Here is a 69,695-nt window from a genome sequence, read left to right on the forward strand (position 1 = left end):
TCTTCTCTCTAAAATTCTCTTCTCTCTAAAACTCTCTTCTCTCTAAAATTCTCTTCTCTCTAAAACTCTCTTCTCTCTAAAATTCTCTTCTCTCTAAAACTCTCTTCTCTCTAAAATTCTCTTTATCTCTCTAAAACTCTCTTCTCTCTAAAATTCTCTTCTCTCTAAAACTCTCTTCTCTCTAAAATTCTCTTCTCTCTAAAACTCTCTTCTCTCTAAAATTCTCTTCTCTCTAAAACTCTCTTCTCTCTAAAATTCTCTTCTCTCTAAAACTCTCTTCTCTCTAAAATTCTCTTCTCTCTAAAACTCTCTTCTCTCTAAAATTCTCTCCTTAAAACTCTCTCTCTAAAACTCTCTTCTCTCTAAAATTCTCTTCTCTCTCTCTCTAAAACTCTCTTCTCTCTAAAATTCTCTCCTCTAATAACTCTCTTTCTCTTCTCTCTAAAACTCTCTTCTCTCTAAAATTCTCTCCTTAATAACTCTCTCTCTAAAACTCTCTTCTCTCTAAAACTCTCTTCTCTCTAAAATTCTCTCCTTAATAACTCTCTCTCTAAAACTCTCTTCTCTCTAAAATTCTCTTCTCTCTAAAATTTACTTCTCTCTAAAATTCTCTTCTCTCTAAAATTTACTTCTCTCTAAAACTCTCTTCTCTCTAAAATTCTCTTCTCTCTAAAACTCTCTTCTCTCTAAAATTCTCTCCTTAATAACTCTCTCTCTAAAACTCTCTTCTCTCTAAAATTCTCTTCTCTCTAAAACTCTCTTCTCTCTAAAATTCTCTCCTTAATAACTCTCTCTCTAAAACTCTCTTCTCTCTAAAATTCTCTTCTCTCTAAAACTCTCTTCTCTCTAAAATTCTCTTCTCTCTAAAACTCTCTTCTCTCTAAAATTCTCTTCTCTCTAAAACTCTCTTCTCTCTAAAATTCTCTCCTTAATAACTCTCTCTCTAAAACTCTCTTCTCTCTAAAATTCTCTTCTCTCTAAAATTCTCTCCTTAATAACTCTCTCTCTAAAACTCTCTTCTCTCTAAAATTCTCTTCTCTCTAAAATTTACTTCTCTCTAAAATTCTCTTCTCTCTAAAATTCTCTTCTCTCTAAAACTCTCTTCTCTCTAAAATTCTCTCCTTAATAACTCTCTCTCTAAAATTCTCTTCTCTCTAAAACTCTCTTCTCTCTAAAATTCTCTCCTTAATAACTCTCTCTCTAAAACTCTCTTCTCTCTAAAATTCTCTTCTCTCTAAAATTCTCTTCTCTCTAAAATTCTCTCCTTAATAACTCTCTCTCTAAAATTTACTTCTCTCTAAAATTCTCTTCTCTCTAAAATTCTCTTCTCTCTAAAATCTACTAGAAGTATCTATTAATCGCTATCGTACGTAACTAGCACTAATAGTTCTAGCAGGAATCCTCCCTTACTCGTACGTCTATTTAACAACAATATAGCTTTTAGGGGAACCCTCCCTTACTTATATATCTATTTAACAATAATACTATAGCTTTAGGGAGTCCTACTTTTGCTTATATATCTATTTAATAATAATATAGCTTTAGGGGGCGAACCGTCCTTACTTATATACCCCTTACTATTATCTTAGCTTCCTAGCCCTTACTATATATACCTACTAGCTAATAGCCTAGTTACTAATCTACCTAAGCCTTATATATATACGCACGGATTACTAAATCTATTACTATACTATAATATATATCTAATTAGGATAGGACTCCTTCCCTATACCCTATACTAGTCTAGCCTATAACTATAGAATCGATCTACTTAGCTATTTATATAATAAGAGATTAATAAGATTATCTAAATAAGCCCTACTATCCTTATTAGCTCCATATAAGATATAAACTAATACTACTATACCTAGATAACTAATCTAGAAAAATCCTGATCTAATAGTAGTATTATTAACCTTTAGAGGGCTTACTATATAGGAATCTATCTTGTTAGATACTATATAGATACCTCGTACGATAGTTGTTCAAAGACGGTATAGTATCTATTTAGCAAAACTAGTAAATACTCTATAATACCCTAGGTAATTAGCCTAGTCTATATTATCCTAGCTACGTATAAACTATTTATAACCCCCTCTACTATACTCCTCTCTCTCCTTCTATACCTTCTATACAAATAATCTGCTATTCCCTCTCTTATAGATATATCCTATCCCCTATCTATACTATACGAATAATCTCCTATAGATACTACTATTAGCTTATCCCCTTATTAAGTTATTATATACGAATCTAGTAGAGGTACTAGAGGTAGCCCTAGCCTTACTAGGTAATCTAGTAAATATATAAATATTTAGGCTTTAATAATATAATTACCTTACCTATCTACCCTATATAATAGCCCTCTCTCCCTAAACTAAACTTAACTTCTTTACTATCCTACTCTTCTTCTTCTTTTTCCTACGCTATCTATTAACTTTTTTTACCTTACGTCTTATCCGCGTTAACTAGCTACTATAGAATTAGTACCTATCCTATATAACCCTACTATAGTACTACTAGGCACTAACCGCCTCCTTAACTAGCGCGAGTAGGCTACTAATAACTAGGGCTATACCTTTATCTATATCTACCTCTCTACCCTTACTAATAAGGCCCTATATCTTAATTACTATATCGCTATCTAGCAAGAGATATAGGCCTTCCTCTTGTACGAGTTCTAGATCCGTATTATTAATAGTAAGGCTGTTATCTCGGCTAGCTAGGTAGGTACGCTGTCCCTATTACTCGTACGTTGCTAACTATTACTAGATCTAAACTGGCTATCTGTTATATATTAATACCCTCCTTATTACGTCCTACAGCCTCCCTATCGCTAGTAAGCGATATAACTACTCTACTACTAGCCGTCCCTTTAGTAGGTACGTATAACTCCTAGGCTACTTTAGCAGCGCCTATACTAACTATAAATAGAGTAACTATACCTCGCGCTATACCTTGCCTATACTAGACGAACCTAACTTTATCCCTACTAAGGAGCCTATAGTACCTACAGCCCTAGCTATTGAATTGCTAGAGGATTAAGGGGGGGGAGTAAGCGTACGATAGGTTTATAGTAGATAGAGTTTACTTAGGGTAGTAGGTAGTGTATTTTTAGGTTTAATACAATATTAGTAGAAATATAATAGGTTTTCTTCTTTTTTAATTGCTTTATAGATAAATTTAGATTTAATATATTATTCGTATAATATATATTTATAGTAAGGATAGGTTTATAGAGGGACTTTAAGTAGACACCACTAAAATATATACTAACTATAATAGGTCGGAACTACTAGATTATTATATATATATTACTAGGGATAGACTATTCAACTTTTTTAACTAGTAATATTTAGTCCTTGCTAATTTTTTTCAATAAATTAAGATCCAAATTGTTATTCGTACGATTGCTAACTACAACTTATACTACTAGAAATACTGCTGTAGATAGAGAAAGGCCTAGCAGAACCGGCTCTGCTTGAGTATAGTCTCTGCTATTTACGATAGGTATCGTACGAGCTCTTCCTTACTAGTGATCTCCTAGCCTAGTTAACAATACTAGGCCTGCCGGACTGCCAGGATCTGCTCTATACCCTCCCTTATACGAGCTATACTATACAATATCATAGCTACTATAGGGAGTAGGATATAGGGGTAAGGGCAGGGCTGCTACTTAGTCTAGGCTATACAGATAGTCTAGGGGAGTATATACTAGAAGTAGTAGGAATAGGGCGTATAGTAGATACGAACCCACTAATTTCGATACTACTCCTATACTAGATAGCTAAGTAGGCTCGTACAATCTACTAGTTCATGATTATCAAGGCTACAGTTAATAGCACATACCTAGTACCTCCCCTCCTATCGTTGAATCTCGCGCTCTAGATCCTCGAGGTTAGTAGCATCGGTCTACCGATACTTATAGACCTGCTAGGTATACCGTGTACAAGAGATATCTTGCTGCCGTATAGTATACCGGGCGGCAATAGGGATCGTACGAGGGGAGGCCTCTATAAGGGATTCAGCCTTCACTAGAGGGGATTTAGTAGTAGCAGGAGAGGATGCTATAGCAGCTAGGCCAGGAGAAGGCTTAGGGGGGTAGGGGGGTATGCTAGAGCAGATATAGATAGGCGATTAGGTCTCATCCACCTCTATAGAGGCAATAGCCTTGTACGAAGGAGATAGGATGGTAGGTAAGGGCTAGGTAGTAATCGGCGAGGAGCCACCACAGGAAGAGGATGCCTCGTACAAGGGAGCTACAGTATTGGGTGTAGGGGATAAGGGCGGAGAGTAATAGTCCCCCTCGCGATATATAAAGTCCCCGTACGAAGAGAGGCTAGAGGCCCCTGCTACCCTAGATAGTGTAGGGGAGGGGGAACCCTATTCGTACGAGGCATCAGGAGCACACACTTCGCAGGGGATCTCAGCCCTATTGTCCTCCTAGCACGCGGTCCGCCGACAGGCGTCGAGATAGAGGTCCGGCAGGACGCGGCGTTAGGGGGGCTGCTCCATGGTCAACCATTGTCGTACGAGATCCTGCTCCTCTGGGGGAGCCTTGGCCGGATACGTCTAGGGCGGCGGACCAGTCATCGTCCGAGGCTGGATTAGGAGCGCCTTGCTTAGGTGGCTATCCCGGCCAGCTCGGCCCGTCTCCTGGGCGTAATCCAGTAGCCCGTACGGCTAGCCGATGTGGATCACCGTCTGAATGTCTGGGATATCTATCCCTATGCCTAGGGCGCTAGTGGCCACCAGGATAGCATTCTTCGTACGACGGAAGCGAGTGAGGATGCCCTCTTTGTCGACCTAGGTAGCGTAGAACGCCTTACACCCTAGCAGGCCCGCCAGGAGCGTTATATATCGTACGAGGGACGTATAGATAATAACTCGGCCTAGGGACGCCCACCGCCGGCGGGCCTAGATAAGGCGGACCATATACGGATCCTATAGCTACTACTCCTAGCCCTAGAAGGCCCGGTTAATGACCGGCCGGAACGATCGATACACGGTATTAGGGCAGGTCGTACGAGCATGCTAGAAGAAGGCCTAGTCGCGAGGGTAGCAGAGGCGCTCCTAGAAGCGATCGTACAGGCTAGGGGGCAGGGTAGCTATAAGGAAGATAGTCTGGATATTTACCTGCTGCAGTCGGCCTAGCTAGGCTAGCTCCGTACGAAAGGTCTTGCTCGAATATAGCAGTAAATAGCACTCATCGATTATAATACGATCTAGCCGGCAGAGGCTCTACTAGCAGTTTAGGAACGTACGAAAGTCTGCACTCACTGCGGATTCTAATATAACCAGCACAATAGAGGCCTCGTCCGGCAGGTAGTAGCTCTCCTACTAGATACTAGTAATACCTAGGCTTGTATACTGCTCCTAGAACTCTGTACGAAGGGTAAATCAAGTATAGTAGAGTAGGATAGGGTCTACTTAGTAGACTAGAATAATTTTGAGTAGGCCTAAATTAAAAACAAAACTTAGGGGGTAATAGATTAGATAATCGGCCTTAGACCAAAGGTACTATAGAGTAGATTAACTTGTCGGCTAATAGGCTAGTGAAAATAGAATATAAAGGAAGTAGCTTTCACTCTGTTCTGAGATTAAGATAGTGATTAACTCTTAGTTCTCTCTGGCCAGGAATGATTAATCTAGGACGCTACTAGTCGTACGATGCTAGTAGGTGGTAGACTATGGGGGACTTAGTAGAGTTTCCCACTATGCTTGTACGAAGGAGTGAGGGACGGACTTTTGAAGGATTGAGAGATTTAGCATAGAATCTTCCGGTTTAGGTAACTTCTAGCATCCTGGAAATCTCCATGTTTGCCTACTAAAGGAAGCTGCCTAGAGGCATTGCTCTATAAAACCGCTGTACGATTCAATCTCTCCTTCTTCTCTCCTCTACCTACCACACTTCCATCGCCTAGCAAGCAGATCTTATCAATAAATCAGATCTTTGACCAGGTTCCTATCAATATTAACAACCTTACGCCTATCAACACCCTCATTACCACGCTCAGACGATCCTCCCCTTATACTCTCACTCTCCCTTTTACAGAAAAAGATCGCTACCATGAGCTCGTACGTGGAATCCCTAGATACTGACTATGAGATGACTTGGCTAATTAGAATGCTCGTACGATAGCCTCGGCCCCTGGAATCCTCAGAACCAAGGTTCTGCTCTCGCCCGCCAAGGCACCCCCCACCCTGGCCCTCTCCCTCGCAACTGTGATGCAATTACCTGGGTTCGATACCTAGACCAGTTAATTGCCTGGTGCGAGAGAGACCAGAATGGACGCTGGCACCCACTACCAATTGCTGGTAGAGAACTCGATCAGTTTGCGTACGGACCACTGGCTCGTCGGCTGCTGGCTATGCCTGGGTATGAGGTCATACATACTCCAGGGACTCTGCATGGCCAGCAGTTGGCAGGTCAGCGGTCATCGTACATTAATGCACTCTTGATTCAGTCCCGCGGATACTTACTCGTCCAGGATTGTGACCGGTGCATAGAGATGAACGTACGAAGACCTTTCCCCTTCTGCGTCCGGATGCCTGGTCACTTTGATGGTACGTGTGGGAATTGCAAATGGCCAGACATGGCAGGTCGGTGCTCCGTACGAGATGGCCAGCCAGGCAATGCCGTACGACCACGTCATGTCCGGCCTGCTCTTCCCCCCGCGCTGTCAAATCCTGGTAGTAGTAGTACGAGCGGTCCTATAGCTTCTGGTGCTGGGTCTAGTAGCCAGAATCCGATTCAGGTCTCTGATGAAGGTGAGGAGGGCGATCCTATCATTATTTCTAGTTCGGACGACGGTGGAGATGAGGACTATGATCCTCAGGATGAGTGGTGAGCCGGTTGTACGACGGCCTTGCTGTTTTTGTTGCGTTTTATGAAAAAATAAAAATCCCAAAAAAATGTCCTGGCGTTCTGGTCTTTAGCCTTTGATTTTTTATTTTGATATAGCTTGTACGATGACCTTGCTATTTATGCTGCGTTCCATAAACAAAAAATGCCCAAAAAAATGCCCAAAAAAATGCCCTAGCGTTCTAGTCAAGAGCCTTTGATTTCTTATTCTAACATAGCTCGTACGATGCCCTTCCTGATTTTGTGGCGGTTTTTTTGAAAAGAAAAACACACCAAAAAAGGTCCTAGCATCCTAGCCTTTCAGTTTTGATTTTTTTCATATTAATATAGCCTGTACGATACTTTCTACTTTGTGCTATGTTCAAAAGGAAATTATAAAGTCCCTTCAAAATCATACTAGCCTTAAATCCTTATGTTCCTAGTAATTCTTATGTTTATAGCTCGTACGATAGACTTACTTATGATTCTTAAGGCTAGAGGAGTTAAAAAGAAAAGACAAAAAAATCAGAATTCACTCCCTATCACTCCCTAAGCCTTCTACTTCTTAGAAGGCTTCTGCTTCTTAGAAGCTGGTCCGGCCGGAGGTTTAGGACCTGCACGCTTAGGACCATCATCATCACCGTTATCATTATCGTCGTCTGAATCGTCGTCTGAATCGTCGTCCGAATCGTCCGGAACATAGTCGGGGTCCGAATCAGTAAGCTCCTCAAGAGCAGTCGGGGGAGGTAGGGTAGTGGTAATATTTGTTGGTACCCAACGAGCCTCTCCTGCCCGTCGTACGGTACATTGCTTAGCCTGCTCTTTCTATTTACAGTTCGCGCAGCATCCTTCCCAGGTACCAGGGAGCCGGAGATCTCCGCCTCCAAAAGGATGTTGGGTCTTGGACTTCGTACAAGTCTGGGGGAATATCTGGCCCCGGGTGACGATCAGAAGGCCATTAACGTACGACTGTCGCGCTGATTTAACCTAGTGTAGAGTAAAAATTAATACCTTGTATAAGAAGGAGAGGGAGGATAAGGACAAACCTGCTCGGCACGGATAACGGGCTTAAGGGGAGTACCAGTAGCCTTAACATAGAATTCGTACGTAGGCCACGACCAAACCTCACGCTGGATTTTTGTATGACAGAGCTCCCGTAAGGCCTGATTCCCTGCGCGGGTTAGGCGACACTTAAGGTATTTAACCTTCGTACCAGGGATGGTAACTGGACCGGTAATCTCGATGAACCGTGAGGAGTCTGGGAGGACATTTTCAGGGTTAGATACAACTCGTACGAGAGCTCCAGCCGGCCCAGGCCCAGCGGGTCCACCACCGCCAGGGAGTTTAGGAGGTCCACCACCAGGAGGAGGCGGAGGAGGGGGAGGGACAGCAGCGGACATAGTGATAATCAAGAAAAGAGAGTAGGATGAATAGCTTCGTACGGTATAATGTAGGGATAGTTAGACAGAACGTAGGGATAAATATAGGCTATATATAATAAAGCAGATCTAAGAATAATTCTAAAGGGAGAGAGGGAGAATTGTACAGATGATACTTCATAGAATTAATTCAGTGAATAAAAGATAGTATATTCCCTAATCCTTCATGACTAGTCCTTTGACTCGGGGATTCGGACGAGGGGACCTTCATAGAATTATTTCTGTCAATGAAAGATGGCGTATCCCAAAATCCATCATGGAGGGTAGGGAGGTCCTTTGACTGGAAGACTCGTACGAGTGGATATTCATGGAATTCTTTCTGTCAATGAAAGACGGCGTATCCCAAAATCCATCCTGGAAGAATCGTACGAATGAATGCCCATGGAATTATTTCTATGAATGAAAGATGGCGTTTCACAAAATTAGCCATAGAGGGTAGACCGGAAGAATGGTACGAATGAATGCCCATGGAATTATTTCTATGAATGAAAGATGGCGTTTCACAAAATTAGCCATGGAGGGTAGACCGGAAGAATCGTACGAATGAATGCCCATAGAATTAATTCTGTGAATGAAAGATGGCGCATCCCGAAATCCTTCATGACTAGTCCTTTGACTCGGGGATTCGGACGAGGGGACCTTCATAGAATTATTTCTGTGAATGAAAGATGGCGTATCCCAAAATCCATCATGGAGGGTAGGGAGGTCCTTTGACTGGAAAACTCGTACGAGTGGATATTCATGGAATTCTTTCTGTCAATGAAAGACGGCGTATCCCAAAGTCCATCCTGGAAGAATCGTACGAATGAATGCCTATGGAATTATTTCTATGAATGAAAGATGGCGTATCCCAGAATCCTCCATGACTAGTCCTTTGACTCGAGGATTCGGACGAGGGGACCCCTATAGAATTAATTTAATGAATGAAAGATGGCGTATCCCAAAATCCACTATAGAGGAAGACTAGTCCTTTGACTTAGGGATTCGGACGATGAAACTTGGTAGGATTGATTCTGTGAATGAAAGGTGGCGCATCCCAAAATCCATTATGGAGGGTAGGGAGGTCCTTTGACTGGAAGACTTGTACGAGTGGGCATTCATGGAATTCTTCCTGTGAATGAAAGATGGCGTATCCCAAAATCCATCATGGAGGGTAGGGAGGTCCTTTGACTGGAAGACTCGTACGAATTCTTCCTGTGAATGAAAGATGGCGCATCCCAAAATCCATCATGCAGGGTAGGGAGGTCCTTTGACTGGAAGACTTGTACGAATGATCCTCCATTGGAATTCTTCCGGTGAATGAAAGATGGCGCTTCCCAAAATCCATCATAGAGGGTAGGGAGGTCCTTTGACTGGAAGACTCGTACGAATGATCCTCCATAGAAATAATTCTGTGAATAAAAGATGGTATATCCTGAAATCTATTATAGAGGGTAGAGTAGAAGGCTAATACGAATAAGGCTTTAAATAATTATTCTAAATTAAAGAACTTTGTACGAAGGAGGAGATTAATGATATAGTAGGTAGGTTCTACGGTCGGAAGATAGGTAAGGATATATATGTTCTACGGTCGGGGTTTATTCAAAATGTTATCTCTGGTCTTACCCTATCAAAAAAATTCAGTGAATTTCAAAAATCCGCCACACTCTAATTATAAGTCGTACGAACTTGAAACTTGGTATCCAGAGAAATCTTATACTAGCCTAGAATATATGAAAAATTAAATACCGTACAATCACAGAGTTAAATTAGAGCTGGTACTGCCGGAACTGCCGCCGTAGGTAGAGAAACCCCTCACAAAACCGGCTCTGCTTAAGCGCGGTATCTGCTATCTGAGAGAGATACTGTACGAGCTCGTGATCATCTTGAGGCTGTGGATCGAGTTGATGATGCCACGCCTGCTGGATCTTTCGAATCTGTTGACGAACCTCCGTCGTACAAGCCCGCCCAAAAAGCATCATCGCCATCATTGGAAGAAGGACGTACGGATATAAACATGCCTGTTTACTAACCCGCGAGTCACAGAGTATTTCAGGGAGCGCACACTTATAGCAGCAGGAGAAGGGTGTAAACCGGATACACCCTCGCCAGGATTGATACCAGGCCTGCGCCTTAGCACTATAGGGGCTTGTACAATCAATAAGCTCGTGCTCGTCTGGGCACTGATTAATTGCACATATCCAGCATCGCTGGTTCCACCGTAAAATCTCTTGCCGGAGGTCCTCCTCATCGGCTGTATGCGATTGCCGGTCCTGGTAGACACGGTGGATAAGGCTCGTACGAGTAATATCCTGCTGCCGCATAGTATACCGCGCTATCACCGGGACCGTACAAGAGGGAGAAGAGACAATAGTAGCAGAGGGCGACTCCGATACAGCTAAAGACGATAGAGGTAAATGATGATCTATAGTAGCCTGGCCCTGTGATGGTAGGTAGGCGTACGGTGGTGTGCTCGAGCGAACGTAGACCGGTGAGTGGCTCTCCTCAATCTCATTATAAGGACCTTCATCGTACGAAGAAGATAGATCTATACAGGCGGGCTGTGTGTCAACCGGTAAGGCACTAGGCGATCTAGACGATTCCGGTCGACTATGCATCGGAGGCGGTAGAGGGGCTGATGCCACGGAGGAAGAATCTTCACTAGGATGGTTGTGCATGTCGTACGAGGGTAGGCAGGCAGCCTCCACTAGCCATGGGAGCGTAGGTTGAGATTGGACTATAGCTAGTGCTGATGAAAGAGAGGAGGGCGGTGTAGGAGAAGCGTGCTCGTACGATTCACTAGGAGAGCAAACCTCACAGGGGATCTCCAAAGTCGGCTCTGGCACTGTGTAGTCCTGGCACGAGGTCCGCTCCCGGCCATCGAGATAGCGATCTAGTAGGACCCGGCGACAGGGGGCTGCTCCGTGGTTAGCCACTGGCAGACAATCTCGGCCTCGTGCGCAGACGCCTTCTCTGGATAGACCCAGGACGGTGGTTGGCTCATCGTACGAGGCTGGATCAGGATAGCCTCACTCGGTTGGCCGTCCCGACCTGCACGGCCAGTCTCCTGGGCGTAGTCAAGAAGACTGTACGGCCAGCCGATGTGGATCACTGTACGGATGTCGGGAATATCCATCCCCATACCAAGGGCACTGGTCGCTACAAGAATCGCGTTCTTTGTACGACGGAAGCGGGCAAGGATCCCTGCCTGATCAACCTGCTGACGAGGAACCCCGCCCTCCTCCACAACCTTTGAATAAAAGGCCTCGCAGCCTAGCAGGGAGGCAAGCAGCGTTACATGCCGTACGATCGAGGCGTAGACGATAATGCGGCCTGGTCTCGCACGGTGCCGGCGGCTCTGGATGAAACGGATGATCTGGGGATCCTGGAGCCACTGCTCGTGGCCTTGATACGTACGGTCAACCACCGGTCGGAAGGACCGATAGGCAATATTCGGGCGGGTCGTACGATCATGGCAGAAGAAGGCATCTGCGCGCGTGCAGTGGAGGCGCTGCCAGAATATATCATGGAGGCTTGGGGGTAGGGTGGCCGTTAGGAAGACGGTCTGGACATTAATATGCTGGAGGCGGCCAAGCTGAGCAAGCTGCGTACGAAACGTATCGCTGGTGTTGAGGATAAGGTGGCATTCGTCGATCACAATCCGATCTAGCCGGCAGAGAGTAACCTGACGGTTTAGGAACGTCCGAAACTCGCTCGTGATAGCAGATTCCGGGGTAACTAGAACGATCGAGGCTTCGTCCGGTGGGTGGTGGCTCTCCCATTGAGTACCACTGATACCAAGGCTCGTACAACGCTCCTGGAACTCTTGGCGGAGGGCTACTAGGGGTACCACCACGACGGTGAGGCCCTTAGAGATCCACGCAGGAAGCTGGAAAAGAAGGCTCTTACCACCCCCTGTAGGCATGACTGCCACGATTGGGCTGAATCCGTGCTGAATAGCCTGGAGGACTTCGAACTGCTTCCCCTGGAATCGTACGGAGGGATCACCTAGAAAGTGTTGTAAGGCTTCTTGCAGATCGCAGTTAGCTAGCTCGTAGCGGCGAGTGAGCTGATTCTCCTGCTGCTCATCCTCCCAGGGAGCATATTTCCGCTTCTTGTTTCCTCGTATAGGAGGAGCGTTCTTGCTAGGGAAGCCAAGGAAGTGGTGCCAATCCTGGCTAATATTGCGGAACATCGTACGACGAAAGGCCAGAGTACCAGGAGCCTCGTGGAGCTGACGGGCGTAGGCGATGCCGGCCACATGGGCGGAGTGGCCAGCCTGGAGATCCTGGTGGCTTGCCTCTAGATCGGCCTCCTCGTCGAATGTATCGTCCGATTCCCCTTCATCAAGAGCATTCCGGGGAAACGTACTACTCGTACGGAGGAAGCGGCGGCTAATTGCGATGGCAATGTGACGCCAGGCAGCAATGTTGACGATCTGACCATTCAGGCCAAGGCGAGACTCGCGTTGCAGCGCCTCCCGGAGGCGATCAGGGGTCCACGCCCGCTGGCTAAGCGGATCAGGTCCCCAGAGCAGGGCCGTACGAGCAGCAGTAGGCCGATCGTCTACCGGGCTTGTTAAAGCATCGAAGCGCTCGACTAACGGTAGTACTAGCCAGAGATACCGTACGAGCAAAGTGCCAACGGCCCGAGGGAGATAGCGATGGATAATCTTAGGGTCGTTATTCACGTGGAAGCCTTTATGGTAGCGGGTCGCAATCACAACCTGGCCATCCTCGATAAAGATATTCCGATAGCTGTTGACTGTATTGCGGTGTCGTACAGAGAGAATTTCGGGGCCACGGGCGGGCTGGCCGCCGCAGAGGTGGATAAGAACCGCTAGCTTCTCACGGAAGAGGCTGACCTGGGTGAGATATCGCTTAATGGCAGTCGTACGGAAGCAGGCGTGATCTGTATCGAGGAACCGCTGCTGCAGGAGAGGGTTAGAGCGGACGCGGCTCACTAGCCACTGATCACCGTGAACTGGCCACTGCGTACGAGAGTCTTGCAGGAAGCTCCACCCAGCCTTAGCCTCGGATGGATCGTCCACGAGGGAGGCCCAGGGCACGAGAGGGGCGTCGGCGGCGGAGGTAAGCAGGAGAAGATCGGACGAGAGTATATCCTGGGTAGTCTGGACGAGGCCATGAATCCAGCCCCGGAGATCACTAGTCGTGAAGCTAAGCTGCTTATAGAGAATCCGATCCTGGCCAAGCCAGCCAATATGGCCTGGCTGCGTAGTGCTAAAGCTGACCTTCATACTATACGTACGAAGGTCTAAGATCCACTGGAACGGGGAACTAGTACCACGCAGCATAAAGCTCTTCATGATTAGATGGACCCATTCCTGGAAGCTCTTGCTCGTACGGCTACGGAGATGCTGGCTGAACGGAAGAGGAGCGGGGGACGAAGAGTTAGGGGAGGAGGGTGCAATCGGCGAGGAAGGACTCTGGTATCCTTCATCCTCGTACGAAAGGTGATACTCAGGATCGTCGAGCGGGCTAACTAGATCCAAATCGTCGTTGGTAGTGCAATCTCCACGAAAGTGCTGTACAATCTGCTCTGCGTGGGGATCAAGCCAGAGGGCCCGGCCGAGGACCATAAAGCGAGCGAGCTTGATGATCTGCGAGAGGATTGGAGAGAAGGAGTCCGGGGTATGCCAGCCCGTACGAGATCGGCCTAGCACTGCAAGCGCGCAGACGAGGGCACATTCATACTCATCCGCCCCAATCCGCTGGTTCAGTAGCTCCAGACAAAAGTTAAGGCAGGCTTTCTCGATCGGCTGGAAGTGAAAGGGGGAGGATAGAGTAGAACAAGCAGGGCTCGTACGAGCATCATCACTCTCGTACGGATCCGGGGATTGGGACCTAGTCGCTAGAGACCAGAGGGCCTGCCATGCCTTTCGTTGGCGGTGGTTGAACCGGTAGTGAGGGTATGCAGGGTGGGAGGGCTCCACTGGGTGCTGCGTACGAGCAAAGAAGCCGACAATCTGCTGCCACGGTGCGATATGGCGAGTAATGGTCTCTGGGTCCATGTACGCTTGGAGCGGGGTGTGGGGGGCCTGGTCCATCTCGGTTCGTACGACCTCTACCCGGATAAGGTGGCCACACTGTTTTGCGATCTGCTGCGCCGTACGAGCCATATTCGCCATAGCCTGGTGGATCGCCCATAATGGATCTAGGGGATCCTCCTCTGGCGGCTCCACTAAGGAGTGGAGGGTCTCTGGGAGCTGGCCCGCAAGATATTGGGACCACCGCGTACGACGGAGCCATGGTGTAGCCTCGTTAAGCTCCACTGTCTCTACCGTACGATCAGAAGGTTGAAATATCTGTTGGTGCTGCTCTTCTAGCTGGTCAAAAAGATCATTGACGGTAGAAGATGTTTGGTCGGGCTCTGCTGATTCTGATTGTACGGGGGGTATAACAGCAAAGTAGTGAGAGTGAGGCCCTTGGCGATAGAAACGTTGGCAGGTAACAGGACGAGTATACTTCTTTAGGAGCTCTTGGGTAGAGAGAGTAGAAGAAGGAGAATTAGATGTTTGAGAAGAAGATTGAGCAAGCCATTGATGTTGAACTCGCCAGTGCTCCTTCATTCCTTTCGTCGTACGACAGATATATCCGCATAAGGGGATACGCTGGCATTGAATGCCATCTTGATAGAGAGGAAGAAGATCAAAAGGCGGGGGCTGATAAGGGATCAGGTTATGATTAAAGGTAGATAATAACTGGGGCCAGAGAGTAGGAAGGTATTCATGAATCTGCGTAGCCGTACGAGGGGGAAGAGAATGAGGAGAATAGCGAAGATGGGTTATAACTTGACTGATTCGTACGGCTGATTGGCAGTGGTAACAAACTAGAACAGGAATAGAGGGAAGAGGGGTAAAGAGCTCTTGAGTAAGGGAGGGAATATTAGTCTCCATATTCAAATGTCAAAATTAGTGGTGACTAGAAAGTGCTAGGAGATAAACAGAGTGTAGGTTTATATTCAGGGGTCGTACGAGAATAATTGCCTTCTAAAAAAATTTAGTGTGGGTCTAATTAGGAAAAGTGGGCCCTCCCGGTCGCACCCCATCAAAAAAGATTTAGAGTTTAGGCAATTTAGGGTTAAATCGTACGACTGCTATAAGTGACTGTAGAAGCTAAAAGTCAGACTGGATATAGATTATATATAAACTTAGAATACCTGAAATTTTCAGGTCAATCGTACGAAGAAAAGTGCTTGCAGTCAGGTCAGGAAAAGAGGGTGCAGTGAGGGTGGTGGGTCCAAATTCTGCCCATACATAAGGCCTCTACACCGCCATGCAGTGACCCTCACTGCACCAGGTCCCTTGGGATAGGCCAGGCTTTAGTTGACCATGGCTATAAATGTCCACTATCCAGCCTACAGTCCACTACAATGAACATCTCAGTATTCCAAGAAGGTCTATCCTGAGGCTCAAAGCATATAAGAATAGGGGTTTAAGTTCGGTACTTTGTCGTAGGGTTCAGTGACTTGTCCTCCATGTGCAATTGTATTTGTTTACAGTCTTGATGCTCGGCGTCTTCACGACCTTACTAGGTTTTTGTATGGTATACTGGGTCAACTCGGCGGTATTGTGACGTGACATGCATACGGTGGCCGTTCGTTGGTATTTGGAACATAGTACTGCCGCGTACTGGCAGAAAGATACGTGGACCATATAGCATGTTCGAAATACTAATTAACGCCAACAGTATTGATGGTGTCATAGACACCAAGCACACAGGAAGCAGGGGAGAACGAAGTCAGATTGGTCTATCTAGGAGAGCAAGAGGACGAAGAAGGAAAAGAAGAAGGGAAAGGCCTATATAGGCCTACAAGAAGAAAGAAACAAAGGCCTGGGCCTGCAATCAGCAAACCTGCAGGGCAAAGGAAGACGAGCGCATGCACTGCCAAACGGGCAAGGTCGAGGTCGAGTCATCACATCCCCCACAGGGCCAAGGCCGAAGAAATCCAATGTGATCAAGGTTGAAAAATCCAAAACAATCTTGTAATAAGCCAATCGTAAATGCAATCTTGGTAACAATAATATGATGTGAAAGAGCTTCAGAAACTACGTTTCCTGGCATGTAGCAATAGTAGGAAATAAAGCAGGAAGGTCATGAAAAAGATCAATCTTGTGAGAAAGAGTTTGTTGTAAATCGTAATTTGGCGATAAATGCATTTTGAAAATCAATTTGATAAAATCAGCTTGGAGGTCTTCGCATATGCAATAAATTGTCTCGGTTGTCTTCGAAAACACTAAATGGCTTAGATTTCGTTAGGATATCGGCTGGGTTATCCTTGCTGGAGATGTTGATCAAGGCAATAAGATTTCGTTTAATTAAGTCGCGTACTAAATAGTATCTCGTGCTGATCTATACGACTTTGGTGCTCAATTTGCTATTAGTAACAATTTTGATAGCGTTGTCTGAATCGTAATACAAAGGTAATAGATTGTTGAAATCATCCTCGCTCAATAGGGGAGCTAGAGTTAGCTTATTAGCTAACTTAGCAAGTACAAGGCTATCTTTGACTGTACTACTCATAGTATAGTATTTAGCTATTGTTAAAGAAGTTGCTATAATATCTTGTCTGCGAGATGACTATACAATTAGCGTACCCGCAAAGAACTAAATATAGCCCTTAGTAGATTTTCTATGTTCCGCATCAGCGTATAAGGAATCTACAAAACCTTTAAGACCTTTCGTAGGGTCTCTTCTAAATAGGATACCAAGGTTAATTGTGCTACAGAGGTAACGAAGAAGATCTTTATATATATTAATATCTTCTTTTCGTAGAGAACTAGTTCGTCGTTGCAATTTAGAAACTGTTGTTATAATATCAGGTCGTATTTTGATTGACAACTAACCAATTTTTCCTATTTTCTTTGCGTAATCCAATTTGTCGGTGCCGTCGTTAACCTTATTATCTGTTGTTTTCCAAGAAGGATCTATTAGAATTAAAGAAGGAGAAGTATTAGTAAAACCCTTATCAGAAATCAAAGTAGAAAGATAAACTTGCTAGTTCATGAATATAACACTTTCGCTCCTATTATAAAAAACATCACACCTAAGAAATCTTTTGAACGGCAACATCTTGAGCTTCCTTTTCGATGCTATACTATTACGAACACGGGCTATTTCGTTGTTAAGGCTAGTAGAAAGGACATCGTCTACGTAGATCAAAATAAAAATAGTTTTGTCATAATTAGTATAAATGCAAGATTCTAAAATCAAGGGAATAAGACCAAGATCTTTCAAATCTTCTATAAAGAGATTGTGCTAAAGGTAGCCTGCTTAGCGAAGACTATACAAAGCCTTTTGCAATAGTACGACTATATTAACACCGTCAGGACTATAGTATTCGTGGCTAGTAGGTTATTTCATGAAAATAATACGATTATTAAGAGCCGTATTAAGATAGGCGCCTACAATATCCTATTATTCAATATTCTATCGTCGAATAGCAGCTAAAGTAAGAAATAGTTTAGCTATAGCGTTAGAGATAACAGGTATAAATCTCTCGTCTAGTTAGAAATTAACTCCTAGGGATTAGCGATTGCTATAAACTACCTATCTTGCTCGAAATTCTAAAACGTAGCTATCGCTATTAGATTTTATATTATACACCTATTTGCCTAGTAGGATTAACGTGCCCTTCGGTAGATAGGGAACAAGAACTATAGTATTAGAAGCAGCAATCTTATCTAATTAGACCTTTTCTACCTATAACTAGTAATCTGCAAAATCAGATTTCTTTACTTCTATATAGGTATTAGGGATTTTGACTATTCCCGAACGAATCCTCTTAGTTACACTATAAACTATACTAGGGCCTAGTGCATTTTCTTTAATAGCAATTGTTGATAGATCTAAAACTATTAGGCCTTTCTTAGGATATCTCACTATACTAGGACCTAAATCTACTAGCTTTCTTTCTCTAGTAGATCTTCTTAGTGGTTGTTGTTAAACTAGTTACTCAATTAGCTTAGGAGGATAGGTAATTTAAATTTGAATTAGGTCGGGAGAAGTAGTCTGCTTAATTAGATTTATTGATAAAGGTAAAGAAGATTAAATAATTTATAGAGGAGACTATACAATTGCAATTAGATCTAGAGAAGAACCTCGAGTAAAAGAATAATAAATTAGTATAGAAGAACTTCTTGGAAAAGCACCTAGTGGTATTAGTGTTTAAATAGATAACAGTCGGGAAAAATCTTCTATACTTAGAATTAGCAAATCAGGATCGTATATACTTGCCACATTACTAAACAATCTTTTTGCTAGTGTATTCGGTGGTAAATCTCGAATTATATATAGTTGAATAGGTGCAATTTGTAGTCGCGCAGTCAATAGAATAGTTCGCTAGGCCTGTTGAATTAGTAAAAAGGAAATATCTGTCACGTTTTGATTTTTAGAAAAAGAAGATTAACGAGAGACTAAAGAAGTTGGAATAGATTATACAATTAGCACTAGTAACAAATTTTGAATTGAAGAATCAGTCTGTATCTTCGCCTTTAGTAATATAATTGGTTTTGTTGTCTTTTGAAGTAGTAAAGCAATTAATTTCTGTTGTCTTAGTACAGTTAGTTCTAATAATACAAGTAGGTTTGGTGTAGTAATCGATAGAGTTTGTTAAAATACAGTTAACTCCCGATCAGCAATTAGTGTAACAGGGTTAACTACTTTATAAATAACAATTTCTAGTAGATTCGAATGCAATTAGCTTTGCTCTTGCTATTGAATAGGTTGTGTCTGTTAAGGGATATCTTCTTTGGTTCTCTAGATTGTTAATAGGTAGCGGTCGCGAGGTTCTTGCAATTTTTCTAGAATTTGATCTTCAATCAATTTTGGCAAATATCGTATTAGCAATAGCTCTTCCTAAAATATAATATCACGGCGCAAAACTACCTGTCTCTTGGAAGGGTCGTAAATCCTGTAGATATAGCTATTATTGCCCTCGTAGCTAACTAAATAGCCAACCTATGCTTAGGGGGCTATCTTGTTTCCTTAAACCCTTGGCTCTTTTAGAATATAAACGTAGGCTTTTGAAAACCACACACGCAAAAAACCTAGATTAATTAGACCTATATCTCGAAGACCTAAGGCTTTGTTCTATATCTCAATTAGTGACTCTAACTAACCTAGACGGCGAATTCTATTCAAAACGTATATTGTTGCTATTACTACTTCTAGCTAGAGATAGGCGGGTGCTTCTAGTACTAAAATCATCAAAGTTCTTGCTCCTTAAATAATAATATGACCTAATGATTCGGCCACACTATTAGGTTTATATATTAAAGGTAGCAAAAGTATAATAACAGTGCCCTTTTCTTTAATCTATCTAGTAAATCGCAAGAAACCCAAATCGCTATCAGTTCGAATTTCAAATAGCTAATATCCAGTAACATTATAGATTTAAGTAGCCTAGTCAATCAAAACATTAGAAGCCTGTCCCTTAGTCTTAATTAGAATTAACTAACGCCTCCGTGTTGTATCGTCATATATAACAATAATATAGTCGATACCACTAATTCTAGTTAGCTTGCAAGGTTGAATATCAAAATAAATAAATTCGAATAGTTTTGACGTACGTTTCTAGGGGATATAGGAAACAATTTTCTTTAATTTAGCTAATCGACAGGGTTCGTAATTAAATTCGTGGTCGCCTTCTATATCTTCACTAATACGATGATAGTTGATCTTTGCGGTAGGTTAACTAATATGTCCTAATCGAAAATGCGTAAGCTTAGGGGTAATCGTAGCAAAAGAAAAGGCTTCGACAATATATTTTAGTGCAATCAATTTAGTTAACAGAGAAGGTCGAATAGATATTATATGCAAAAATAGTATACCACGTTGTCGGAATATATATACTTTAATAATTAATTCGTTCTAAGGGTTAACTATCACATTCAACTAATCCTTCTAACCTATTGCATAGTCGTAGTAGGTTCTTGTGGTTGATAACAAATTGAAAGGTCCTTCTAGAACGTATTCGTAGCGAATATCTAGTTCTTTAATATAATCGGGAAATACTAAATTGATTCTTGCAATTGCTTTCCCTTTTATAGTCAAGGTTCGACCTTCCGAGGTTTAATATTAGTAACCTTTATTAATTTTGTAAGGTTCAAAATAGATAATTGTATCTCTATCTACATAAATTGTTCGAGATATACCGGAATCGACTATCTATTCACTAGTAGAACGTACAATATTAGCAAGGGAAACAGGAACAGGAAATCTTTAGTTAACACTATAGGTATACAAGATAGAAGGCTCTAATCTTCTACTATCAAAATCGTGATCATCCCCTAAAGAGTATAGGTCGTTAAACTAATCGTTAGTTTTAATTATTACGGTTATAAAGTAGTCTTTTGCCGAATCAAAATCCGAATTGACAGGTTTAATCGTCAAAGATACATAACCTTACGGATAGTAATAAGATATATCTTGCAACGTAGTAGAAGTAAGTTCTTGTTATTAAGATTGTGGCTATTGTTGAGTTCTTAGTACATAACTAATAACTAGTTATAGTCCTCGACTAGCAATCGTTGTATAGGAGTCAACATTCTTTAAAGAAGTAATTAGAACTTGGTTTAATATAGAAGAAGAAAAAGAGGAAGTTAATAAATTGTGATTAGGGATAGGAGGGATATCTAATAGAGACGATAAGCCATCCTTACGAATACGGTTGTCAAAGTTCTAATCCGCTAGTTTTAATCCTTTAAGGTTATCTCTGTTCCTCCAAGGGTATAAACACTAAAGACCCTTAATAGGTTTCTAACCAGGAGAACGCTTCTCGTAGTTTAAATAAAGATAATCTTTAGCAATATAACCAGGTTTACCACAAAATGCACAACAACCCTAGAGTATATATTAGTTTAGGCCCTTAATCTAATCGGTGATCCATTTATTAGTTGAACTAGGGGGTCCACGGGGTAGCCTATTCTTCAATAGCCAAGAATCCGAATTGTTGTTATTATTTTTAGTATCCTTTGAAATCGTTGCGACCGTATAAAGTGTTTAGACTATTTCCAATTCTGTTATAAGATCGTTGCATAGCTTATAGAACTCACTAATATCAAATTCGGTGCTGTTAGCATACTTCTCATCGAAAGAGGAGTGTTTAGAAGCAACTATTGTCGGGTTATCTTCTCGAATCTTATACAAAAGAACCTAACACAAGAGAAGTAGGTTAATATTAATACGTTTTGACACCTTAGTAATAGTGTCTCTAAATAAATTAACGAAATCTACACTAGAAGTGTATTATGATCGACGAAGGGTCTACTAAGTAATACAATCCTTGTTCATTATATTATAACTAGTAATATTGAGGACATATTTAAGATTTTCAATATACTCATCAGCGAATTTAGTGTAGAAGTTGCGAGAATTTACTATACGGTTGATCTCTTTGGAAACAGATTAGTATATCTAGATTTGAATGTCACGAGAGATCTTCACCTAACGGTCTGCGTCTGCTAAATCCCTTAGTGGCCGAGGAATATCTTGATCAATAAAACGCTATAATCCTTTCTAGCGTAAAACACGATAGACATTATCCAGCCAAGTATCAAAATCGGCAACATCATCAAATGGGTCAAGAGGATTGAGTTGATACTCTTCGGGGGCATCGGTAGTTTAGTAAATTGTACCCTGAGTAGAAGTGGTAGAAACGTAGTTGCTGTAGTCAACCTGCGCAGCAACAGATTTGGCGAACACAGGATCTTGGCGTCTAGCCATCTTCCTAATAGTTCAAGAAGGAGAAAAAGGATGAAGGGTAATAACGATGTAGGCAAAATAGCACTACTACCCTACGAAGGTCAATTGCAAAAATGCAAGAAGGATATGAAGTAAAAGGTGCAACGGGCTCGATAACCTGATGGTGTCATAGACACTAAGCACACAGGAAGCAGGGGAGAACGAAGTCAGATTGGTCTATCTAGGAGAGCAAGAGGACGAAGAAGGAAAAGAAGAAGGGAAAGGCCTATATAGGCCTACAAGAAGAAAGAAACAAAGGCCTGGGCCTGCAATCAGCAAACCTGCAGGGCAAAGGAAGACGAGCGCATGCACTGCCAAACGGGCAAGGTCGAGGTCGAGTCATCAAGTATATAGGACCTGAGGATCTATTCAACCGATCTTCAGCTTCAATCAATAAACAAGCTCAACCTCACTATCCGTATGATCCAATTGCGCCGATGAGTACTTGCCCGTACGGAAATCCTCCAAGATGACAAAGTTTATGAAACACTAAAATTAAAAGACATTTTGATGGATAGCGAGATGGAAGATTCGTGTCACGGTACAAGCTGTTACGAAGCTACTTGCATAGGGTAGAACGTCCGTCAATCAGGTAGGTAAGGTACGAGGGCCTAGTAGAGGAGATGGAACTAAGTAGTAGATGGATTGGCATATGAACTGACCTCGAGGGATCCAAGTAGGTACCGTCTGTGACGGAGCGGTTCATGAGCATAAGCTTTGACTCATCTCTTAAATACACTGATCGTGCGTTCGAGTCCAGAATCGCTCGAATTCAGGACGTTGAATGCCTTTTCCTCCCCCCGTTCGGCCTACCTACGCAGGGCATTTGGGCAGTACTCATCACAGGGTATTCTTGTAGCGCAATAATAACCTGTAGCTATAAGGGCCTATGACTTTACGTAGCTTTCTCGGGTGCTATGGCTAGCTCACCTGGATGTGTCATCGTATTCAATATCATATTGTTCCCGTTTCCAGAATGGCCGGACAGTGCCAACCTAAACCAGGGAGGGTTTAGGGCAATAGGCTGTAGGCTGTCCGCAAATATCATGGTCATCTCTCGTAGGCACATTGGGACGATACTTTGTCGGTAGTCACAGGCTAATGGCGCGGCTTGTTGTCAGCACGTGGGCAGCATGGTGCCAGTATGTCTCGTGGGCGGTTTGTAGCCGGGGGCAAATTGGCCTTCTGGCTGTCGGCAGGTGGACAGTGTGATGCCAGAATTGTCTCTCTCGTAGGTACATATGCACAATATATTGTCTACAGTTGCAGACGTATCGGCACGGTTTGTTGTCGGCTGGTGGGCAGTATGTTGCCAGTATGGCTCTCGCAGGCAGACCGGCATGAGTGGAGGTAGTCAAACACGTAACTTGCAAAGTCGTCGGATAGCATGATGAGTTCAGAAGAACCCCAGCCATCTTCTCGTCTTACAGCCTGGACTCAACTCCGGTGGTACGTTAGTGTCGCGCCCGGTCTCGCGCCCGGTCGTTGATAAATACCCACAGGCTGTATCCAACCGGGTGGCAGTACGATAGCAGCGAGGGATGGCGTTTGACAATCGTATCAAGATAAGGTAGGCCGGAACCTTAGCTATTTCCTTCTTGTTATCAGGTGTTCCGCCGTATAGTTGGGCGGGCGTGGACGCGTAGGGGGACCATTTCACAAGGCGTCAACGCAACCACCATCATCGGGGGGATTCTTCTTGGTTTCCTCTTCAAATGATGCCTTCTGGCACCGGAAACCATGAGAAGGTGAGAATCCATCTCTGAGAGCTGGCGGCAGTGTTTTTATCTGGCGTGCTCGCCGGAGGCATGAGAGGGAGATTGTGGAGTTGGGATTGGATGGCACAAAGCTTCGCAGGGGCTGATCCCCCGTCACAGTTGACGACGCTACTAGACCACACACTTCAGGTATTATCGACCTAGGATTCAAGTACGCGCTCCAGACGGAGACTTTGGTCGATTTAAGCCGCCTACTTTTGCAGCAAATTCAGATAGCTGTACATAAGTTTCTTGGTAATTAAACCCTGCTAACTAACGTAATTCCCGCTTGATCGAGCCACCTGGTTGCCCGGGCGCAAACATCATACTAAATGCAACATTTCACACCATCATATTTCAACCCTCAAGGCTAAGGATGTGGTCTTGAGGTATAGTGGTGCTAGAAGTATCATACTAGGTAGCTCTATGAGCTTATAAAATATATCGGAGCATGGAAACATGTGTATATATATAAGGGTCGCTCGCTCGGAGCGGTTTTATCTGCGACCGACAGCCACTTCCGATGCAACTCGTAATGTATCAAGCTGAGTGAGCATTTTATCCATCTTGATAATGCAGAAAATCAAAACATAGGCCATTTGAGCCGACCCGTGAGCCACCTAAAACGCTTATCTGGTGGGAGGCAGAGGCGCGGTCCAATTGGGATTGGGTGGCCCAATGCAGGGGCCACGGGCTGTGTCGAAGTCTAAAGTAGAACTGTAAGAGTAAGAAATTAGTCCGACTCCAAGTTTGCCCGCTTGAGTCGCTCCGCCAGTATGTAAATGCACCCAGGAACCGCGGTCTACATTAAATTTCTTATTCGATTTATAGCTAATCTAAGACCATTTTATCTTAAAATTGAAATCCGGAGCGAAATAAAACGGCCTAAATTCATATTTCAGGATTCTAGTATACCTTATTAGCTTTTTCATGTTCACGCCAGTCACGGAAATCATCAACGGGAGGCAATTTTGAAGCTCGGTGATCGGGGAACCCCACAAGTATGCTCGCAAGTTTTAACCCCACCAACATGTGACGTGGCCCTAGCGTTTCGAATATCGAACTGCTGAGAAAAATGCATGATTTACACTAGTTTGCTTCCCCTCTAGTTTGCTTTTCAACTCTTCCCAGATTACGAAGTTCCACAGTCTCTGGGATTATCGATCTCAATAATGGATATAGAGGCATCGGTCATTTCCTCTCGTGGTCGTTTCCGCGCCTGCGAAAACTGTAAGAGGTCTGTAAGCTTAAGACTCTACTTTCGATGATTTCCCTGCCTTTTAACTACGAGCAATTTTTGCTGACCAGGTAAAATTCAATCTGACAGGCGGAAGAAACGATGTAGGTCTCTTTTCACTTCTTTTCGGCCTTTGTCCCTTAAGAATGCATCATACTGACCCGGGTCTATCCAGGCGATGCCGGGAAGCCACAGTGTCAGATGTGCATTCAATCACTGACCCCGTGCACCTACCCCAAGTTTACTTTCAAACCTGGTCCTAAAAAAGGAATGAAGCATGAAAGGAGCTGGGCTAACCATGATCATGGTACAGTCCGTATTAGTGAATTCCGATTAATCCTCGAGCTGACCTTTTGGCTAGTTCAACGGCAAGAGGCTGGCGGCCGGCATGGGGCTAGACAGACGAAGATGGGCAAAACATATATAGAGGAAATTCTGCCACTGGATGATGCCTTTGACTCTCTTTCTCCAGTGAATGGTTCTTACCAGAAAAAGCTCGCATCAACCGCCAACTGTTCCAACCTGGATTCAGATACTAGCGTGCAGAATGCCCAAGACGGCCGTCCACGTTATGTAATGGCGTCTCACATCACACCGCCAACAAACGCTACTCATCTTCCACCCAGCCATATTATCAGTCACCTTGTTGAAGTGTTCTTCACAGCTGTTCACCCTCAATTTCGATTACTTCATCGGCCGTCCTTCACTAGCCAGCTTGCTAACGGGCTTCTTCTATCTGACAAGTACGCACCTCTTTTTCTGAATGCCATGTTTGCTCTTTCGGCTAGGTATTCAGATAATCCTCGAGTCGAGTTGTACGACCTATCACTATTGCACGGCTTCGGATACACAGAGACCTTAAACAATCTAGACTGGAAGGGCAGGAAGCGTTATGAACGAGGAACTGGGTTTGCCCGGCGGGCCAGCGAACTCTTTCAAGCTGTAATGATGGAATCAGAAATCCTCGAAACGAAAATCGGAAAGGCGGAGAGGCTGCCCCTTTCGGTGCTGCAAGCAGGTACACTTCTGAGCTTTGCGGAACTTAGCGGGGGCCTGAGTAGCAAAGCCTATTCATTGATCTCAACTTGTGTTCGACTGGCATATGACTATGGCCTGAATACCATTGACTCTTCTGAATATCCAAGCGATTTTGAGCAGCGATTCTTTACATCTGCAGAGAACACCTGGGTAAGATTGGAGGAACTTCGTCGCACATGGTGGTGTATTTGGGACTTGGAGATTTTTCTATGCACTGCGAAGTGTCGCCCAAGAATGATTGATCTTACCAGATGCCAGACAAAACTGCCAGTTGATGATCACCATTGGTTCAGCGGACATGATATCTCATCATCCTTCCTCCCGGGCAGTCTACATCAATTGCGAGAATTGCTGGAAACTTCTCCTCGCATGTCTGTCCTCGCACAGCGAATTGTATCTTGCCATCTCATATCCCGCCTGGTCGAGATAGAAGATACCAAGACCGCCGAAGCAGACGGCGAGTCAGACGGCGTCATTGACAATTGCGTCTCAGCATGGGAAAGATGCTTTCCGAAAAGTTTATCGCAGGCCGTGACTCAGGAAAGTGGGGCCGAAAGCGATAGGTTTCCTATGTCTATATTTATTGAACAGTATGTACTGGATATTTTCACAAATCCAGGAGCTAACGGGCAAAAACAACGAAAAATAGAATATCTCTCTTATCAGCGAAGGCACAAATGTTCCGAAATGCCAGCCCTATAACAATCGCCAATTACTGCGAGTCCTTCGCGGAAAGGAGGTTACCAGCACCAATTCCAGATCCAACAGGATTCCTAGCTTTCGTCAAGGCACTTAATGCTGCCGACATTATTTGCGCGATTGTGCGGGACTTGCCTACTCAGATTATCGTTCGTTCCAATCCGTTTGTTGTTTGTGCATTCTGGGCACCGGCCTGCATACAACTTCTCATCAAATCTTTTGCCGGTCCGAATGTGGAACTTGTCAAAAAGGCGTCATATTCTCTGAGAATACTGACTTTGGCGATGGAACAGCTGGCTGAGTACTCGGCACTTGCTCAATTGATGCTTTGTACGGCCCACCCATAACTAATCTATTTCAATCATTGCAGCCCCAGTTCTATACCGCTGACAGGTAGATAAACAGCGTCATTTCGAAGATACGAAAACGATTTAATCAATTCTGAGTACATGCGCGATAATAGTCGGGATCATAGATTGATTTCGGTGCTTCGGGTAATTTCACCCCCCAGTTTCACTGATGGCAGATTTATGGCTGCCAAGCCAACATCGACGAACGAGAACCCCGGAATGGTGGGGGACGCTGGTTTAGCGGGAGGGTCGCAGGTTTCGACAACTGCGACCACCGCATCGAGTTGGGCTTCCGATTTACCAAGCTCTAAGTTCATCTCCGATCCCATCTTTCAGTGTCAAATCGATAATACAGGAAGGGAGGATGATTACAGTTGCATATTTCACCAGTTTCAATTCGGTGGATTCCCAGAGGAGAACTTTTAAGTACTGTAACTAAGTGGATGTTATTCTTTACATCCCTTTTCTGTTCCTCTACTTGGTTTTTGAAGGACGAAAGCAATGATAACCGGAGACATGATGCGGTACTGGTCCATGTGAACTCTGCGTCAAGTCTGGGGTAAATCAGGGGCCTAGCTGATTTCTATACTCCACAATGCTTAACATGTCAGTAGATTATGAGCACGCCAACCAACAATCGCTTTCCGAACCCGGGGGGCTTCTCTCCTTTCCCCAGGAATGGTATGAAAGGATGTGTGAAGGATTAGTGTATTAGTACACCTATATGCCTTCATTTAACAATTTGCCTTGGAATGTAATTGCAGGAAAGGTTAATGTCGGGACATATCCTCCGGTCAGAATAAGCAAAGACATGTTGTACGTAATCTTGCTAAGCTGCGGCTCCCGCCGTATGGATTCAGGGGCATTGGGCGAGGACCTGGAACACACATCTATCTACATCAATCAATTTACTTTCTGCTTTTGGAGCATACATGCTGTCCACTTAACTGTGTACACAGAACCTAGCTGGTGATACCAACAGTTAACAATACAGAAATCAGTGCTCCTATTTCTTTGCTACATCAAATGGATCGCGAAGATTAAGGTAGGGATGGCCGATCCGATATACTTAACTTTTAAGTAAAGGGGCATAGGGAAGGAATGTCAAAACGGATGGATTTGGGAGAAATTTGCTTCCATGGCATCTTACTCTGAGAGCTAATCGAATATCATGCAATACATTTTGACGTCTCATGTTTTTAAACACTCACGGCTGAAGCTATGCTAAGATAAATTACCGCCTGGATTTTTTTTTCCCGCTGCTTCGCGGCCTATTGCGGACTAATTCGATGAAATTTTCCGCCATAGGTACATAATATCACCTTGAAGTAAGTTATAAATACCGTGGGCACTTTATGGGGTCTGCATAAAGATGGTAGATAGAAGGGTGACCAATGGAAATCACAATGAGTCTGAATTACTATAAAGCCCCTATCTGGCAATTTATGTGGCATAAACATGACTAATCTTCGTGGAGATACAGTAACTATCGCCTTTCTCCGGGTATCCACCAATCCTGCTGCTCCGACAGAAGCGTGCTGCCGCGGGATATCCTCTGACCTTCTCTCCTTCTTTCCCTCCCCATGCTTAGTTGCTTCGTCGAATGCTACTACATTGGTCGATGCTGTCTCTTCGTACCGGAGCTGTAACAATACCAATATATTACCAAAAGATTCGCGGATTTTGCGACTTCCATCTCAATATGATATGGAAGAGACCAAAACACTTGTAAATAACAGTAATTTAAAAGATGAAACATCAGTTTTTATGCGTCCTAATGGGGTTAGTTATGCAAATTTTTGATCTTGGCGGGTGAGTGAGTCTTGAGGGTCATTCGTAAATGCAAGATGCTGTATCAGCGACCATAACATATTTTTGCTTCATTCTTAGGTTGCTACTGCTTTTTGGCATGTTAAATCATCTATACCAATATGGAGTTCATTTGATTATTATTTTATAGCGTTGCCGAAAATTACGCTACGTGCAGGGACCCAACAGATCTAGATTCGTGACTTGCCTAACTGTTTGTCCTGTAAATTGTACAGCTTGACCAGCTGTCTCACCGACAAGTCCAGGAGCACATCTTCCGAACCACCAGGAATTCGAGCACCGGGTACATCCCGAAGAATAGCTGGGATCCTCCATTAGCATTGGATTCGAGATTCAAATAGTGAGAGCGGAGGAAATACCTTCGACGAGTTCACCCTGTCCCTGCTTTGTGACACCAGCACCACCAAAGAGAAGCACAGCACATTGCGCACATTCATTCAGCACCATAGCTGACTTGGCCTTTGCCAGCGCCGTTATACCACCAAGCTGGTGATCAGACTCTTCCTTGGGCATATTACACAGCTGGTAGAGCAGCTGCTCGAGGAACGCCCACATTGTCTCTAGCTCCGCACCGGCCTTAGCCAAACGGTGACGGACGACCGGCTGGTCCATGAGCGTCTTGTCGAACGCCTCTCGCTTCAGGCAGTATGCGAAGGCAGTTGAGAGAGCCACACGCGCCTGGCGCGTGACGCCGACAGAGATGGTCAATCGCTCGTGGTTGAAGTTGTTCATCACCATTTTCATGCCCTCGCCTTCCCGCCCAATCAGGTTTCCGACCGGCACTTTTACGTCATCGAGTTCAATAAATGTTGTTCCTCCTGTAATTTGGCCAGAAACCTTCAAACGCTGCATTGTGACGCCAGGGTAGCCTTTAAGAGGAACCACGAGAAGCGACAGACCAGGGGCTCCGGGACCACCGGTGCGGACAGCCATGGTCGAAAGTTCCGACCAGATACCGTTGGTAATCCTACCTATATTAGAACTTGTACTGAAAACTACTAGGTTTATCAGGGCAGTTACCATTTCTTGTGTCCATTGACGATGTAGTATTTTCCACACTCAGACTTGGTCGCAGTGGTGGAAATATTAGCCACGTCGCTGCCGGCATCGGGCTCGGTGATTGCAATACAGCATCGTGCGCGACCTGTGAGGAGATCTGGGAGGTATTTCTCCTGTAGCTCGGGACTGCCATGCTTGATGATGGGGGGAATACCGAAGCCGAAACCAGCGTTAAGGGAGCCTCCGGGACCCATGAGACCGGAACGAGGGAGCTATATCATTAGCATCTCCTCCTTAAGAACTTTTCGACCTTGTCTTACCTCATCAGCATAAATTGCCGAGTAAAAATAATCCCACTCCTCAACTTTAACACCCAAAATGTCGTGGATCCCCAGGCGCTTCAACCACGCGACAGGCAATGGAGCTGGCAAATTTGGGAGTAGCATGTTGTGCTTGCAGAAATTCTTGAAGACATATTCCGGAACTGTACCTTCCTTCTCCCATTCCATCGCGTTCTTGAGCAAATGCTCGTACATAAACACACGACACGCCTTCTGGAAGAGGCGGTGGCCCTCAGTGTAGTAAGGTGACGGCAGACCGCGCAGATACGGCGGCTCCGCGAAAGGAACGGTGGAGATCTCGGCCATGACGGTGGAGGTGCGAAAGTTATGATCGTTACCTCCGCGGTTCAGCCAAGCTCGCGATGTCTACTGAATAAATAGAGATCTGAAGGGAGGTGTCAAGATATCAAGGCTAATCCCCTCATTTCAACCGAGGTACGGTTCGGCACGATTCAGCTCTACCTGAAGAAACGACTGGTGAGCCATACGTTTATCTCATTCTGTGAGTATGGGAATTACAATGGCGAATCCCTAAACAGCGTTTGCAGCAGGAGTCGAAAACAGTTTAGCCCTAAACACGCTCACGAATTACCGTATCCGTATTTCAACAGCGCTAAAGGGCTTTCGGTTAGTGAATATACTGGCTGATTTAACCATTTGGGTCTCAATGTCGGGACTAATGGACCCGCCAGGGATAAATACTTGAGCTGTGTTAAAATACGGTTTAGGATACAATTAGTGAGTTCACGAAAATCTGTTCTTGACTCCGATTGTGCCGTAACATGAGATGGCTTTTGTCTCCGAATACCATGCACTAACGTAATCCACGGTACAACGGGACACATGGTGAGACGGGTCACCCGAGCGGTCGGCCTAACTAACGCCTCAAGGCGAAATTCCTCCGTGCAATCAGTTAGGAGGACAGATATACTCCGCCGTCCATATCCAAATGATTGGATTGGCAGAGGACAGGGGTGCCGCAGAAGTTGAGAGTTCATGTTTTGTTCCATCCAGTCACCTGGCACTCGGATTCTCCAGCCTGAGAATCCTATTCCAACAACCCAGACGTGGAAACTAAATATGGATGTGGATCAGCCATAGATACCTACGGGAGGCTACGGAGCAGGGATTGCAGGAAACTGGCTCAGTAGTCTACCAACTTTCCCGTCCATGGTCATATACGTGTCATGACTGAAAGTAGAGCGTCTTCGTAAATAGACTAGGATTTTTCAGATCCGGTAGGTTTGTATTTGAAGTGCAAACTGCTCGTCTAATGTCCAACAACACGGGAAAGATATCATTTCTGGGAATTTGCAGGGAGCCACCGATCTCCTATCAAAAGCAGCATTTGGTAATGAGACGGGATTCCCGTGCTACCCCAGACACTACAGTTTATTTACTTCTTTACTCCACCCGCTCTATCCTTCAACACATTTATGACGGCTGGACGGGGCTTGATGCTACTAAACTGGAAGTGCAAATTCGGGAAATCCATTTCAAGGTCGACCTTGCCACCTGGCACAGCGCGAACCACGAAAGAAAAGCGACCTCATAGCTAAATCGGTCTCCAACCAGCCACTCGCATCGCTCCAAACTCCGTTCATCACATGAGATACCCGGTCTATCTCATTAACGTAGCGGTCAATCGCACTCTGGTCCTTTTCTGGGTGGTATATTTTGAACCATGCTGCCTGGCATAGAAGTCGTCAGGGGATCCTGTCGTGAAACAAAGTGGCTTTGGATCGGGGCGGGAAATGTCAGCGCGCCAGGTATTCTAACAGGGTTATCAGAGAATCTGGCTGTCGGACAAATTGGACAATCCACACTCAAAAATGACCGCGGACTAGCTTCTATTTGCGGTGCACTTATTCCTCCGTTCCTGACGCCTTGAAATTAACGTTCATTAGACCAACCTTGCATCCGGTTCCGGTGGAAACGTAGCTCGTCATAGTGGTCATATTGGAATAACATTGTTCGACGCCGCGTAACCTTAGAAGTTACCCCAGTCAGGTGGGGCAGCCCAAGCAAAAGTCCTGTAACAGAAATATAGGACGCCTGTACTTCATTTTATTATGCACTCTTCACAGTCCTCCGACCATCTCCTTCGAGTTACATTCTCAACTTCCTTCTTCACTGAGGCTGAGCCTATTACCTGAACACCATAATCTACCACTTTTTGGGCACGATAATATCGATTATAAAGCCAAGAATCATGAGTACAAAACAAACAACAGCTTCAGACCTTATGGTTGGCAAATTCGGTGACGGGCCTTTTCGTGGCCTTCACTTTCGGACTCCTTCGCAAAACGGCGTCACTGGCGGCGAAGGAGGGTTTGTCTACCGCCGAGGCGAAGTGGTGACCTTTTCTATTGGTAACCTGACTATTGGGTCCGCGGCTGGCGAGCCGTTCTTGACAGTAGCCTCCCTTCACGACCACGATGGCGGTAGTGGACCGACAGTGGACATCACTCGTTCCGACACGATTAATCGGGCGCGTTTCATTCAAAGCTTGGGACAGGAAGTGGATCTTCGCGGTGGTGTTTCAATCGACGATGACATCCGTGAAGTGGTTAATTCACATGCAGATGGCATTACTTTCGCATCCAGCGAGAAGTCTTTTGCACAGGCAGCCTCAGTCTCCGCAGTGTTCCGCCAGCTCGGTCGTCGCTTCCGTGGCGCGGCGGAGGCCCGTAATCATATGCGGCGGGCACAGGCGGGAATTCAGGCTCTTCGTGACGTCCCAATTCCCACGCGCGGCAGCAGCCATCTCATGGCAGACGTGTTCCGTCCTCTCGCCAAAGGCACGTATCCGGTGCTGCTGAGGCTGAGTATCTATGGCCGAGCGTTTCGGATCGGGTCGATATTCAGTGACTTGGACCGTGAGGAGAGTGAGGAGCGGGAAGCGGCGTGGTTTGAGAAGAGCCGGACGACATTTACTCTTATTTCCGCTACTCCGAATCGGCGGTCAGCGCCAATGCGAGCACTTGGGTCCCGCGCGGCTATGTTGTAGTGCGGGTAGATGGCCGAGGCATAGGACAGTCGCCAGGCAAACTCGATCCTTTCTCGAAACAAGAGGCTCTCGACTACTACGATGCCATCCAGTGGGCGGCCGCACAACCGTGGAGCAACGGCAACGTCGGTCTATATGGTGGCTCTTATAATGCAACCAATCAGTGGAACGTGGCGGCCCTGCAACCTCCAGCTCTTAGGGCTATTGCTCCTTTGTGCTCTGACGCGGATGGCTACCGCGATCTGGCATACCCCGGTGGTATCTTCCTCGAGAACTACCGACGATGGTGGTTCCAGGAAACCGTCGGACCGTGTCGAAACCCCTCAAGTGGAGAAGCCGTCGATTTTGTCGGTGGTCTTCACAACCATCCTTGGGACAACGAATATTACCATGGGGAAGGAGTTTTATCTGCTGATTTCTCTAAGATCAACATCCCAGTGATGACTTCTGTAAGTCAGACTGCATGGATCCATGGTCGTGCCGGTTTCGAGGCCTTTACACAACTTCGCTCGCCTTGGAAACATCTCCTTGTCTGGGACGCCTCTTACACTCCTTTTATGTATGAGGATAGCCACCCAGACATAGAAGCCTTCTTCGACCAGCACCTTAAGGGGCAGCAGCCAGCTCGAGAGCTAGCTCCAGTGCGCGTCGTCCATCGTACTGGAGATGGGAAGTTCCAGTGGCGAGATACAACCACTTGGCCGGTTCCCGGTACCAAATACCGCGAACTCTATCTTGATGCCGGCGACAATGAGAGCCCTGGCAGAATTGCATTTCAACGACCGGGAAACAAACGGGTTGCAGAATATTCCGCCAGTGTAGAAGATCCATTGAAGGTGAAGGACGTCCCCATGGCTGTGTTTGAGTCACTACCTCTGCAAGAAGATCTCGAACTGGTGGGTCACTTCCGAGCCAATCTCTGGGTGTCGTCTACATCGGCCGATAGCGATGTCTACGTTGCTCTCCGCGTGATGGAAGGGAAACGAGAAGTCCTGTATCGGACGCGTGAACCTGGGTCTGCCGCTCCTCTGACCTGGGGGTGCCTTAAGGTCTCCCATCGCGCGCTCGACCCGAAACGTAGCACCACCGAACGTCCGTGGCATACACACCGGCGCGAGGATGCTCTACCCTTGTCCCCGGATGACGTGGTACAGATCGAAATGGAGCTAATGCCAGCTACCGGAAGAATCCCAGCGGGGTGTCGATTGCGAATCGAGATCTCGCCAGTCGAGGGCCTGGGGGACCCTCTGGATTTGAGCGTGCTTATGACGAGTCTTATCATCGAGGCGCCGTTAACCGTATCTTTACTGGTGGAGAAAAAGCCAGCTCCATCATCATTCCTTTGGTGCCTGGACAACAAAGCTAGTTTTGCGCTATAGTAAATCATTTATTGCAAATGTTAAAGGATCGTCCCTATAACTCCTAGCAGCAGTAACGTAATTCACAAGCGGGTTGGCCACCCACCCCCATTACGAAATTTTGAAACAGGATATCTCAACCAAAACGCATTAATTGATACATAACTAGCAATTAATACAACGATTGATCTTATGCCCAATCTCTCCGCACCCGGTACACCCACCTCGGCGGAGCCCTTTTGGCTGGCCGATCTGGCCGATTAGGCAGATCGCCCCGCGCATGCGATGCCAACCCATCACCTTCAACTGGCTGATTTAGCTGCTGAGCTAGCTGTAGGCCCTCTTTGACCGATAGGCCGCCTTCACAGGGTATCTTCGTAGTTGACTGATTGCGTTTCTGGTGTTTTTTTCTCATTCGCTGCGCGTAGATTGGTGTTCTGCTGCCCGAGAAGCACTGCGTTATGCATCGTTCCCGCGCATCCTTTGATAATCTGATCTAGTATCCCTTTTGATGGGGTTGGCGGGCTGTTCGATTGCTGCTTTAGAAGACCTTTTAGCGATAAAGCTCATAAAGGCTTTTTAATAGTGTGCGAGACATCTGCCATTATCGTCAAGGATCTCTTCATGAAGCCACTATTCAAGATTTGATGATATGCATGTGCTCGGAGAAATTCACTCTGGAGGGACCGCAGTTAACGCGCCTGGAGAGGCCGAAGGAGAGCGATAGTCAAGAGGCACTGGAAGAGGATGAAGCGCCGAGAGCAAATGAAGAGGATGCTGCGCCGATCAGCGACGATGAAGAGGTCGAAGAGAGTGAAGGTGTCGAGAGCAATATCGAACCCGAGGCGTTATACGTGGCAGAAGGTATATTAGCAGAGACTGAGCATGTGAAGGACTGAAGCCAAATTGATTCAATACTGACTAGGCCAACATGCTGTTTACAAGAAGCCTGGAGAAGAGAAGGAGTGGAACAAGCGGAACAACAATAGAAGTAACGTGCAATGCGGTGCAAAACGGGAGCGTGCGGGGAAGAGGCTATATGACAGGGCCGAATAGTGAGAAGCGGGTCTAACCCGTTACAGAGCAGGCTTCAATGCACAACCAGACGTACGACGTGGAAGGAGACGAAGAGGAGATGGAGGAGGGAGAGGTAGATGAAGAAATGAAGATGATGAACCTGATTTGCTTCCACCTCCAATCACGCAAGATACGAGGTATATTAGTCTTCTTTATAATAAGCCAATCTCATTTTTCTTCGCCAATGATGTTTGTTCTGAACACTCTTTAAGCTGTAGATAAAGACACCTAGACATACCATTATATAATCGAAAATTACTGCACAATTTAATGTAAAATGATATGTCAACTTTTTTGCTTTTTTTGGGTCTTGGGTTGGGTTTGCCGGAAGACAACCCGCCTGCCAACGGGTCTGCTGACTAAGACCCAACCCAACCCACGGGTTGGGTTTTCGTGGGTGGGGCACCCAGCTCACGCGTACCCAAAAAAAGTTCAGACGGACCCAAAAAATTCTGACTAATTTTGGGTACCCATGAGGTACCCGACCTCACACGTACCCAAACCTGTAGATTATATAATATTTTTTAATACAGAAAATTTTTTTAAACACCTTGTTTTACCCCTTTTCAAGATTATTACCAACCATCGAATTCCACAAGATGTCGGCGTCTTTACTCTCGCCATCGCTATTCGAGGATTCCGATTCTGACGTATTTATCTCTACGTAATCTACTACTAGTACTATATTAGAGATTAATCAAATTCTTTATAATCTTCCATCTGTGAGTGATCGTTTTATAAATAAGAGCATACATAAATCTTATATTTTATACTAGCGACAAAGATCGGCCTCTGAAACTTCAGTGTACCAAGATTGCACTAATACATATAAGTCATCTGATGTTGATTCTTGTGAGGATAATAACGAAAAAATCAGCTCCCTAGGTTCTACACCTTTTACGTAACGAAGCCAAACAGGCATAGAGACAGACGGGACCCAAGTAAGCGTTAGCTCTAGAGATACTATAATCGCCTACGAAATTCAGGAGCACCTTATCCTCCCAGAGTATCCTAATACAGACAAGAATAGTATTTTACATATTATTCATGCCTCCAAAAATCCACTTGAAAATTCGGAAGATACCGTTACTACTATTAACCAAGCTACACACAACTTATATCTTCGGTATGTTCGATATAATCCTAGTATATATCTAGCATATGTCTAGTATATGTCTAGTATATACTTAGTATATATAATAACTAATTATCCTAGGTTTAATTCTCGATTAAACAACTTAAAGCGGCCAAGAAAATCTTCACGAAACTCCTCTAGAAAGACTCTAAAGATAAAGAATCAAGATTATAGCATCGATCCTTTCAATATACAGGGATTCAACATTGCCACTAAGCTTATCCTGATATTATTACCCCGTCTAAAAGCTATAACCGTGTTAAACTAACACTTTTCCGCGAACTTCAGGCTCTTGCTACAAAGCCTATATATCACACTATTACGCAGGAAATCTAGGAGCGAACTAGAGAGTATGTGAGATATTCGGTGTGAGATATAGGGCAAGATGCCTAAACCGCCATACAGGATTCATAAGGCCTATACAAGATGGCTGAATCTCTCTAAGCTTTATGCTATACCATCATCACTGCGGTCAATGACATCAAGTAAGACGTATACAACAGTATACGATCTACATCATCACTACAGTCAATAACACGATCTATATCATCACTACGGTCAATGACATCGTACAATCAAGCAACCACCGATCAAACAGCTACTGTATGAGATCACTATGCATCTAGATCTGTCTATATGAGATCATTATGCATCATCTAGAACGATCACATACAAGAGACAAGTTGATTATAAATATACCCTGCTTTCTCTACCAAGATAATAATGATATTTAAGATATATAAGCAAGATTCAATACAATCAACCAAGCTTCAGTCCTACCTTACTTTTCTCTTACTCTTACGATTCTAAGCCGAATTGATTTTATCCTTCCTATTCAATCAAAGGAAGAAGATCAATTAATCTTCCTTCCTCTCTACCTAACCTACGCAGCATCGCTTGCTCACAGGTTATAAGCCCGAATTGATCCTACTTTAATTCGGCTTATACTACTTCTTCAATCTTCTATCTTCAACAAAGAATCCCTTACTTTTAAGAGAAACTTCTCTCTCTTAAAAAGAAACAAAAAGCTCCTCCGACTTCTTATTTTCAAAAATTTATACTCGATTTTTACCGGTCGCGTCCACTGTTCTATACGAAACACTAAGAAATCTCGACTTTCTTGACAAAAACAATCATTTTTTAAATATTCAATCAAGTTTCTTGAACTCAAGATAATCAACAAACATAATATCGATCCTCTTAAAGGAGAAGGAAATTATGTTGCCTGGTTAATCCGAATCAAGGCGATTCTTAATCAAGAGAGACTAATTAATATAATCTAACACGATTATATAAAGCTTCCTGCTATTTAGCAAGGCTAGATTCCTAATCAACACTAGTCTTATGAAAAAGCAATTGCTCTGCTACCTGATTAACGATTACCTGATTATAGAAATACTACGATTTAGTTAGGAAGAAGATCTAGTAGACCTACAAGATCTACTAGCCCTACTAAGATAGGCTAGAATAAGCTAGTTATCCTATCTAATAAATTTAAAACTATTAATTAGATTAATCGAGATACTCTATTATTAATCAAGCTATTATATAAAGATAGCCTACTCCTTTAGCTAGGAGATACTATATCGGCCTACTAAGTATAGGTTACTTTAGCTACCTAATATCGGCCGAAAGGATTTACTACCGAATTCCTTGTATTAAAGAGCCTATTTAATAGCTAATTAGGCGATTTCGATAGTATATATAACTATCTTACTAAGATAAGGCGCCTGCTAATCGAATTAGCAAGCCTAGGAATCGATTTCCCTAAACAAATCGTATTCGTATAGGTTCTTAATAATCTTGACTAATCGTACGCACCGATTATTCAAAATATCATTTAATCTCTTCGTAGAGATTCTAATTCCTATTCGATTGAATCGCTATTCGCTAATCTAATTAACGAATCGCGCGGTTATATTCAATTAACCGAATAAATCTTTATGGCTAATAGCTATTAAACTAAGTCTATAAATCTGACTAATCGCCGAAAAAATCGATAGGTAAGAAATTGTGAGATATTATATTCGGTGTGAGATTAGGGCAAGATGCCTAAACCGTCATGCAGCATATCAAGCCAGATTCATAAGGCCTATACAAGATGGCTGAATCTCTATAAGCTTTATGCTATACTATCATCACTGCGGTCAATGACATCAAGTAAGACGTATACAACAGTATACGATCTACATCATCACTACGGTCAATGACACGATCTACATCATCACTACAGTCAATGACATCGTACAATCAAGCAACCACCGATCAAACAGCTACTACATGAGATCACTATGCATCTAGATCTATCTGCATGAGATCATTATGCATCATCTAGAACGATCACATGCAAGAGACAAGTTGATTATAAATATGGCCTGCTTTCTCTACCAAGATAACAATAATGTTCAATTACAACATACAAGTAAGATTCAATACAATCAACCAAGCTTCAGTCCTACCTTACTTTGTCTCATTTCATCTTTATGATTCTAAGCCGAATTGATTTTATCCTTCCTATTCAATCAAGAGGAAGAAGATTAATTAATCTTACTTCCTCTCTACCTAACCTGCGCAGCATCGCTTGCTCACAGGTTATGAGCCCGAATTGATCCTACTTCAATTCGGCTTATACCACTTCTTTAATCTTCTATCTTCAACGAAGAATCCTTTACTTTTAAGAGAAACTTCTCTCTCTTAAAGAGAAACAAAAAACCTCCTCCGACTTCTTATTTTCAAAAATTTATACTCGATTTTTACCGGTCGCGTCTACTTCTCTATACGAAACACTAAGAAATCTCGACTTTCTTGACAAAAACAATCATTTTTCAAATATTTAATCAAGATTTTTGAACTCAAGATGATCAACAAACATAATATCGATCCTCTTAAAGGAGAAGGAAATTATGTTGCCTGGTTAATCCGAATCAAGGCGATTCTTGATTAAGAGAGACTAATTGATGCAATCTAACATGATTACACAAAGCTTCCTGCTATTCAACAAGGCTAGATTCCTAATTAATACTGGTCCTATGAAAAAGCAATTACTTTACCACCTGATCAACGATTACCCGATTGCAGAAGCACTGCGATTTGGTTAGAAAGAAGAAGACCTGGCAGATCTGCAAGATCTACTAGCCCTGCTGAGATAGGCTAAAATGAGCTAGTTATTCTATCTGATAAATTCAAAACTATTGATCAGATGAATCGAGACGCTCTATCATCAATCAAGCTATTATGTAAAGATGGCCCACTCTTTTGGCTAGGAGATACTATATCGGCCTACTAAGTATGGGTTACCTTGGCTACCTAATATCGGCCGAAAGGATTTACTACCGAATTCCTTGTGTTGAAGAGCCTATTCAACAGTCAATTAGGCGATTTCGATAGTATGCATGATTATCTCACTGAGATAAGACGCCTGCTAATCGAACTGGCAAGCCTAGGAATCGATTTCCCAAAGCAAATCGTATTCGTATGGGTTCTCAATAATCTCGACTAATCGTACGCACCGATTGTTCAAAATATTATCCAATCTCTTCGTAGAGATTCTGATTCTTATACGATTGAATCGTTATTCGCTAATCTGATTGACGAATCGCGTGGTTATATTCAATCAAGCGAACAAATCTTCATAGCTGATAGCTATTAGCCTAATCGACAGAACAAATATCAGGCTCATCGCAAGCCTAATCATCAGGTAAAGCACTATTCAAAAAATCGTTAGGCTAATCAAAATCGTCGAATTAGCAAAAAACCATGGAAAAAATTGTCAAATTCTGGCAAATACTGTACGTATTGTAATATGCGAAGCCATATAGTAGCAGATTGCTGGTATCTGTATCCTTCTAGCAGACTAGCTAATTGGATACCTAGGGCAAATTGGCCTAGATCTAATCAAATCGATCATTAAAAGATTGATAAACAGAAGAAGATGATTACTGTAATGCTTGATGAGCAATCTGACGAGGAAGAAATCTACGTCACTAGTCATGTGACAGATTACCCCGTAGAAGCTGAACATCAAGAAATTTCGGCTAGCAACCTACTGCCTACTAGCCTATTGGCTAATAATCCAATTGATCTTGACGGTAATATCTGTTATACACCGATTAGTCGAATTGACTATGATATACCTATGACAGAGGCCCAGCCAATTAGGTATGGCCTACTAATCTTTGATGATCAAAACCTAATAAGAGACTACTCAAATCTGAGTAATGAATCTATGGTGAATACACCAAGAAGTCTCTCACTCTGCGATGACTTCTCGTATGAAACCGATCAGGTAATTTATCTACCTATCAAAACAAACCAAGAAACCAATTCTGATATCACTATAGAAAGTGTATATAATCTGATAAATTCAGATCTTTCTACTACAAAAGTGATTTTCATTATTGATACAGCTGCCACTATATATGCAGTATCTAAATTGGATTTGTTTGATAGTGTATATAAAACTAATAAAACTGTTATGTGGGGAAATGCACAAAGATTATCTATCGATCTTGCTGGAGATATTATCTTCCAGACAAATACTAATCTAGTCTATAAATTGACTAATGTGCTCTATATCCCACAATTAGGAATTAATATATTAAGCATATATGTACTGAAAAATTCAGTATCTCTATTTAATAGAGAAAAGGCTACTATTTTCGATCAATATCGAAATATTATGCTGATTGGGTATAAGCAAGATAATCTATATCGAACTATCCTATATGTGATGCATACAAAGCTATATAAGGAAGATTCTAGCTAATCAAAATCAAAAGATCTATCTAATATGATCGATTAAGATCAATCTATCTAAAGTACTAGTAATATTACTAGTTTAAAGCTTTGGTATAATAGATTAGGTCATATAGGCCTAATGCTACTTTAAAGGCTATTAAGCCAGGTAAATATATCTCTATCTGATACTGAGATAAGAGATTATATGCAAAATATATGCGAAATATGTATATAGTTAAAATATGACAGGAAGATTAATAAATCTTCTACTTCTGCTGCCGAATACGGCATAGGCGAAAGAATATATAGCGATATTGGAGGGCCTATTAGCCCTAAGACCTATAATGGCTATCGCTACTACATCACGTTTCTTGATAAAGCATCAAGATATCTATATATATCTCTACTTCGATCAAAAGACGAAGCTATTAAGAAATTTACCTTATATAAGCAATTGGTTGAAAACCAGCTTAATAAGAAGATCAAAGAGATATTTACCGATAACGGTACTGAATACGTGAATGATAACTTCCATATATTATTAGGAAGATACGGTATTATACACCGAACTACGCCTATCTATACAAAAGAGCTAAATAGCCTAATTGAGCGCATAAACCTGACACTTATGAATAAGGTCAGATGTTTATTAATCCAATCAGGATTAAAAGAAGATATATAGGGAGAAGCCTTATTGGCTGCTACCTATCTATATAATATAACCCTATACAGTGCTCTAGGGTTCAAATCACCCTACGAGATATATCACAAGCGCCTACCTGCTATCAGGCATATAAAGACCTAGGGATCTATTGCCTACTATTATATAAACAAAAACCTGCCTAGCAAGCTATCGCCAAGAAAATCTATGGCTATTGTTATTGGCTATAGTGAACAGAAGCACTATAAGCTATATGACCTAAAGCAGAAGAAGACAGTCTGGTCAAGAGACCCTACTATCTTAGAAGGTAGATTCCTGATGAATCAATCTGATCTAGCCAATTAGGAACTAGGAACTAAGAAAAGATCTGCTAAACAAGCAGCAAACCCTATCAAAAAGAAGATTACTAGTAAATCTACTAGTAAATCTACTAGCCTATCTACTAGCAAATTAGCTAGTAAAGAAACTAGCGAATCAGCTAGTAAAGAAACTAGTAAATCAGCTAGTAAGCCTACTAAGCGAAAAGCTAGTAAGGAAGCTGCTATTGCAGCGGATCCGTCTTATAAGATAGAGATCCAAATCCCATCTTTAAAATCTACTAAAGATAGCGAAGATATATATACTATATTAGATACGCTACTAAGAGATTTTATAAAGACTATTATCAACGATCAGCCTACCGATTATATATTATCGGTAGTAACTAATAAAGAACCCTCTACCTTTGACTAAGCTATACAATTAGCTGAAAGGAATGAGTGGTATAGGGCCTGTTAGGACGAAAATCAAAGCCTGATAGATCAGGCAACCTATGAAATCGTTGATATACCCCCTGGTGTAACACCTATTAGGGGTAGATGGGTGTTCAAAAAGAAGCCTATAAAAAATGCCACAGGCATCCAGGCTAATTATATTACAAATGCGAACAAAACGATTCGCTATAAGGCTAGATAGGTTATACAAGGATTTAATCAACGATTAGGTGTTGATTTCCTAGAAACCTTCTCTACTACTGCCAGAACAGAAACCTGGCATATAATATTGATCATCGCGATGAACAAAAATTAGTATATCAGGCAATACGACGTTAAAAACGCATTCGTACACGCCGATATCGATAGTGATATATATACTATCTTGCTAACTGGCCTATATAGGCTAAAAGACCATCAAAATAAGTGCTGCTATCTAAAGAAGGCCCTATATAGCCTAAAGCAAGCACTAAGGCTTTGGTCTGAATTCTTTATAAAGGCTATCGCGAACCTCGGATTCGATAGAGTTCCTATTAACGAGGGAATATATATAAATAGCAAAACCCAGGCTATTATTATCACATATGTTGATAATATAATCATTATACACAAAGATCTAGCTTATATAAATAAGCTAGCTACTACGGCTAGGTAGTATATTTAATTGGAAGAGATAGGCGAACTAGCCACCTTCCTAGGCAATAATATCAGCCTAAATTATCAAGATCAATCGATAACTATCGATTAAAATGATTATATATCAAAGATCTTGTCAAAATTCGCTACTACTAGTAGCAAACGGCTAAAGAAAACGCCGGGTGAAGCAGGGATCCACCTAAGAAAAAATCAATCAAAAGCTTCAGAGCAAACTATTAATCTCTATCAAAAAGAGATTAGCTTATTACTATATACCAGCCTAAAGACTAGGCCTGATATAGCCTATCCAGTTGCCTATTGCTCAAGATATATGAGCAATCCTGACCAATCACATATCTCTGAATTGAAGAAGATATGGCAATATCTACAATATCGGCCAAATCTAGGCCTACACTACGATTGCACAGGGAAAGACCTATATATAAAAGGCTACTCTGATGCTGATTGGTCAGGCGATATCGATGGTAGAAAATCCACTACTAGCTATATATTTAGCCTATCTGGAGATCTAGCTACTAATAATATAGTGAGCTGGAATTCGATACTACAAAAATCAGTAGCCCTATCTACCTGCGAGGTAGAATATATAGCTATGAAAGAAGCTATACGGGAAGCTATCTATCTAGCTAACCTGTTTAACTATCTAAACGATAGATTAGGCCTAGGCTATACGCCTAGTAAGCCTACTATATTAGTGGATAATAAGGCAGCTATTAAGCTAGCCGAAAACCCTGAATTTCACAAAAGGACGAAGCATATTGATATACAATATCACTATATCAGAGATCAGGTCAAACAAGAAAGGGTCGATGTTTAATACGTCCCTACTAAACTGCAATTAGCAGATTTCCTGACAAAAAACGTCAGAAGAGAAATATTTGAAGACCTGAAGAATCTAGCTAATCTCTATGAGATCTAGCTATATATATATATCCAATTTGATATATAATATCATGGATACCTTCGGGTATGGTTTTCACCTAAATAGGTTTTTCCATACTCTATACGCAAATACGGAAGGAACCACTTAACCCTGTGAGATTGAGTTTTAGGAAGATATATATCTAGCTATTTGATAGCAGTATATATATATATCGATCCTATCTACTCTAGACTAATCTCTATACTATCTGCACTATAGTATAAAGATTACGGGGGGGTATAAGATATTATATTCGGTGTGAGATTAGGGCAAGATGCCTAAACCGTTATGCAGCATATCAAGCCAGATTCATAAGGCCTATACAAGATGGCTGAATCTCTATAAGCTTTATGCTATACTATCATCACTACGGTCAATAACATCAAGTAAGACGTATACAACAGTATACGATCTACATCATCACTACGGTCAATGACACGATCTACATCATCACTATAGTCAATGACATCGTACAATCAAGCAACCACCGATCAAACAGCTACTGCATGAGATCACTATGCATCTAGATCTATCTGCATGAGATCATCATGCATCATCTAGAACGATCACATGCAAGAGACAAGTTGATTATAAATATAGCCTGCTTTCTCTACCAAGATAACAATAATGTTCAATTACAACATACAAGTAAGATTCAATACAATCAACCAAGCTTCAGTCCTACCTTACTTTGTCTCATTTCATCTTTATGATTCTAAGCCGAATTGATTTTATCCTTCCTATTCAATCAAGAGGAAGAAGATCAATTAATCTTACTTCCTCTCTACCTAACCTGCGCAGCATCGCTTGCTCACAGAAATCAATCAAATCAAAAAGCTAATAAAAATCGTCGAATTAGCAAAAAACCATAGAAAAAACTATCAAATTCTAGTAAATACTATACGTATTATAATATGCGAAGCTATATAGTAGCAGATTACTAGTATCTATATCCTTCTAGTAGACTAGCTAATTAGATATCTAGGGCAAATTAGCCTAGATCTAATCAAAATAATCAAAGATTTAATCAATAAAAGAAGATGATCACAGTAATGCTTAATAAGTAATCTAACGAGGAAGAAATCCACGTTACTAGTTATATAATAGATTACCCCGTAGAAGCTGAACATCAAGAAACTTCGGCTAGTAACCTACTACCTACTAGCCTATTAGCTAATTAATCTTGACGGTAATATCTGTTATATACCGATTAGTCTAATTGACTATCGATTAGATTATTAGATAGAATCTGATATACCTATAACAGAGGCATAGCCAATCAGGTATAGCCTACTAATCTTTAATAATCAAAACCTGATAAGAGACTACTTAAATCTGAGTAATGAATCTATAGTAAATACACCAAGAAGTCTCTTACTCTGCGATGACTTCTCGCATGAAACCGATTAGGTAATTTATCTACCTATCAAAACAAACCAAGAAACTAATTCTGATATTACTATAGAAAGTATATATAATCTAATAAATTCAGATCTTTCTACTACAAAAGTGATTTTTATTATTAATATAGCTACTACTATTTATATAGTATCTAAATTAGATTTGTTTGATAGTATATATAAAACTAATAAAACTATTATATAGGGAAATATATAAAGATTATCTATTAATCTTGCTAGAGATATTATCTTCTAGATAAATACTAATTTAGTCTATAAATTAACTAATATACTCTATATCCTATAATTAGGAATTAATATATTAAGTATATATACACTGAAAAATTCAGTATCTCTATTTAATAGAGAAAAGGCTACTATTTTCAATTAATATCGAAATATTATACTAATTAGGTATAAGCAAGATAATCTATATCGAACTACCCTATATATAATATATACAAAGCTATATAAGGAAGATTCTGGCTAATCAAAATCAAAATTAAAAGATCTATCTAATATGATTTATCAAGATTAATCTATCTAAAGTACTAGTAATATTACTAGTTTAAAACTTTAGTATAATAGATTAGGCTATATAGGCCTAATACTACTTTAAAGGCTATTAAGCCAGGTAAATATATCTCTATCTAATTTAGAGATAAGAGATTATATACAAAATATATACGAAATATATATATAGTCAAAATATAACAGGAAGATTAATAAATCTTCTACTTCTGCTGCCGAATACGGTATAGGCGAAAGAATCTATAGCGATATTAGAGGGCCTATTAGCCCTAAGACCTATAATAGCTATCGCTACTATATCACGTTTCTTGATAAAGCATTAAGATATCTATATATATCTCTACTTCGATTAAAAGACGAAGCTATTAAGAAATTTACCTTATATAAGTAATTAGTTAAAAACTAGCTTAATAAGAAGATCAAAGAGATATTTACTGATAACGGTACTAAATACGTAAATAATAACTTCTATATATTATTAGGAAGATACGGTATTATACACCGAACTACGCCTATCTATACAAAAGAGCTAAATAGCCTAATTAAGCGTATAAACCTAATACTTATAAATAAGGTCAGATATTTATTAATCCAATCAGGATTAAAAGAAGATATATAGGGAGAAGCCTTATTAGCTGCTACCTATCTATATAATATAACCCTATACAGTACTCTAGGGTTAAAATCACCCTATAAGATATATCACAAGCGCTTACCTGCTATTAGGTATATAAAGACCTAGGGATCTATTACCTACTATTATATAAACAAAAACCTGTCTAGCAAGCTATCGCCAAGAAAATCTATAGCTATTATTATTGGCTATAGTAAACAGAAGCACTATAAGCTATATAACCTAAAGTAGAAGAAGATAGTTTAGTCAAGAGACCCTACTATCTTAGAAGGTAGATTCCTAATAAATCAATCTGATCTAGCTAATCAGGAACTAGGAACTAAGAAAAGATCTGCTAAACAAGCAGCAAACCTAATCAAGAAGATTACTAGAAATACTAGCAAATCTACTAGCCTATCTACTAGCTAATTAGCTAGTAAGCCTACTAAGTAAACTACTAGTAAGGAAGCTACTATAGCAGCGGATCCGTCTTATAAGATAGAGATCTAAATCCCATCGACTAGTGAAGATATATATACTATATCTAATACGCTACTAGGAGATTTTATAAAGACTATTATTAACGATCAGCCTACCGATTATATATTATCGGTAGTAACTAATAAAGAACCCTCTACCTTTAACCAAGCTATGTAATTAGCTAAAAGGAATAAGTAGTATAGGGCCTGTCAGGACGAAAATCTAAGCCTAATAGATCAGGTAACCTATAAAATCGTTGATATACCCCCTAGTATAACACCTATTAGGGGTAGATAGGTATTCAAAAAGAAGCCTATAAGGAATACCTTAGGTATCTAGGCTAATTATATTATAAATACGAACAAAACGATTTGCTATAAGGCTAGATAGGTTATATAAGGATTTAATTAACGATTAGGTGTTAATTTCCTAGAAACCTTCTCTACTACTGCTAGAACAGAAACCTAGTATAAAATATTAATTATCGCGATAAACAAAAAATAGTATATCAGGCAATACGACGTTAAAAACGTATTCGTACACGCCGATATCGATAGTGATATATATACTATCTTGCTAACTAGCCTATATAGGCCAGGAGACCCTATCTACCAAAATAAGTACTACTACCTAAAGAAGGCCCTATATAGCCTAAAGCAAGTACTAAGGCTTTAGTCTAAATTCTTTACAAAGGCTATCGCGAACCTCGGATTCGATAGAGTTCCTATTAACGAGGGTATATATATAAATAGCAAAACCCAGGCTATTATCATCATATATATTAATGATATAATTATTATACACAAAGATCTAGCTTATATTAATAAGCTAGCTACTACGGCTAGGTAGTATATTTAATTAGAAGAGATAGGCGAACTAGCCACCTTCCTAGGTAATAATATCAGCCTAAATTATCAAGATCAATCGATAACTATCGATCAAAATGATTATATATTAAAGATCTTGTCAAAATTTGCTACTACTAGCAAACGGCTAAAGAAAACGCCGGGTAAAGTAGGGATCTACCTAAGAAAAAATCAATCAAAAGCTTCAGAGCAAACTATTAATCTCTATTAAAAGGAGATTAGCTTATTACTATATACTAGCCTAAAGACTAGGCCTGATATAGCCTATCCAGTTACCTATTACTTAAGATATATAAGTAATCCTAACCAATCATATATCTCTAAATTAAAGAAGATATAGTAATATCTATAATATCGGCCAAATCTAGGCCTACACTACGATTGCATAGGGAATAACCTATATATAAAAGGCTACTCTGATGCTGATTGGTTAGGCGATATCGATAGTAGAAAATGGGTGAGACTGTTGGCACCACCCGGGAAAACTGCTCGCACCACCTGGGGCCTGAATTTGGCCTGAATTTCTGCCTTACTGCCTAATTACGACTAAGCCTGTTATACCTATTTAATACCAATCTAACCACCCCCTTCCTTCTTATTCACACGTATGTTTATCTTGCTTCTACTAGATAGTCATATGACCCACACAAATTGAATTACTCAGCCAAATCGCTGCTTAGTGGCTATCCGCCCTATTCGTCTTAAGGACTTTTCTACCATCAACAATCTCTTTGCCTTGCGACCGCGAGCCCCACGCCCTTGGCGAAGTTGCTTCTCCTAGTTCGATGGCATTCGCCTTGTCGATGTATCGGTCCTCTTTAGAGGCGGTGGTACCACAATTCCTATGGTTTTATCCATAGAAACGTAAGTACCTTGGCTTTCCTTTTTCCCAACCTTGCGACCGGAGCGATACTTTCCTCCCCATCTCTGCCAACGCTTCACAGTCTCTAGTAACTTCGGCCGACCGATCCCCTTTACCCGATTCGGTTCTTTAATTCGAAGCTCTCTCTTTGCTTTCCTTCTGATTGCCCAATTCCTTACGATTGCCCGATTCCTTGCGATTGCCCGATTGGTCTGATTGGTCTGATTGGATAGATTTGGCAGGCGTAGCCAGTATTGCTGGTTGAAATGCGATTGGAGAAGTGGCTTACCACTATCAACAAGATCTTTGATTATATGATTGCATGGAATACCAAGCGAGCGCGATTTGTATTGGGAACAACGCGGACGTGGCTTCTCCATTCGGAGATATTCCCCCTAGGCGTTATATACCCTTCGAATTGCGCTTGTTGAAACCTTACCGAGGACATCGCGGAATAATGGAACTTGAAGAGAGACGGGTTTGCGATAGATTTGGTCTTCGATTGAGTGGAAAGCCTGCCAATTTGTATAGAGAACGACTCGAGAAACTCCCTGCATCGTCGCAAGAATGTCGCCGGTTGAGCTCCGAAGTTCGTGCTTAATCTTGGCATGGGCACCTTCCACGCGAGAAGAAGTAAGCTTATCGTAATGGAGAATTCCGTTAAGATAGCAGCGCATAAATCGCCTTGCCCTATCTTCAACGAACCACTGGTTCTGGATGTATCCAATTGCTGATTGGTAGATCGGATCGCTTAAATCTTCTAGAAAAGAGGCCTTTCTAGCTTCCATCCCTTCTTTTGTAGATTCAAGGACGATTTGTATGAATTTAGCCTTTGCATTTCTCCACGATTCAATGGTTTTCGTCTGAACTTCCTGATTAGGAAGGTCCTGGAGGAGCAATTGCCTTGAAATCAACGGCCGAACGCGGGTCTCGATATTCTTCATAATGTGCCAGAGACAAAGTAGGCCTATACTTTCCTTAAAAACTTGCCCGTATGCATTTAAAAGAGAGTCTGCATCGTCGGAAAAGATGACACGTGGAGCTTGAATTCTCTCTTGTAAAAGCTGTGTTTGAAGAGTCTGAAGTGTCCATGTATACGACGATTCCTGCTCATTACTCACAAAGCAGAGGGCCACATAGAAGTTCTTTCTAGTCGAAACTTGTCCGATAATATTAATCAATGGCATATTATACCTAATTAAGAAGTTAGCCTAATTAATTAATTTCTCTCTCTCTCACTCTCTCTCTCTTACCGATTGGTCTTATATGTGGCATCTATCCATAGGAGATTTGGATGAATTTGTAGAAATGTAAGGCCTGACCTTGAGATGAAGAGGATTCTGATTGGCCGTCGCTCGTCATCTAGTTCGTAGTGTATAATCCATCCAGGTAGACTTTCAATCACAGCTTCAATTGATGAGCGGCCACCTAGAAAAATGTTTCTTGCCCGGTCGCGGAGATTTTGGAGATCTTTTAAGGTAAGAAGACTCTTCTCAGCCTTTAAAATCTGCCAAATTTGTATGGGTTTTAGGCCCTGGTGGAAGTAATCGAGGAGTCGGTTTTCCTTTTCAGCTCTCTCTCCTTGCCTTAGGATAACAAGAAGATTTTGTGGTGTAGGCCCATGATTGTGTTCCCTATATACAATCTTGATCTCATGTGTATCTGGATCAACCTTTTTCCTATCCTTCCGCAGCCAGATTTGAATTTTGAATGGGCAATTCGTCCCAATCTTATTGACCTCGCGAGATTTAGCCTTGCTGGCGACCGAAGGGCCCTGCTTTGTAGGGTTTGGCTAGAGAGAGTAATGTAGGTCAACCCTCTTTGTATCCGATCTCTTTACCACTAGGGCGTAGCCCTGATTAGCGGCAAATTCCTGGAGGGCCTTCTTGGCAATCTCACGCGATTCGTAGGCGCGAATTGGTGGTAGAGGAAGAGGATTAGATTGATTAGAACTAGTAGATTCCGCCATCATGAGATAAGTAGCTTCGGCCTAAGGTGGGGGGTGGGGGGCTAGGTGTTAGTAGGTTTGTGTAGATAGCCTTAGTAAGGAGAAGGGGCTAGTTAGTGGGTCATGTGATCGCTTATAAGTGAATAGCCTTAGTAAGAAGGGGATGAGTTTTGAAGTGTAAATAAGGAAGAGGGTGTGGTTGAATTGAATGTAAGGCTAAAACCGGCTTAGCAGTAATTAATGCAGTAAGGCAGAAATTCAGGCCAAATTCAGGCCCCAGGTGGTGCGAGCAGTTTTCCCGGGTGGTGCCAACAGTCTCACCCTAGAAAATCTACTACTAGCTATATATTTAGCCTATCTAGAGATCTAGCTACTAATAATATAGTGAGCTAGAATTCGATGCTATAAAAATCAGTAGCTCTATCTACCTGCGAGGCCGAATATATAGCTATAAAAGAAGCTATACGGGAAGCTATCTATCTAGCTAACCTGTTTAACTATCTAAACGATAGATTAGGCCTAGGCTATACGCCTAGCAAGCCTACTATATTAGTGGATAATAAGGTAGCTATTAAGCTAGCCGAAAACCCTGAATTTCACAAAAGGACGAAGCATATTAATATACAATATCACTATATTAGAGATCAGGTCAAACAAGAAAGGGTCGATGTTTAATACGTCCCTACTAAACTGTAATTAGCAGATTTCCTAATAAAAAACGTTAGAAGAGAAATATTTGAAGACCTAAAGAATCTAGCTAACCTCCAAGAGATCGAGATTTAGGAAGATATATATCTAGCTATCTTATAGCAGTATATATATATATCGATCCTATCTACTCTATACTAATCTCTATACTCTACTACTATCTGTACTATAGTATAAAGATTACGGGGGGGTATAAGATATTCGGTGTGAGATATAGGGCAAGATACCTAAACCGTCATACAGCATATCAAGCCAGATTCATAAGGCCTATACAAGATAGCTAAATCTCTATAAGCTTTATGCTATACTATCATCACTACGGTCAATAACACGATCTATATCATCACTACAGTCAATAACATCGTATAATTAAGCAACCACCGATCAAACAGCTACTGTATAAGATCACTATGCATCTAGATCTATCTATATAAGATCATCATGCATTATCTAGAACGATCATATACAAGAGACAAGTTAATTATAAATATGCCCTGCTTTCTCTACCAAGATAACAATTATGTTTAAGACACATTTTCAAGTAAGATTCAATACAATCAACCAAGCTTCAGTCCTACCTTACTTTATCTTATTTCATCTTTATAATTCTAAGCCGAATTGATTTTATCCTTCCTATTTAATTAAAGGAAGAAGATCAATTAATCTTACTTCCTCTCTACCTAACCTGCGCAGCATCGCTTACTTATAGAGGTAGTAGGCCGAAAGCAAGCTTTGTTAACAGCAATTCTACAGTATATTACCCGATTTATTATATATAGAGCATATCACTAATCTCTTTATTATAGATACAAAAAACACATATAAGAGATAATCTAAAAGAATAAACTTACAGAAGAGCTAGGTCTCTTTCTAACTTAGCGATCTCACAACCCTATATATCGTATTACCAAACAAGTTCGCAAGAAGGGTTTGTCTATATATTCAACATATATATAATATATACTAACCTTATATTAGACAAGCGCCACAAAAAATCTGCTAACCGTCGTATCAATAAACTATACTAGCCCTAGAACGTGATTAATCCTTACGATAACCTTAGCCCGACGATATAACTACCTAGGCTTCTATATATTTCGGATATACTTTCGATATCTACTTCGGAGATAACTAATATAAGCTTAGTATATAGTCAATCTATATCTGCACCGCTATCTACCCCTTAGGGTAGTTCAGTTTTTGACGGATCGTCTAGAATAGCGCCGTATAATAGTATTTCTTAGCAGTTAGGCTATACTTAGGGATTCGATAATAAAGAGGCACGGCTATAGTAAGAAGTTACGGAATTTGAGAGAAAGTAAAGGATCTTAGCCCTTCGAAGGAAGAAGGAAGAATTATTACGGAGTATAGAGTTACGTAAATCTTTAGTATAAATTAAGAATATCTTGCTTGAATTTACTTTTAACATAAGTTTAATATATATTAAATCTACTTTTAGTATCTAGTTTATATATATTCTATATAGATAAATAACAGAAAATTTATACAAAGAGAACTACGCCTAACTACTTAGGGGACTCAAAAGTATTAGAGGATAAGTCCTCTACCTCTACCTCCTCCTTATCCTTATTCTCCTCCTTATTATCGTCCTTATTATCTTCCTACTCATCCTCCTCTTTATCCCTATCCTTATCCGGGTCTAGCATATAGGGACTAGGTAGACTACCTCCTCTATTACTATTACCTCTATTAGTAGTAGCAGGGCTAAAGCCCGCGAAGAGGATCGGATTACTAGAGACTAAAGGGCCGCGCTATATACCATTAGCATATACTTAATATATTATTTGTATATATATAATATAGACTTACCCGGCGGCTATAGTAACCGGAGGACGGGGTTACCGGGGCCTACTAATAGTAGAAACAAGTACCGTATTATACGGCGAACTATATATTAGTAGCTCTATACAGATTATTAGTATACGTTAAACATATAAGAGTTATATATTTAAAGTATATTAATCTTATATAGAATATAAAGTACCTAGAGCACTTACGTAATACGCTCTAATACGGAGGCCTAGTATCTAATCTACCTATTATTAGGGCCGCGTCTAGGCTTATAAAGGTAGCTAGTATCCCGCTAGCCACCCTCTAGGACCCAACGCTTGATTACGTTTTAGCCCGCAATAATCTTAAACTAGGTCTTAGCTCGGCAGTTAGGGTTAACGACTATATCGTAGTTATATTATTAGTATATATTTAATATATCTAATAAATAGACACTTGCTAGCTCCGGAATACTTATTACGGATATAACGACGCAGTACAGGTCCCTCCGAGAAGACTAGACCGTATATCTAGGATAGAGGGTTAACGATAATATTATAGCTATTCCTCTTAGTATTAGTATACGATAGCTATACACTTAGTATATTTAGATACCACGTACACTCCTGTATTCTCTTTGTTGAGAACTATAGCCGGATTTAGAGGCGGAGTCGCCGCGATATTAGCTACTTTAATATCGTAGTAGCGTACGCCTGTAGCTAGAGCTACCGTATACGTAGCTAGCTTCTAGCCCCGATTATTATCTAGAATAGGCCCTATATATAGTTAGTATATTAATAGTATATACCTCTAGGAAACATACTATATATATATCCCAGGAGAGTATCGGGGTTAGTCGCGTGTTACGCGTAGCCGACTGGTCACTGTGAGTAGAGCTTCGAGGGGTTGTACTTGCCTAGTCCTACTGCGGATTCCAAGAGTATCTCTTAATCGTACCGTTACTTCGCAAAGCCTTACTGCGGGATAGATCCTGTTGAGTATTCTTGCAGAACGTGCTAGAAGTGCGCGCCAAGTAAGTCAATCACTAAGTGTTACCACTGAGTGAATCCCTTACTTGTAGGTTAGGTTGTCTTGAAGGTGAACTGTGAAGTAAAGTACTAAAGGTAGTAACCAAGTAACAATGTGCAATTGATCGCGAAGAACTAAATACATGATGCTGAATGAGTGTCCTTATATATCCAGTCCCTCGTGGTGTGGTCTACAGTTGGGTGTGGGGTGTGGTATACTAGACTACCTGTTCTCGTAGTCCTGGCGGTATACCCAACTGTATACCCTGGTGTCACGTGTTCGGTAGCGGCTTGTTCCTGAGTTGTGCTAACCGTCCCATCGTATAAGCGGGTATATAACGGCACGGTTAGGTACAGGCCATTTATGGCTCCCTGCCTAACTGTTTTACCCATGGCCTTCGGGGGCGTGCCTGGGTATTGGGAGTCGCACGTGACGGCGCTAATGCAAGCGTCCGGAGATCGATTGGGTCCCGGTTGCTCCTCAACTAGCTGCGGCCCTCCCGCGCCTCGAGGTTCGTAACATCGCGTTTAAGACCGTGGTATTGTCAAATTCAGCCCGGGTTAGACCTAGGCCAGGGAAGAGTCCAAGATTCGATATATTAATAAGCTGGAAGTATTCAGTATATACAAAACATATAGAGAAACGCGTCGGGGAGTAGAGTAAATAGATATTCTGACCTTGAGTAAACACAGTGGGTGGTGAGGGAAGAAGAGGAGAGTGGTAGTGTTGCGTTGTTGTTAAAGATATATCTCTTATTTCTTTGTTGACACTTTTAACTTAGAACCCTATAGAATCCATATCTTTCTTTCAAACCTAGTAATTTATAAAAAGCAAGGCTATTTCTTTTATAAGTTTATAAATAATTAATTCAAAGAGCCTTTATAATTATCATATAATATAGTATACAGAGTTGTATCGAGTTGTATAAAGATATAGTATATTTTAGGGGTTCAACTAAGGTTGAACCCTGTATAAAATACATAAAAGTAAGCATAATAACTTATCGGGACCCAAAATATTTTGGGTACGTATGAGGTCGGGTACCTCATGGGTACCCAAAATTAGTCAGAAAATTTTTGGGTCCGCGTGAACTTTTTTGGGTACGTGTGAGCTGGAACCCGTCGTGGGTGGGTTTTGACAAGGCCTTCTCGCAATTAATCCGTCGTAATTAAGCCGCCACAAATTAGAACCAAGACGTCATTCTGTTTCAGCAGGAAGAGGGGCGAGCGCTGATAGAAGCTTCATAGGCGGGGAAGTTTGCCCGCCAGTCATATGGATGTTGTGCCGAGTGCGAAAGGGCTATCTGCACCGCACTGGCGGCCCATCGTCACAGAGAGAAACATTAAACTAAGAAAATTGGCCAGTAATATCGGCTTCGTAACAGCGTGGCGGCCAAATGCATTGGAAAGGGCCGATTTCCCAGGGATCCTCCCTATTCTTGACTCGGATTTGCAACATACTGTATTATGAGCGTTTTTTAAAATACAGCATGTTCTATGTCCCTGCACAAATTTATTCGGAATCGCACAATTTGAGTATGCGTGTGGTAAGACCGTTTCGTGTGGCTGATCCCGCTTGTTCAGGTTGTTACTAGCACTCCATCTGAGTTCCGAGTAGACGAAAAGAGGGGCTGCGCAACTTCATGTTATATCGCACGAGTATAAGCTTAGAGCCTTCCCTTTCAACCGTCCCCACGAATATTGTTTAACTTGTTGTCGCCAGCCTGCATTTCAGACAGTATCCCTTCCATCCTTACTTGACAACCCCGTGTCTCGCAGAAGCATCCATTGAGCAACAAATATGATTTTTGAACCAGAGGAGAGCCTTTTGCTCCCTACCAAGGATCTTCTTTCTTACATATTTGATGACCCGCCATACGACCAGGATAAGCCAGTAAGACTCACCCGAGAATACCTAACTTGGTTGCGCCCAAACTGATCTCCTTTAAACCATTTAGATCTATATCGACGTGAGAGATACTAAACTTTCGATATCATGTAACCAAGCACGCAAGTCAATTCGCCAGCTCATTGCGGGGTTCAGAGCTTCTGGACTTCGTCCAGGGGATTGTGTTCTCATTCATTCATTCAACGATGTATGTGCGCCAGATTTCACGAGTTTAGGGGGAAATGGATACAAGTATACTGACATCTCTGGGAATTAAGATCAACTACAGCATACTCGTCCTTGCTATTATTGGCGCTGGTGGAATATATACGGGCTCGAACCCGGCGTACACGTCAACGGAGCTTAAACACCACATCAAAGCTTCTGAAAGCAAATTCATCATATCAGAACCAGAAATTCTGAAGCCCCTCTTGGAGGCAGCCAATCAATCAGGTGTTCCAAAAAAAAATGTTTGGATATTCGACAACCTTGGTCAATCTATTCCAGGGGGGACGAAGTCCTGGAAGGAGTTGCTCAAATTCGGGGAAGAAGACTGGGTACGGTTTGAGAACTTGACGACAGCTCAAACCACTACAGCTGCAAGACTCTTTAGTAGTGGAACTACTGGCCTCCCCAAGGCAGTAATGATTACTCACTATAATCTTATCGCGCAACATGAACTTGTTGTCGGAGGCGATCCGCGCCCCTATCCCGTCAGTCCACTCCGTCCGACTTCAACGTCTTCCCATATACCAAATAGGATGAACTCTACCAAGAGCGCTATAGCTTATTATTTACTTTTTAGATATCGCGAATCATTGCCCTCCCAGTATTCCATGCATCGGCAGCCCCTGTCACGCATATATCTATACTGAAGGCGGGATCTGTGTCCTACATGATGCGCCGGTTTGATCTGGAAGAGTATCTGACCACTATTGAGACATACAACGTTACAGATCTGGCCATGGTTCCTCCTATCGTTATCTCGATTCTAATGTCCTCGGTTTCTCATAAGCGGCCTTTCCTTAGGAAAGTTCGCCTTGCATCTTGTGGCGCTGCACCTCTGGACAAGGATGTTCAAGCTCGCTTCCGCTCGCTGATAGGCGATGACAGTCCATTCAACCAGGTTTGGGGAATGACAGAGACATCATGTGTAGCGACAATGTTTCGATTTCCTGAGCGCGATGATACTGGATCCGTTGGACGGCTGATCCCGAACCTGGAAGCTAAGTAGGGTTTCCCACGGCAACTTATGTGAACACCTGGATGGTATGAGAAGCCACTGACATGATCATCTCTCCAGGCTCATCGATGAGAATGGAAGCAATATTTCAGCGTACGGTGTCCTTGGAGAGCTGTGTGTGCGAGGACCAACCGTAACCCCTGGATATTTCAAGAACCCCGAAGCCAATTTGCAATCATTCGATCTAGATGGATGGTTCAAAACTGGCGACATAGCCTACTGTGACCAGGCAACACGGAAATGGTATATTGTGGATCGAAATAAGGAGCTGATAAAAGTACGTGGCTTCCAAGTGGCGCCCCCTGAGCTGGAGGCCGTGCTTCTATCCCACCCACAAATTATCGACGCAGCCGTTATTGGGTTTACAACCCTTGGAGCAAATACAGAATTCCCTCGTGCTTATGTGGTAAGGCGACCGGGGAACAAAGGACAAGAACTTACGGAAACAGATGTCCAGAAATATGTCTTAGGGCGACTTGCTCGGTACAAGGCACTGACTGGGGGTGTGAAATTTGTTGAGACTATTCCGAAAAACCCCAGTGGGAAGATTCTCAAACGAGTACTCAGAGAAGAGGCGAAGAGAGAGATTGAAGCCGGCCTGGTCAAGCCTAACTTGTGAAGGTGCCCTGATGCCTTCGGCAAGCGATATCTTATTTGTCCTGGATCTCATTTGCTCCAAAATTTATGTATTTTCCTTGCAAAGATACTTTCGTCGTGATAATAAATTAGCTCCGGTGATATCGTATTCTGTTCCTACGATGCTTCACCTCGGTATTGCTCACTTTTCCCCAAAATCGCTCACTTCCCGTTTGCGCATTAAACGATAATAATGTACAGGACAGCAGAAACGAGCCAAAACTGTACCACAAAGGAGCGTCAGATTGAGCCGCAAAATAATTCATCCTCTAGGACAGATTTCACCCGATAACGTCCCACGGCGCTTCCACCTCCTGTATTGCCGTAGTTGCATGCGTGATTCTAGTTATCCAGTTCGGCGTCTCTCGCAGGAGGAGGGAGAGAGAGACGGGAGCCATATGGTCCACATACTTCGGGAAGGTTAGACTGGGTTTCTGCTTTAGCATAAGGAGGAGCAGTGGGGCAGATGACTGGTCTGACCACTTTTGGTCACTTTCAGGACCCCCAGTTAGATCAGCTGTCGTAGGTTAATAATGGTCAACTTTAGTTGATTTTACAGTGTGTACTCTTGATTCCAAAAATCCACTGTCAGAGCAATTGATCTAGGAAAAGAGGCAGTTACGGGGAATAAACCTCGGTCGTGATTTTGATGGCGAGTTAGGTTTTCGCCATCCGGCGTCACATCTAGCAGATACGGCCGGGACATCACACAATTAGGCGTAGAATTCGAGATATAAAATTTAGTGAGAAGTTTCGATAAAGAAGGTGTTCCCTGATCCATAATTCCATACAAAAGACAGGGGCCGCTTGATTTATCCATGCCCCTATTGGCCTTTGGGGTAGGGGTACCAAGTCATCGGGTGTATTGATATTCATAAAGTATCCGTGCCTTACTGCCCATCCAAACCGCTTCCCGGTTTGGGTGCGCCCGGTGTTATGGCCATTCCGGTGTTATGGCCAATTTTCATAGAAATCGTCAAATTTACCACCCAACTAGCTAATTATCAATAAAAAAAGCTCTCCCGCCCGTCTAGCCGCTTCCTCATTAGCAATTGCCCGCTGGATAGATTCCTCCGATCGCTGTGTGGGCTCGTAGCCATAAATCTTCTTGAACTGCTTGGCTAGCTTCCTTTCCTGCTTGGCTAATTCCTCCTTCTTCCTAGTATCAATCGATCGATTCGCATCGCGTGTAGTTAATATACCAGTCTGGCTAAGTGGTTAACCTGTCGCTTGGTGTATTTTCGACGCACTAGGGCCTGCGCGGCCCTAATACGCTGAATTATATCCCGCGTCATCGAAAGCTCCTCCGCTATCTCCCGCTGGTGCGCTATCAACCTCGATAGATTTCGCTGCATCTTATCTGATAGATCCTCGAGGTGTTTAGTAATCTTCGCCTGGTTCTTATGTAGTGCTTCAATAGATTTTGGAGGGCTATTTTTAATACTAGAAGACGAGAGATTAGGTAGTAGTGGTGATAGTGTATGCGAGCCCTATAAGCGAAGATCTAGTGCGTATAGATCAGGAATCACTAGTTCTTTAGCAAGATCGTCAATAACCTTAGTACTATCAACTAGATAGATTCCGCGATCACTAAAGGATTCGCGGATAATTCGCTGCGTAAACGCCTTCTTGCGAATTAGCCCGATAATCGCGAGGAAATCTGATTTCCTATATAGCTAGCCACCCTAGAAAGCTAGTTTATTATTTATTAAGCGAAATTGCTGCTTATAATTCAAGAAGGGCTTTCTGTCAAGTAGCTAGCAAAGATAGGTTGAATGCGGTACGAATACAAAAGGGATAATCGTATTATCCTCGCAAAGTTAAAGAAATTCGAGTGTAAGATGCGCGCTATAGCTATCGAATATAAGAACGCGCTTTTCGCCCCGTTTCACACGATAAGCTATTAATTGAATAAAATAGCCTAGCTAGGCTAGGGCTAATTTATCAGAAATCCAGCTATTAGGAGAAATAGCCGTTATCGTGTCTAGTAAGAGGGTTTCGCTACCGTAGAACTAGGCCTCTATAAGATTTTTGCTAGTTCCCTTGAATATAAAGAGAGGGTCTATCTGCCAGCCGTCCGTAGCAATACACTCTAATGCAGTAATATTTTCGCCTTTCTCGGTCTTAGCAAGGTCAGGGCAAGATGATTTAGCACTAATAACGTTTCGTGATCGCCCTTGACCGGGTTGAAACCCGCATTCATCGAAGTTGTATACTAGCCGGGTAGGGACGTTATGGAGGACCCGTTCTAGCTAGTCGTACTAGTGCTAAAGAAGGCCTGCATCTTCCGATTGGATTCGCTTCAGTTCCTTGGTCTTTTGCTTCACAGGGCCTAGGCCAAGGTTTTTTGGTAGGCGCTTTATAAAGCCGTACGCCCAGTTTTTACCAACCTGCCTATCTGGCTAATCTGTTCGCGCCAGTGCGCGATTTGCCTATGCACCTACTACCGTAGGGGTAGGTAGGAGATTCCAGCCATACATTTAGACTATCCAGCTAATCAAGGCTTTCTCCTGGTATGGCTCTAGGGCGTTTCTCAGCGATTTGGTAGGTGTAGTAGGCGATTTAGCTATTTCGACGCGATTGGCCAAGGTCTTGCGAGCCACGCCGAATTCACGCGCAATCTTAGAAAAATTCGGTTTTTTGCTGGATAAGGCCACTTGGCAGGCCTCGGCCAGGCGAGATTCATCAAAATTGATAGATTTAGGCATCGTTGGTGGTTGAATTAGCTAGTAGAAGGCTACTGGTAGAAAATTGGCCATAACACCGGAATGGCCATAACACCGGGCGCACCCAAAGCGGGAAGCGCTTTGGGTGGGCAGAAAGGCACGGATATGCCAGTGTGCATATCACGCCTAGGCTTTCACCACTGGTTGCTCACAAACATGTTGCGAAAACATAAATGTAAAATTCATAAAAGCAAGAATTAAAATAATAATAGGAAAAGATGATGGAAAACATCAAGCTGGACAGTGGGAGAGAGCATGCAATATGTTACTCAGAAAATAACGTTTCAAATTGGTTTGTAAGCATCATGTAATCCCAGTTTGTCCCTCAAACCCAATGATTATGCATCATATAACTATCTGATCGAATCATTGATCTCACGTCTTTGCGATTAGTGTGGTCGCGTAAAATGAATGGCTTAAAAAGCCTGAGGAGTAGCCATTGGCATATACCCTGAGCTTCTCTAAGCGGATGCCTGGAATCGTAAGTGAGCGCAGAGGTCCTAACACCTGCTTCAGCAATGATGAATGCTCAACAACGAGGTCCTACACGATGTAACAACGAGTTGTCGTATACCGCTTCTCAGCCTCAAACCGTGGCGTCGGATTTACTGGCATTAATGAGCATGTCTGATCGGCAGGGGATCCCCAAAGGCCTCGTCCCTGGCGGTGGTGATGGGCTTCAGTTTGAAGATGCAGTGGCACCATTGATCAGCTATTCTCTTGTTCGGGTTGAAATTGAAACAGCGTCATTTGATATGCACCGACTAAAACAGTTATCGGTCCGGATATGGCTAGAGATCCACCTCGAGCTGGCACGGTGGCAAGAAAAGTCGCGAGCCATAATGGCAGAGATGTTTCCCGATGGACAGTACGGGAGCTGGATTGAATGTTAAAGGCTGCTTCCGCAGGCGAAAGAGGTGATGAAGTCGATATCTGATCAACATGAAATGATCGACTGCGTATGGCAAGGATTTGCTTCAACTGCGGATGGTATTTACTGCTTCGAGGAATATATGAAGAGGCGGAAGTGATGCAGCGATGGGCGTTGGACGCACGAGAGAAGATGCTTGGACGCGAGTATCCTGATACGCTCACCAGTGTCAATAACATTGGCTTAGTACTCTTCAGGCAAGGGAAATATGAAGAGGCGGAAGCGATGTATCGACAGGCACTGGAAGGATGTGAAGAGGTCCTTCGATGTGAGCATCCTGACACGCTTACCAGTGTTAATAACCTTGGCACAGTGCTCTTCGGGCAAGGGAAGTAGAAAGAGGTGGAAGCGATGCATCGACGGGTGTTAGATGTACGAGAAAAGGCGCTTAGATGCGAGCATCCCCAAACGGTCACTACTGTCGATCTTCTTTAGACTTCCTGGATCAACACGAAAAACGTGAAGAGACTTCATAATCCTAGACCTGTATCTATAACAATTTATGTAAAGGCAGTATACATAGAGATAGAATATTTATACTTGGTGATTCTTCCTGCAGCACTGTATACTGTAATTGAGCTAGAACAGTATAAGTTAATGTAGATTTAAGTCCCGCTTCGGCCCTTCACACCGGATAGGCTATTAATACTTATGTATATGCCTACCCCTATCAAACTTGCCCTAGCACTACAACTGCCGCCGGCTTCGGGTTGACTAGTCTAAACGTTTGAATATGCAATGTAGGTTAACTATCAATAGCGTTTATTATCGCTAAAGTCAATCGTTATATACTCGTAGCGGCGTTGCTGGACTAAGCTAGCCTTTTTACTTTCCCCTAGCTGGCTATATTGCCGTTTTTGGCCCCTCGGCATATTAAGCCTAAGGAGTTTATGCTACTCTGAACTGATTTCCCGAAATCGAATCCGCTTTGCCTTAATCACCCCTGGCGCCTCTTTCAAGCCACGTGCATAAACAGTCCTAGCCACCTATATCCTATATGTTATGATATTTTGCACTATGAGGCTATTCCTATGTTGAGGCCTTAGGCTTCAGGCCTCCAAGGATCACCAACCATGAATATATTGGTTCGGTGATCTACCATCACCCTTTCCCCGCTGCTCCTACGGAGGATAGTCATCCGCTTCCCTGCATGTCTACCCCTCCTTCGAAAGAGGGGCTTACTGTATATAAGGCCCAGCGGTAAACGGGGTAAAGGGGCCCTCTAAGAAACAGTCTCTGTTACAATCTGACTTAGTGCTTTGCTCTCCTACCTAGTTGACAGGCTTTCTACCCTGCAAGTAGACTATATCTTTACACTATACGTAGCCTGTTTATCCACGATTGGATCATCTGGCCTATAGTCACGCTTGAAACTGCCACATTTCAGGTGCATCCGGGAGATACCGATAGCTGTATAGCGCTAGGTAAGTATATTTAGCTTAGTCTGTAGGTAGATATCGCCCTAGGATTTCATGATGGCTCTGAGGCGTGTAGCGTCCTAATGCCCCTTTATTTTGGGCTAGAAAAATGCCGAACGAATACGAGAGTCACTCTGGCGGGTAAATATGCTTGCTTGCTCCGTAAAAGGTTGAATTAGCTATAGATAGTAGACTATAAGCTCGCTCACCGTATACGGTAGGTACCGGTAGATGATCTTTATTGACCTCGTGGTGCTCTAAGATTTATGGTAGCTAGTAACGATGTAAACTAGTCTATTTTCGACGAAAATATTCCGATGTCGCCCTTCTGGGGTATTGCAGTGCCGGATAGACATAAGTTTAGTTACGCGTGCGGGCTAACCACCGGTTATATAGACTAGTAGCAAAAGCCGTTGTAGGAATTTATCTACCTAGTTAAGGTATACCTCTAGGAGCGTAGTATTCCACTAGATAGATTCGCTAGTTCCGTGCTAGGTCTCTGGTCGAACCTAGATAAAGTCCTTGCGAAGGGATTCGGTAGTTAAGATCCGATCGAGTATCTAACGCTCGCCTGTTGTAGGGAGAACCTGACGATTCTTCCGGTGCTTCAGAAAGTTCTAGCTTCGCTGGTTATTCACGGGATCGTCTGTAAGCAGGTGTAGTAGGAGCTCCGGTATCTGGTTAGCCCTCGATTTATTCTTATCTAGCAAGAAGAGCCGCTCTAGTTTATATTGTGTAAGTTCCACTTAAGTACGGATGAACTTCGTAAGTGAATCTATCGTAAGCTAGAGGTCCCGGTAGTATAGCGACTAGCGATCGGGACTCTAGATAAGTAATCCTAGACTAGTCGACGTATTTTGGATTCGCTTGCCATACGTGCGGAGTCGGGTGATCTAGCTGAATAGGTATCGAATGCTATATATTAGAAAGCGCGCGTGTATCTCTTCAAGCGTATCTCCGGGATGCTGGACCTGATGAGTATCGGCAATATCAACCGTACGCTATGTAACCAGTATCTATAAGATCTTTACTAAGGTAGAGAGATAGGTAGTGTAGCTGCTAGGCTTATAGTAAGTTTAGTTCTTGTGGTCGATGCCGAGCGCTGCTATAAATGCTATAATTGGACTCTCAAAAAGATCTCCACGGAACTTATAATCTAGAAGAGCTATCGAGAGGTTAAGGCAGGCGCGGTCTAGGTCCTCCGTCGCCCGGCAAACCGGGGTCTAAGTCTGCTCGCTAGGACGAAGAGCCGGTTTAATATCAATACCTGGCGACGTGGTAGAATTATCTGCCTGTAGCTGTAGTAGCCGCCGAGCGAACGATTGGATATTATCAATTACGCCTAGCTGTGCGGTTGTGAACTGGTGGCGAAGCTGGATCCGTTGATTAGGCTGACTAGTGCGATACACGAAGTATATAAGGCGTACCTAGACCTAGCAGTACCCGGTATAGGTCTTAGGGCGTAGTTTAATCTGTATCGGCCGCTCCTAGACGCCAGGCTTCGGAACGAAGCAATTAATGCGCACTTGATTAAACTTATTGATGCGATAGAACGAGATAGAGTCAAACGCTCGTTGGATCAGCCTTTTTACGCTAAGCTCGACGGCTATAAGGACAGGCTCCGTTAAATACTCCAGCAGGAATATAAGTTCCGCAACTTCAAAGAATTTGTGCCCTCGGATATACTCGGGCCACCGGGTGAGTTTAAGCTATGGCGAACTCTTAGTTATGTTATTCTCCGACGGTGCAATCCTATCTTCTGCCGCCGTAATCCCGTCCGAACGAAGAAGCGCTAATTCAATCTGAGCTTGGATGAATTTAGCCTCGTTGATTTTGGATACCCGCCCCTGTTGTTTCGGTACCTCGTCTAGATCTAGAGTGACGACGAAGTAACTACTATAGGCCCTATATAAAAAGAGACGCTGGTAGTAGACTGGGTATAGAGCCGCTAACGGATCTTTCTCTTGGTCTTTTCTCTGTCCTCCGGGGCGGGCGATAGAAGGGCTATATTTCGTGCGGCGATAGGCCCTTATGGTTTCGATCGTGCAACCCGTATATTTATAGTTTGTAGCTAGGCAGCTAACTATAACTAGCTACGGTGAATTAGTAAGTCGGGGATTAGTCGGGCGTCGGGTAGCGGCGAGTGGAATAGCTTAGTGTCCGGATTCTAGGGATTAGCTTTCAGAGCTTCGGCCTGGATCGCCGCCTACTGCGCGCCTGAACGGGCAGAGGGATAACGGCGATACTTTGCGGCTAGGTAGGAATGAATATGCTGACTAACCACTACGTAATAGTAGGTTTTGCAGATCTAGAACCGGTAAGTGGTGTTATAGGTGAAGAATTCCGAGATCGACTCTATTGCGGTAGCCTAGAAAAGGGGGTAAGATGAGAATAGTAAGGCAATGAAGACCTAAGAAGAGGAAAGCGTACCTAGAGGGAGAGAAGAGTAAATTGAGGAGGTAGAGCAGATTAAGAATACCAGGTTTAGCTCTTCGTTTTCGCTGTCGTTATGATTCGTGGTTGTTAAGTTACTCGGAGCCCCTGAAATTAGGGCTAGGCTCGTGACGCTACGACGCGTTAAGATACGAAAGCGCTATACGGAGTACTTATTAGAGTCTTCGTTGATAAGGAGAACTGTAAAATATGCCCCTAAAATTGAAATTCAGGGTCTCGATATTTCTGATAAGATCTGAAATTGTCATTGAGCACCGAACACGATTTGGAATAAAGATCTAGTTGTGTCTTCACAAAGTATGAGGATATATATTGCGCTGGATCGCTTTAGAACGTGCAGGTCGTGAGCGACATCCGTACGAGTCTACCGTGCCACCTACGAATTACATGATCCGTCGACGGGTGGTAGACGGGGAAGTTTTCGTTCTAAATTTTTCCTCCAATCTTTCTCTGACTCCGACTTATCAGTTCTTTTCTCCGATAAGATTCCCAGTGAAAACGATTTTGAAGTTCAGGAATTTTGATGGGGGAATACGGCTCTCTGCGCACGCACCCGCGGCGACGGGAACACGCCCAGGGAACCAATCAGGATGGCGGATGAATGGGATAGGGTCGATCCCGCCAGCTACTAGGGAGTAGTCGCATGAGAAAGGTTCGGTGTGACGGACAGAAGCCCTCCTGTAGGACATGCATTAATCACCAGCGCGAATGGTTCTATAAACCGTCCTTCCTTAAACCGAGGTATGAGTCGTATAGCGGTCTAGCATTAGCGGTAGATCAGGAGAAGGTACTAGGTATTTATAGAAAAAATATCCTCGGGCTAAAGTGGAAGGGCTATCGTACGAAGAGGGATGCTGCAGAGAGTAAATCAGGTATAGTAGAGAAGGTTAGGTATAGTAGAGAAGGATAGGATTTTGAGTAGACTAGAATAATTTTGAGTAGGCCTAAATTAATAACTAATCTTAGGGGTTAGTGGATTAGATAATCGGCTATAGACTACCTGAAGGTACTATAGATTAGATTTACTTATTGTACGATGGATAGGCTAGTGAAAATAAAATATAAAGGATGTAGCTCTGACTTGGTTCTAAGATTAAGAAAGTGATTGACTCTTAGTTCTCTCTACCCAGGAATGATTAATCTAGGATGCTACTAGTTGTACGATGCCCGTAGGTAGCAGACTATAGGGGACTTAGTAGAGTTTCCTACTATGCTCGTACGAAGGAGTAAAGTACGGACTTTCGAAGGATTTAGAGATTTAGCATAGAATCTTCCGGTTTAGGCAACTTCCAGCATCCTGGAAATCTCCATGTTTGCCTACTAAAGGAAGCTACCTAGAGGTATTGCTCTATAAAACCGTCGTACGATTCAATCTCTCCTTCTTCTCTCCTCTACCTACCACACCTCAATCGCCTAGTAAGCAGATCTTATTAACAAATTAGATCTTTAACCAGGTTCCTATTAATATTAACAACCTTACGCCTATCAATACCCTTATTACTACACGCGGATAATCCTCCCCTTATACTCTTACTCTCCCTTTTACAGAAAAAGATCGCTACTATAAGCTCGTACGTAGAATCCCTAGATACTAACTATAAGGTAACTTAGCTAATTAGAATACTTATACGATAGCCTCGGCCCCTAGAATCCTCAGAACTAAGGTTCTACTCTCGCCCGCTAAGGCACCCCCTACCCTAGCCCTCTCCCTCGCAACTATAATACAATCACCTAGGTTCGATACCTAGACTAGTTAATTACCTAGTATAAGAGAGACTAGAATAGACGCTAGTACCTACTACTAATTACTAGTAGAGAACTCGATTAGTTTGCGTACGGACCACTAGCTCGTCGGCTGCTAGCTATACCTAGGTATAAGGTTATATATACTCTAGGGACTCTTTATAGCTAGTAGTTAGCAGGTTAGCGGTTATCGTATATTAATACACTCTTAATTTAGTCCCGCGGATACTTACTCGTCTAGGATTATAACCGGTATATAGAGATAAACGTACGAAGATCTTTCCCCTTCTGCGTCCGGATACCTAGTTACTTTAATAGTACGTATAGGAAGGGTAATACTGTTCATACCCCCTGGGAAAACTAGCAGCACACCCTGAGGCCTGATTTCGGCCTGATTTCGGCCTGATTTCTGTATTATTGCCTGATTCCTGCCAAGGCCGTCAGAACGGTTTAATACGAATTCAACCACGTATCTCTTCTTATTTACATATAGAATCCCCCCTTCCCTTCTATCTTCTTCCTGCTAGGATACTCATATAACCACGTGACTACCTATCCTCTCCTTCCTAAGGCTATTCATACACAAGAGATCACATGACCCACACAAATCGAATTTAAAATCTATCCTACTAGGCTAATCTACTAACCTACCCACCAATATACCTACCAACCTACCTACCGATCCTCTACCGCCGCCGCCTACTAAGGGTAAGATCTACTAATCGCGTGAGATTGCGTATGATGATTTATAGGAATTTGCCGCTTTATATAGCTATACCCTAGTAATCAAGAGATCGGAGGAAAGGAAGGTTAACCTATCTTGTTCTCTCTAGCCAGACCCTACTAAGAGGGGTCCCTCTATAGCTAGTAAGGCTAAATCGCGAGAGGTTAGCAAGATTAGGACGAATTGCCCTTTCTATATACAAATCTACCTTCGGAAGGATAGGAGGAAGGTACAACCGAACCACTATATTATTAGGATTATTAATCCTACATATAACCATAGGTCTACACTACAAAATCTTCTTGTGACCTTAAGGCAAAGAGAGAGAGCTAAGAAGGAGGAGCGACTTCTTGATTACTTCGTAAAGGGCCTAAAACCTATAGGAATTTAGCTGATTTTAAAGTCTAAGGGAAGTCTCCTTAGCGTGAAAGATCTCTAAAACCTCCGCGACCGGGTAAAACAGATTTTCCTATATAGGCGCTCTTCAATCGAAGCCGTGATAGAGAGCCTACTAGATTGGATTATATAATACGAATTAGACGAATCGCGGCGGCTGATTAGAATCCTTTTTATCTTAAAACAAGGCCTTAAGTTTCTACGTATTTATCCGAATATCCTATAGATCGATGCTATATACAAGACGAATCGGTAAGAGAGAGATTGATTAGTTAATTAATTAGGTATAATATACTATTAGTCGATATTATTAGGCAGGTCTCTACTAGAAAGAACTTCTACGTTGCCCTTTACTTTATAAGCAATAAGCAAGAAGCGTCCTACTTTTGGACACTCTAGACTCTTCAAATATAGCTTTTATAGGCAAAGATTTAAGCCCCTCGTGTCGTTATTTCGGACGACGTAGACTCTCTTTTAAATATATATAGGCGAGTCTTTAAGGATAGTCAGGGCCTACTTTGCCTCTAGTATATTATGAAGAATATTGAGACTCGAGTTCGGCTGTTAATTTCAAAGGAATTACTCCTATAGGGCCTTCCTAATTAGGAAGCTTAGACGAAAACTATCTAATTATAGCGAAATACGAAGGCTAAATTTATACAGATTGTCCTAGAAGGGATAGAAGATAGGATAGAAGCTAGGAAGGCCTCTTTCCTAGAAGATC

The 69,695-nt window shown here is 42.6% G+C and overlaps 3 protein-coding genes across 3 annotated transcripts; 2 read left to right on the forward strand and 1 right to left on the reverse strand.

Annotated features, from left to right (window-relative positions):
• Nucleotides 1-29,106: 29,106 nt before the first annotated feature.
• N7458_008734 (acyl-CoA dehydrogenase family protein) lies at nt 29,107-30,582 on the reverse strand (the record flags this gene model as incomplete). The annotated part of the gene is made up of 4 exons (XM_056912116.1): nt 29,107-29,237; nt 29,296-29,903; nt 29,957-30,207; nt 30,256-30,582. 4 exons carry the CDS (start codon nt 30,580-30,582, stop codon nt 29,107-29,109), a joined length of 1,317 nt encoding a protein of 438 aa, XP_056760965.1.
• A 1,939-nt stretch (nt 30,583-32,521) lies between these two features.
• N7458_008735 (uncharacterized protein) lies at nt 32,522-34,665 on the forward strand (the record flags this gene model as incomplete). Its single annotated transcript, XM_056912117.1, has 2 exons — nt 32,522-33,186; nt 33,246-34,665. The coding sequence occupies 2 exons, from the start codon at nt 32,522-32,524 to the stop codon at nt 34,663-34,665; spliced, it is 2,085 nt and encodes a 694-aa protein (XP_056760966.1).
• Nucleotides 34,666-56,613: 21,948 nt separating this feature from the next.
• N7458_008736 (acyl--CoA ligase) lies at nt 56,614-58,562 on the forward strand (the record flags this gene model as incomplete). The annotated part of the gene is made up of 5 exons (XM_056912118.1): nt 56,614-56,706; nt 56,771-56,908; nt 56,979-57,413; nt 57,506-57,930; nt 58,004-58,562. 5 exons carry the CDS (start codon nt 56,614-56,616, stop codon nt 58,560-58,562), a joined length of 1,650 nt encoding a protein of 549 aa, XP_056760967.1.
• Between the last annotated feature and the right edge of the window lie 11,133 nt (nt 58,563-69,695).

This window comes from Penicillium daleae, assembly GCF_028827525.1.
Source record: "Penicillium daleae strain IBT 16125 chromosome Unknown utg000008l_segment0_segment0, whole genome shotgun sequence".
NCBI classification, from domain to species: domain Eukaryota; kingdom Fungi; phylum Ascomycota; class Eurotiomycetes; order Eurotiales; family Aspergillaceae; genus Penicillium; species Penicillium daleae.